Genomic DNA, 72,089 nt, shown 5'->3' with positions numbered 1-72,089 from the left:
TGACTTGTCCCAAGTCATATCTGCCCCACTCCCGAGTGTCCTGAATCAGTTCCTGGGGGTGGGGTGGACATAACTCAGATCTATTCTCTCCTTGCCTAATATCTTGTCATAAACTCTATGGCTTGCTCTCTTCAGGTCTTCCACTTTCATTCCAATTGCCTGTTTTATAGGTTAAGCAGACTAAAGTTTGTGAACTGACTGTGTCTTTGTTTTCTTGCTATAAGAACCTAAATTCTATTTGAAACCATCTGGATTTCTCTAACTAAAGGAAGTTTTAAAAAAATAAGAAAGCTTAGGAAAGGAAAACTCAAGATATTATCAATCTACATAAAGGCCAGGAAAGAAAGAAGTGGAAGGTCAGCAATGAAGAGAAAAACTAAAAAACACAAGCACATGGAGGCTAAACAATGTTACTAAACAACCAATGGATGACTGAAGAAATCAAAGATATCAAAAAAATATCTAGAAACAAATGATAATGAAAATGAAATGAAAATACAATGATCCAAAACATCTGAGACACAGCAAAAGCAGGTCCAGGAGACATTTATAGCAATACAATCCAAACTGAGGAAACAAGAAAAACCTCAAATAAACAACCTAACCTTCCATCTAAAGCAATCAGAACAAGAAAAACAAACAAAACTAAAAGTCAGTAGAAGGAAATAAATCAGAACAAGAAAAACAAACAAAACTAAAAGTCAGTAGAAGGAAATAAATCATAAAAATGGTGATGAAGGAAACAATAGAAAAGACCAATGAAAGTAAAAGCTGGTTCTTTGAAAAATCAACAAAATTCAAAAACCTTTAGCCAGACTCATCAAGGAAAAAAAGGGAGAGGTCTCAGATAAATAAAATTAGAAATGAAAAAAGAAGTTACAACTGACACCATAGAAATACAAAGAATCAGAAGACACTACTACAAGAAACTATATGCCAATAAAATGGACAAGCTGGAAGAAAGGGACAAATTCTTAGAAAAACACAATCTTCCCACATGGAACCAGGAAGAAACAGAAAGTGAACAGACCAATCACAAGCATTGAAATGGAATCTGTGATTTAAAAACATCCAACAAACAAAAGGCCAAGACCAAATGGCTTCACAGGCAAATTCTATCAAGCATTTAGAGAAGAGTTAACACCTATCCTTCTGAAATTTGTCCAGAAAGTTGCAGAGGAAGGAACACTCCCAAACTAATTCTATGAGATGACCATCAATCTGATACCCTAATAAGAATGATATCACAAAAAAAAAAAGAAAATTGCAGGCCAATATCACTGATGAGCACAGATAAAAATATCCTCAACAAAATACTAGCATACTGAATCCAACAATATATCCAAATGATCATACACCATGATCAAGTGAGACTTATCCCAGGATGCAGGGATTTTTCAATATCCACAAATCAATCAGTGTGATACACCACATTAACAAACTGAAGAATAAAAGCCATATGATCATCTCAATAAATGCAGAAAAAGCTTCTGACAAAATTCAATACCCATTTATGATTAAAGCTCTTCAGATAGTTGGCATAGAGGGAAACTATCTCAACATAATAATGACCATATATGACAAATCCACAGCTAACATCATTCTCAACAGTGAAAAGTTGAAAGCATTTCCTCTAAGATCATGAACAAGACAAGGACATCTATTCTCACCACTCTTATTCAATGTAGTTTTGGAATTCCTAACCATGGCAATCAGAGAAGAAAAATAAATGAAAAGAATCCAAATTGTAAAAGAAGTAAGACTTTCACTGTTTGCAGATGACATGATGCTATACATAGAAAATCTTAAAGATGCTACCAGAAAATTCCTAGAGCTCAACAATGAATTTGGTAAAACTGCAGGATACAAAATTGATACACAGAAATTTCTCATATGTCTATACACTGACAATGAAAGATTAGAAAGTGAAATTAAGGAAGTAATCCTATTTACTACTGCATCACAAAGAATAAAATACCTTTGAATAAACCTACTTAAAGAGGCAAAAGACCTGTACTCCAAAAACTATAAGACACTGATGAAAGAACTCAAAAATGACACAAACAGCTGGAAAGATATATCATGTTCTTGGATTTCAAGAATCAGTATTTTCAAAATGACTATACTACTCAAGGCAATACACAGAATCACTGCAATTTCTATCAAATTACAAATGGCATTGTCATAGAACTAGAACAAAAAAAAATAAAATTTTGATGGAAACACATAAGACCCTGAACAGCCAAAGAAGAATTAAGAAAGAAAATGGAGAAAGAGGAATCAGGCTCCTTGACATCAGGCTATACTACAAAGCTACAGTTATCAAAACAGTATATACTGGCACAAAAATAGACATATAAATCAATGGAACATAATAGAAAGGTTAGAAATAAACCCACACAATTATGGTCAATTAATCTATGACAAAGGAGGTAAGAATATACAGTGGAGGAAAGACAGTCTCTTCAATAAGTGGTGCTGGGAAAACTAGACAGCTACATGTAAAAAAATAAGATAAGAACACTCTCAAAAAAAAAAAGTTAAAAAAGGAGTTCCCATCATGGCTCAGTGTTAACAAACCTGACTAGAGTCCATGAGATCGTGGGTTTGATCACTGGTCCTGCTCAGTGGGTTAAGAATTTGGTGTTGATGTGAGTTGTGATGTAGGTTACAGATGCGGCTCTGATCCCACGCTGCTGTGGTTATGGTGTAGGCCAGCTTCTGCAGCTCCAATTCCACCCTTAGCCTGGGAATTTCCATGTGCCAAGAGTACAGCCTTAACAACAAAAAAAAAAGAACATTCTTTCACACCATACACAAAAATAAACTCAAAATTGTTTAAAGACATGTGTAAGACCAAATACTCTCAAAATCTTACAGGAAAACATAGGCAGAACACTCTTTGACATAAATTGCAGCAATATCTTTTTGGATCCACCTCCTAGAGTAAAGAAAATAACAAAAATAAACCAATGGGATCTAATCAAACTTAAAAGCTTTTGCATAGCAAAGGAAACTATAAAAAAAAATGAAAAGATAACCCACAGAATGAGAAAAAAATATTTGCAAATGAAGGGATCAACAAGGGATTAATCTCCAAAATATACAAATAGTTCATGAAGCTCAGTAACAGCAACAACAACAAAATCATAAAATGAGAAGACCTACATAGGCATTTTCCAAAGATAACCTACAGATGGCCAAAAAGCACATGAAAAAATGCTCAACTTTTTCATTGATAATTATTAGAGAAATGCAAATCAAACTAACAAGAAGATACTAGCTTACAACATCACAATGGCCACCATCAAACAGTCTACAAACAATAAGTACTGGAGAGGGTATGGAGAAAAGAGAACCCTTCTACACTGTAGGTGGGAATGTAAACTGGTACTACCACTATGGGGAACAGTATAGAGTATCCTTAAAAAATGTAAATGTAGAATTATCATATGATCCAGTAATCCCACTCTTAGGCATATATCTGGACGAAGCTATAATTCAAAAATATACATGCACCCCTATGTTCATATCAGCACTATTTACGATAGCCAAGATATGGAAGCAATCTAAATGTCCATCCACAGAGGAATGGATTGAATATGTGGGGTGTGTGTGTGTGAATATTATTTAGCCATAAAAATAATGCCATTTTCAGCAACATGAGGATCTAGAGATGAACATACTAAGTGGAGAAAGTCAGACAGAAAGACAAATACCATACGATATCACTTTTTTGGAATCTTAAAAAAAAATGAAAAAATGACCTTATTTACGAAACAGAAACACAGACTCCAAAACAAACATGGTTACCAAAGAGGAAAAGGGAAAAGGGGGGAGGGATAAATTAGGAGTTTGGGATTAACGTATACACACTACTATATATAAAAATAGATAACCAACAAAGACCTCCTGCATAAGCACAGGGAACTCTGATCAATATTCTGTAATAACCTATATGGGAAATAAATCTGAAAAAGAATGGAGATATATATATATATATAACTGAGTCACTTTGCTGTACATCTGAAACAAACACAACATTGTAGATGAATAATACTTTAATAAAAATAAAAATTAAAAAAGAAAAAAGATGTAGAAGGCCAGAGGGCAAAGTATCCATAGTAGTTTTTCTGTTATTGTTTTTCTTCTATTTTTCAAATTTATCACAAAGAATGAATCAGAAAGAAAATGATATGTGTTATAATGAAATAATTATGATTCTGTTTATAACTATAAGGTAGAGTGTAGAGAGGCAAACCACAGGGACCTCTTTTGTCATTGCAATGGGCCAGGATCAGGTTAGGTAAGTAAACAAAAGGCATTAATCATATCCCTTTTTGAACTAAGGATAAAATCAACTAAAGTTGATTTGGTAAATAAGATGCCCTGAGGTCAACCCTACTTAGGGTTACTTTATATTACTACACATAGGCATGGCTAAATGGGTCCTCCATCATCCTTCAGAATAATTACATTTGATTAAAGGGCCTCCTTAAAAGCTCTTCTTTCACAGCAAATTAAAAATGACTGCCAATTTTCATTGAAAGATGCTGTGGGGTCACCCATCAATTGATTAGGTAGTGCTACATTATGCCTTTGGGGTACTAGTTCTATGGGGCCCCTGGAACCCTGACTCCATAAATCAATGTGTGGAATGGTAATTACAATATTTAATCACTATTTCTGTGCTGTAGTCCCTGTGTGTAATGCAGTCACCATTTTATCTCATTCCAAATTGGTGTATTCTCTGTGTACCCAGTTTTCTTTACATATCCTGCTGGTAGCTGTTTGCTCAACTTGAGACCGTTATCTCCCCTGTGTTTTGTGCCCAAGGGTTTTATCTTAGAGTTGTGTGCCTAAAGAATGGGATGGCAGGAGAGGGTAAGGATGGCTGAAAAGCAAATGGGTTCAACTATTCTAAATGTCAAAAAGAGAAAGCAATAAATTTCAAGTGCAGTCTATGGCTGACAACTCAGAATTTGTTTTTGAACAATACTGAAAACATAATATGTATTCTAAAGTGAATGGTGTTTATTTCTGGGAATAGTAATATATGTTTCTCTATTTCATCCTATCTATCTATCATATATCTATTTATCTATCACATACAAATACATTTAAAAAATACACAGCAAAAGCTTCAGTATAGCAGGCTTTGAAATAAAGATGGTCAGTTTTTTGTATGTAGATATTTTTTTTCTTATTATGGCTATACCTGCAGCATATGGAAGTTCGTGGGGTCGAATTGGAGCTGCAGCTGCTAGCCTATAGCACAACAATGCTGGATCCATGCCACATTTGCCACCTACTCTGCACCTTGTCACAAGGCTGGATCCTTGACCCACTGAGTGAGGCCTGGGATCAAACACACATCCTCACAGAGACAATGTTGGTTCCTTAAACTGATGAGCCACAGAGGGAACTCCTGGTACATTAATCTTAATCTAGATTTAGCCTTATCTCTCCTTTAGGTGTCTCACTGGCTATGATTTACCTGTAGCCAAAGAAGAGAGAATGGGAGAATGGAAGAAGGGGAAAGAAACAAAGGGTCCCATCAGTAAAGCTCATAGAAACAGAGTTTCACTTAATGAATCCCAAAGGAAATAGGTTATAGGAAAGCCTATCCACCCAATAAATGTACTCTTCTAGGATGAGGAGAAATTTTACTTCAGTTTAAGACCATAATTCTCTAAGAAGGTTTAGTTTTTAAACAACCAGTCTCTGCCACCTCAAGCCTGTGTTTTTGATCCTGGTTCCTCTACAAATAAGCTATATTAGAAAATGACTTAACCACTCTTCTTTTAATCAGTAAACTGGGTTGGTTATAGTAGTACCTACCTAGTAATGTTATTATGAGTCAACAATATCAAAATGTAAAATGTATGACTTAGAGCAGTGCCTGGCTCATAGTAAATATGCAATAAATGCTAACTCTTATTATTTTTGTTAAGACTTTTAAACCAACATTTTGTTAAGACTTTTTAAAGATAGGTTACATGTTAGTATTAGAAATGTTTTAAGATTGATATTTTTCATGTGTTCTGGTTTACAGTTGTTATCCAGATGCTGCACTGCATTTTGAAGTTTCTTTTAAGAATTCAAAATATTCTCTCATCTTTCACAAACATCAAGCCATTGCTTATTGGAATAATAGTATAAGTAAATATTTACTGAGCAGAGTTTATGTACTAGGCAGAGTTCTAAGTCCCTTTCATGGGTTAACAAATTTGTTCTTCATAACAATTCCCATTTGACAGATCAAAATTTTGAGGAACATGAAGGTTGAAGTATCTTGCTAGAGATTGACAATTGCAGAAATATTAGAGCCAACAGTCATGTCCAGCAAGCTGGCTCCAAAGACACAGCTTTACACTCTGGCTGTAACCACAAGTAGCTGCCATAGTTGACTGCCTTTGGTTTTCCTTTGGCCCATAAAGAAGGTCTAGTCTTATCAGTAGATTGAAAACTAACCAGAATTTTTAAGTCATTGGTTTCTTTCTTTTCTTTTTTTTTTTTTTTTAGTATCCCCATGTTCAATAAGCTGCTGCATATTCTAAATTTGTCTCTTTATTTTGTGTACAAGATACTTTACTAACCTGTAGAACCTACGTAGAAAAAATGGCTGGAATCGTGCAATTGAAACTGTTAGTCAAATATGAAAAGAAGCTCAGGTGTTGGAAATGAAAGCCTTCTTCCTGAAGGACAAGTCTCCCAGGGTTTCCTTATCTGAGGACATTAGCCTGGGCCAATGTACTCACTAGGTGACCTCTGGAGTGAAGCCCAGCTTTAACAGGAAGATGCATAAGAGGGTGACTGCTGGAAATTGGTACAACTCGATTTGCCCCACGGGTTAAACTTGAGTTCTATGGGACTTCTTCATTTTCCATCCTTTTAAAAAGGGTGCTCTTTTAGCTGAATTCTTCAACTTAAAATAGTCTGTCTTAGTGTTCTCTTTTAGTCAATTCTTACCTATTTAAGCTTCTTTAATCCTTTTTTTCTTATCTTTTTACTGTATCTTATCTAGCCTGAATTTTTAGTTTGCTCTTTCATCTTATTCATTTTATACTCTACTATCTCCTTTTATCTAAATTGTATGTATTGGCTTTATATGTGTGGTTTAAATTTTATTTACAAACTTCATCTTATCTTTACTGGCAGGAGGTGGCCAGCTGGAGGATAGCCCCTAAATTAACCAAGAGCGGTTGGATTTCTTGTCTTCTCAATAGCTCTTTAAGTTGTCCACTGTATGTTCTTCTTTCTCCTGATAATATAATTTTAATATAAAACATATCAAACTAATAATGTAGAGTCACCTGTTAACTTCATTGTCTCATCCCATCAAGACAATGATATTTATTTTTAGTGCCAGTGGCTTTGACTTACAATTGTGCCATCTCTTCAGAGATTGGCCCAAACTTTCTAAATGATTCCTCATTCAAATTTACAGTTTCTTTTTTCTTTTTTGGCTGCCCCCACATCATATGGGGTTCCCTGGGCCAGGGATTAGATCTGAATGGCAGTTGAAACCTACACCACAGCTGCAGCAACACAGCATCTTTTAACCCACTGAGCCAGGCCAGGGATCAAACTTTCATCCTGTTGCTGCAGAGACATCACTGATCCCCTTGTGCCAAAGTTGGGAACTCCTACAGTTTCTATTTTTTAACAAATGCTTTATATTGATTAGGCCTTACAACTCATGAGCTAGTGAAGAAAACACAGGTGGGAAGTCCTTCAGAATAACCTCCTGGTCCATGTTTAACTCCCTCAAGTATTGCAGCTGTTCCCTTCCTTCTTTCCCATGGTGTCAATCCCTTTAATTAAAGCCTTTGTTATTACTCCTAGAGCACTCTGATTGCCAGATGATTGGTTCCTCTAACTTGAGTCTCCTTCCCTGTTTTTTTCCTTGTGATTACTTCCACAGTACTGTTCTTGAAATGCATCCATCTTCTCAAATGCCTCCTCTAGATCCCATGGTCCATGCATGAAGTCCAAACTCCTCTAGCCAATATTGAAGCCCTTCAGGGTGTCCCAGCCTCCTTTTCCAAACATTTCCACTTCCCTCCCTCATATTAGACAAAATAACCCAACTTAATGGCTCGCTAAACTTCATTTATGTCTTAAACATTTCCACACTTGTTTCTGTGCTCACACCGTTGTTTTTTTTTTTAATGTATTTTTTATCCATTTGTGAATGTCACTATTACACTCACTTTAAAGCCTCTTTCCTATTTTTGACTTTTTTATTTTCTAGATGAAAATAATTAACCTTCTTATGATGTTCCCTGGAGAAATACTATTTATGGAATTAGCATGGGTTTTGGCTCTGGATGGCCCTCCGTTCAAACCACAACTGGGCTATGTATTAATTACTTGACCTGAGGTAAGGTATTTAACTTGTTGAGTCTTATTTCCACATCTCTAAAATGAGGCTAATACAACCCATCTCATAGTGTTGTTAAAAAGAATACATAACATGAAGCATGAAGTTCTGAGGTCTTTTTCCTATTAAAAAGCTTGAGACTCTGATTCAGTATTTGAGGATAAGGAGAAGAAGAGGGAACCTCTCATGTTATGAGTTATAGAATCATGGGATATGGAGTATGTGAATGTGAGAGGTCACAACACACACACACACACACACACACACACACACACACACACTCAAGGAGCTTCTACCCTGAAGCTGAAATTCTCATTGGATATAGTCAGGTTTTCTTGCTTTTCTGATTCTAGCTGGATTAAGAAGCTTTTTTATATAGAGAAATACTTCTCTTTCTGTCGGAGAAATGTTAAAGTGATCCTAGATAGACCACCTTGAAAACAAATCAAGGTGCATAAACCTATTCTTATTATTGAGGTCTATTTGTGTCTGTAGTAATTTCAAATCATGCAAATATACTGATGCCCAGTATATTAAAAATCTAAAATGAGTTTAAAGCAGCCTTGTGGTTGCCAAGAGGGAGGGGAAGGGAGTAGGAGGGACTGGAAATTGGAGTAGATAGATGTAAACTGTAGCCTTTGGAATGAATGAGCAATGGGATCTTGCTGTATAGCACTGGGAACTATGTCTGGTCACTTGTGATGGAGCATGATAATATGAGAAAAAAAGAATGTATACATACATGTATGTGTGACTGCGTCATCATGCTGTGCAGCAGAAAATTGACAGAACACTGTAAATCAGCTATAATGGAAAAAAATAAAAATCATTATTAAAAAAATCCAAAAACATAAAATAAAATGAGTTTAAAACACTAAAGTATTCAACTTAAAAAAGGCTTGACAGTGATGCTAGTTGAGCAGGAAATTTCAACATGTGCAGGAAAATTGGGGGACAAGGGATTTCTTACAGAAGATGTAGAGAGCATAAGAGTTAACAACAGGCTTTTGCTATAAACACACCCATCAGTGCAAGGGAAGAAAGGATATCTTTCTCCTGATTATTCCAATTTTGTGATCGGGTTATGTCCTTAAAGGAATTTAGCCAATGGGGCATGAATTGACATAAGCACAGCTGTCCCTGTGGCAGCAAAATCTGCCTAAAGCTATGAGAAGAGTGAAATTTGATTCACCACTAAAAAGAAAGACAATATGTATTTCGAGTGAGGATTAGTTAGGAGTGAAAGATGGTTTTAAGATACCTCTCTGTGATCTTTCTAAGTTAGTATCAGTTTATGTTGAATAAAAACAGACTGGAAGGGATAGTACATATTCTGAAACAAATTATCATATCCCTCTCTCTCTCTTTCTCTCTCTCACGCACGCGTGCACACACACACACACACACACACACAAAGCACACGCACTTTACAGGATGTATCCAAGTGTGACGTGGATACAATTAGAGATTCTCATTCTAAGTGCAGTAAGTCAGAAAGAGAAAGATAAATACCATACGAAATCACTCATATCTGGTATCTAATATACAGCACAAATGAACCTTTCCACAGAAAAGAAAATCACAGACTTGGAGAATAGACTTGTGGTTGCCAAGGGGGAAGGGGAGGAAGTGGGAGGGATTGGGAGCTTGAGGTCAACGAATGCAAACCTTTGGTCATGGAATGGATTTACAATGAGATCCTGCTGTGTAGCACTGAAAACTATGTCTAGATACTTACAATGCAGACGACAATGCGAGAAAAAAATATGTATACATGTATGTGTAACTGGGTCCCTATGCTGTACAGTGGGGAAAAAAAAGTGTGTTGGGGAAATAACAATAAAAAAATAAATTAAAAAAAAGAAAAAAAAGAATGTTACATGTATGAATACCTACATATACAGTATACTATAGTAATCTCAGTTTTATAATAGTAAATATATTTTACTAAGTGTTTAGTGTGTGCTAGTGCATCAATGCTATCTTAAATACTTAAAGCAACTCTACAAGGTAGATATTATTTCAGTTCCAGTGATGTAGAAACTATAGCTCAGGGTGCTTAAGTGACTTTATCAAGCCAGCTCTAAGAGCAGAATCCTAATGCAAAGTCATCATTCTGTGATCTCTGATTAAAACAAACCAACCAGTCAAGCAAAAAACAAAACCACGCACTGTGCATAACACCAAATCAACCATAAAATTTAAATAGTGTAAATGTTATAAATATCCGTGTACCAGGAAATTTTGTTATTACTTATTTTTTTATTACTTTAAATTTTAGGTTTAATTGTCATCATGTTTATCAGAATATTATTGGCTTGCTTGTTGACTGAAAGTATCCTTTTTTTCTCTCTCTTTTTTTTTAAGGTTGCATCTGTGGCACATGGAAGTTCCCGGGTTATGGGATGAATTGGAGACACAGTTATGGTCTACACCACAGAAACAGCAACACCAGATCTGAGCCACATCTGTGATCTACACCGCGATTATGGCAACGCCAGATACTTAACACACTGAGCAAGGCCAGGGACCTATCCTGCATCCTCACAAAGACAACATCCTCAGTTCTTAACCCACTGAGCCACAAGGGGACCTCTTGAAACTATCTTCTCTTTAACTTGTGTTGTCCTTGTGAATCTAGTTCATGCAAATGCTGAAGTCACCAGGCTGCTTGCTCTATTTCTGCTACCAAAGCATCTGGCTCCTGCTAGCAGCTGGTGATGGCAATACCCAAGGGGTCATGTAGTTTTCATTTTACAAACTTTAGGTAGCAATAAGGACAAAAAATGGTCAAAATAATCATAAATGATGCAGTTGTTGGCCCTTGTGGTAAGCAGTGCTGAATCTTAATGACTAAGATTAAAGGTCAGAGAGTCTTGGCCCAGAATGTACATTATGCTAGTTCAGCAGCCTTAAGCTAGCACTAGAAGAAAATATCCATAAATCTTGAGCCAGAATGGTAGAGAAAAGGGCCAAAAAGGAGACAGCTTGCATTGGGGAGAGAAAGCTGAGTGAAGCGATAAAGCTGGATGAAAGCAAAAATTTGGGGGAAAATAAACTGTGTGGCAGGGCCCAAGAGGGTAAAATTGCTCCGTTTGCAAACTGTCATGGACATACCACAGCTTCTTTCTGACCTCAAATTAGCAGGGCAGTGACATGCAACTACTAATGAGATGCATGTTTTCATGGCTTGATTTTCCTCCTCTTAGGTAAATTATTCTGTGAGTAGAGATACACCATATATATATATATATATATATATATATATATACCTATGACATGGATATATGCCATTATTCTAAAATTGAATAATTCATTCCTTTTAGGATTGATATCATTAATTTTAAGTTTGTCTTTGATAGAACAGACATCCTTCATCTTCACTATATTGAAATTCAGTTCTCCCAACCTCTCTCAAAAACATGTATCCATTTATGTTTTCAATTTACTTTGAGCTATTTTTCAAAAAGTCAGGTCAAGACCTAATTTCTAAAGCAATCTTAACAGTGCTTTATTGTTCACCAGTGACTTATATGATTAAAGAATCCATCAGGATTTTTTTTGTTGTTGTTGTTCTTTCTATAGCATCTCCTTTGCCAATATCTCATTCTTTGTAGTTTGCACTTCAGCATCCTGAATAAAAATTCATGCAAGAAAGGGGTGCTATACCTTAGAAAATGGCAGGTCTATTTCAACAGCCACATAATTTCTTAGAATTTGTGCTTTCTTATTGTGAACATCAACCATATAAATATAAAAAGGCATTCAAATACTTAAATACAGCATCTACCTGAGATTAATAAGGCACCATGGTTTTCTTTCAGCCATGATAATGGTTTTGAAACATCATTCCTAAAAAAATAAAATAAAAAATAAATCCAATTCATTAAAAAACAAACAGACTTAAAGATCGATGCTCAAATTATAAGATTAATGAGTAAGCTACTTTGGTGGGAACATTATGGAAGTTACTAAGATGTGAGGCAAGAACACTATGTGACACAGCTATAGATTTCATCTACATCTGGAATCCCAATAAAGAGCAATTCAGTTCTAGAAATACGAAATAAATTATTTTTTTAATCCTCAATTTACTTGTGGCCCACATAACTTGCAAGAGGTTTAGGAAGAAAGTGGGCACTTAAAGGGGTAGTAAATGGCTCTTCCAGTCCCAGGAGCTTTGGGATCAGCCGAGCCAGGTACAGACATGGCGAAGTCCAAGAACCACACCACACATAATCAGTCCCGAAAATGGCACAGAAACGGCATCAAGAAACCTCGATGACAACGATATGAATCTCTTAATGGGGTGGACCCCAAGTTCCTGCGGAACATGCGCTTTGCCAAGGAGCACAACAAGAAGGGCCTAAAGAAGATGCAGGCCAACAATGCCAAGGCCATGAGTGCACGTGCTGAAGCTATCAAGGCTCTTGTAAAACCCAAGGAGGTCAAGCCTAACATCCCAAAGGTTGGCAGCCGCAAGCTCAGTCGACCTGCGTACATTGCTCACCCCAAACTTGGGAAACGTGCTCGTGCCCGCATCGCCAAGGGCCTCAGGCTCTGCCGGCCGAAGTCCCAGGCCAACGCTCAGTCCAAGGCCAAGGCCACAGCTGGATGTGCAGTTGCAGCTCCAGTTCCTCCAGCCTCAGCTCCCAAAGGTGCCCAGGCCACCACAAAAGCTCCACAATAGAGTTGTTTATCTGCCAATGTGAGGACAGAAGGACTGGTGTGATCCCTTGGCTGTGGTTTATATGGGGCTGGTGTCCTGTGCTGTTTGTACAAATATACCTGCCTCAGGATCTGTCAAAAAAAAAAGGGGGGCGGGGAATAGTAAATGGATAGAAGAGAAGTGGGCTTCTTATCAAGTTAAATGGCATTTATTTAGCATGCGTGCTAATTGCACTAGGATGTGAGGGATCAGGAACTACAGCTCCATCTCTTGTTAGATCTTAGATGCTAAAGTAACACTGATGTGGAAAACATAATATTCCCACCCTGGAACAGAAAGCCCCCCGATACACAAATTGAAATGAACTGACTATAAGACTTAATGACATATTAATATTTTTCTCACTTTTAGACATTTTCTTAAATCATATCCTGTAATAAGCCAAAGCTGAGTAATAGCTTAAAAAATTAAAATATATTAAATTTGTTATAAATGAGGGAAAGGCTACAGTGTCATGAATTGTCAGTGCCTAGAATTGACTTTGATGAAGATAATCTATTAGTTTAAATAATTCTATTATGATTCTATGGGAAAGAAACAGAGACTGTTGACATAGCAAAAGGGTGAGTGTTAAATATATATATACTATCAAATATAATTTTTATCACGACTTTTAGAATACATTGTTCTAAATGAGATAGATCAGATAAGATAGTCTCAAGTGACTAAGATTCTTTACTAATAATAAATGAAGTGAGCAGATATACATTGTTAGTATTAACAACAGTATAAATCAAGTCATTTATATTAGAATAATCATTGGGAAAATATCTATTAAATGTTTGCTTTTCATTCATTCATTTGCTCATTTATTCATGTAATAATCCTTTTTCATTTAAAAATAGATATTACTGATAGTTTATATCACAGTTATAGTTCATTGGCACAAAGAGACCAGGAAAATACTTTCTAAAATTAATTTTTTTAAAGCAACAGTGCTTCTAAGTGGCCAGGGCAAAAGAAATGGAGACATGTTTGATTACATAATTTTTTAAAAAATTTTACTGGAGTATAGTTGACTTACAATTCTGTATTAGTTTCAGGTGTACAGCAAAATTAATCAGTTATAAATATAAATATATCCATTCTTTTCTCCCATATAGGTTATTACAAGCTATTGAGTAGATTTTCCTGTGCTATGCAATAGGTTAATTTTTGTTCTTAAGGAAATAATATGTTTCTTTCTTTCTTTCTTACCTTTTTTTGGCTGCCCCTGTGACATCTGGAAGTTCTTGGGCAGGGACTGAACCCGTGTCCAAGCAGTGACAACATTGGACCCTTAACCCACAAAGCCACCAGTGCAGTTCTTATAGACAGAGTATAGTTGGTCTTGCTTTTTGAGCTAGTTTGACAATATCTGCCTTTTGATTGGAATACTTAGCCTAACAATAGGAATTTTAAAATAACATTCACAAGTGTATCAAAAATATATAACATTTGGAATACATTTAATAGAATACATATAAAATCTGTGCAATAAGAACTGTAAAACTATGTAGAGACAAAAACAAAAATATTGAAATAAATCAAAAGATGCACCATATACATGTTCAACTGAAATTGTGTGTTTTGTGTGTGTGCACATGTGGGTATAAAGCAAACATTTCCAAAAAAGATAAATTCTTATCTTATATAAGCAATTTTTCCACTGTCTCACAAGAATTAAGATTTGAAACCTGAATCCAGGTTTGTCAAACTCTCAAACCCATATTATTTGTAATACATGAAATGACCCTTCTTTGTCTACTTATCATGCTGAAATATTGCTTAATTTTCAAGAACTTCTGTCCTGTTCAGCTGAAAGAGAATGATCTGGATCATCTGGTGTTGGCCCAATGCATTGATCTTTGCCTGGTTTCTTCCTAATACCACGTGCTCCTAGTTAGGTAGGAGATGAATAAGGATCATCTCAAATCTGCCTTGGATTACACTTTAAACTGCTTATACCAGATTTCAGAAGAATCCCAGGAAGTCTTCTTTGAATCATTTAATAAGAAAAATAAAAATTATAACTTGACACATGAAACCTTTGGAAATGTCAAGGATATCTGTAACTTCACCACAGTAGTTACATTCATTACTCCCAGTCTATTTTACAAGAGTTAGTGTGAAGCATTTCCCGTAAGATATTCCAGCAGGCTCCTTTAAGGGATCAAGATGGCAGAGAAACTCAGAAAATAGTCTCCTATTGTGGAGCTAGTCTTGGAGGGAAATAACCCAAATAATAGAACAAACAATAACTTAAAAAAAAAAAACAGAAGAAAATTAGCTTCAGAATAATGAATAAAGGGGTCCAAGAGGAGACTGAGGGGACAATTTAGGTTTGGGGAAGAATTCTTATCTAGGGTCATGTATGATTACTTAGCAGCCTGAAGAAACTTCAGGCTAACAAAATTGTAATAGGACTGATATTTCTCAGGCTAAGCTCTAATTCTAAAAAATACAAGTAAAAAATGGTCAAATGGAGAATGTTATATTTTTATGGAAATAAGGATTATTTACTTTTTAATTATTTATTCTACAAATACTATTTGACAGCCTACTAAAAACTGTCTTGGCAAAATACTAAGGGTAAATAAATGATTCAGATATGGATTCTGCCCTCAAGGAATGTACTGTTTATGAAAATAAGTACATAATAAGGCATTTATAAAGTAAGTGCTGTCAGGTTTTGCCAAGTTACATAGTGCTAAAACAACAACCCTCAAATCTATGTGGCTATGCACAATGCATTTTTATTTCCTTCTCATGCAGTACCTTCTATAGGGCTGAATGCCTTCACAAGGCAGGTGTTCTTCACATGTTGGTCCACTGTTCAGGCTGCTTCAATCTTATGACAATTCCACATCAACAGATGATTTTAGGATCCATCATGACAGAGGAAGAGGGACCTAGAGAATAGAGCATCAGAATTAAATATCACACCAGGAAGTGACATTTGTCACTTCCACTCATATTTCATTATTCAGTTAAGTTGTATAGCCATGCCTCATTTCATGCCAGGGAAAATGCCCCAATGTGCTTGTAAAAAGAGGACAACCAGGTATTAGTGATGAGTGCTTATTCCTACAGTGTGTTATATGATAGAGGTTTAGTCAAAGGATTATGGGTAACTGGTCAGTTAGTAACAGAGGGTAAAGTGGCCACTGTTTGCATTTTCTTATAGTTGTGGGATGGAAATATAAGTTGGTAAATCCTGACATATATAGTAAAAGGAAAAGATAGGAAATCATTAAATTAGAGTCTCCCTGTATACCCTAACCTCTAACCTAACAATAACAAATATGAATTTTATACCCTCTTGTATAAAGTCCTGTGTGAAACACAAAATAAATAGGAAATATGATTTTGGTTCTTAAAGAGCTTACAAAATAATGGGGAGGTGAGATAAACCTAAAGAAATGCAGTAAAAGATTATCAATCTGATAACCTATGAACTGGAAATCTTTATTACCTCCCTACGTATATAGGACAATGAAATGATAACCCTGAGACACTGAAAAACGCTAAAGTGCTTTCAGATTCATTAAAGGAATGTTAAAATATTTTAAAATAGTTTAGGTTTGAGGCTATTATTGAATTTTAATACTAGATAATGGGCCATTCATTCAAGCATATATTACATATCTCTTTTAACTTGAACCTGTGATGAACTACAGTAACCCATTCTCTGTTCATTTATAAACAAAATTAGAGAAACAGATAAACATTTGCTCCTAGCAACATCTGCACAGAATTGCTTATGCATATTGAACAATCATAGTGATTTATAATGGGAGTAAGATGGAAGTGGGTTAAGTAAGAGTTTATATTAACAGGCTATCTGAAGAAGATGAGCATGTTTTACAGGAGAGGTAGGAGGAATTTTGGAGCACAGGGACATAAAGATGAGTGGAGGCATTTTAGAAAACGAAACGAGGTTTTGAAACAGATGTATGAACTTGGTCACATTAATTGTGATTGTGTAGCTAGAGAAGATTATATAATGGACAACAGCAGGATGAAGAAAGATCTAATAATGGGTAGAATCTACATGCTTAGGACCAGGAGTTTTTGTGAGCTTCAAACTACAAATTAAAACCCATTCAGGTGCTCAGTAGGCAGGGCTATAGATTCAGTTCTATATTTGTTTTAAGATAGGTTGGATAAGGAGAAGCTTCCAAGATGATTGGTGCTGGAATATAGACATGATCCCAGGAACTGCCAGAATAGAATGTGAATCCAAAAGGCTACCAACACTAGATTGGGTATTCTTTAGGTTTCTCTCTGAGGTACTCTTTTTTTACTATTTAAGTGACAATATCCTTTGCAATGATATCAGTTACCATTAATAGGCTTACAACACTTATTCAGAAACAGAAAAAGCAGCATATAGTGGTAAATTGTGTACTCAAAAAAAGGTTAGCTCTTATTATATGTCTATCAAGATCTATGTACCTGAACAAGCATTTGCATATCCATCCATCTACATATTGCTATTTCCACTTAGATACCCAAAAGAAAACTCAAGCTCAACAGGTGTAGAAGTATCCTCCATCTACCCTGACCTATTCTTGTGCTGTAGTCCCATTTTATTCAGCCTGCTGAATGTATCTCCAACATCTATCTCACTGTCTCTCCATGTTGTCTGCCACATAGTACATGCCCAAATATATTAGTATGTGAACAAAGATGTAGTAGGTATATACAATGGAATATTACTTGGCCATAATAAAAACAAAATAACACAATTTGCAGCAACATGGGTAGACCTAGAGATTATCATACCAAGTGAAGTAAGTTAGACAAAGACAAATATCATATGATATCACTTATATGTAGAATCTAATAAAAATGAGACAGAAGAACATATTTACAAAACAGAAACAAACTCACAGATTTCAAAATAAAACTTATGGTTACCAAAGGGGGAACATAAGGGAAGGGATAAATTAGGAGTTTGGGATTAAAGTACACATGCTACTATACTTAAAATAGACAACTAACAAGGATCTACTACGTATTACAGGGAAATCTACCCAATACACTGTCTGATAAAAGAATCTCCAAAAGAATGGCTATATGTATATGTATAATTGATTCACTTTACTGTACACCTGAAACTAACACATTGTAAGTCAACTATACTCCACTAAAATTTTTAAAAATTTAAAAAATATAATTAACAACAACAACAATAAAGACTAGATAAGAGCAATGAAGAAGCTTACTTTTGAGTGTGACTCCAAGGTTATAAACTTAGGTAGAAATGTGACTGGAAATTGTAGGGAAAAGAATGTGGACTTGAGAATCAGGTTTCAATTGTTGTCACTATTTGAAATCTGCTTTACTTATCCAACGCCTCATAATAACAGAGCACAAATCATCAATAAGGCCTTAGAAAGGGCAGTTTTTTCAACAAGCAGTCCTTCATTACTTTCAAACATTTCCACATCTTACCAATTATATCCACACCCCCCCAAAAAAACAGTGCAAAATTATGGTAAAGAAAGAAGATAAAACTCTCTACTATCACAGAAATTTAGTTTCTTCTTGGCTTATACCACTCTTAAAAATAAGAAGTACATCCTCTAGAGAGATGCTTGAAGGACACAAGTTGGCATCAACTTATACAAGAAAAAGGGCATGCTTTGATGGATGGATAAAAAAGGAAGCATGGGGAAAGAAGATATTTCAGATGAAAGAAATGACACACAAAGAGGATTAGTGAAGGGTCAAAACAATATATGAACATATCAACATTTCCTGCAAAAACATTCAATAAAAATGTCAACAAGGAAAAGCCTGGTTGGCAATAATACAGCCAAAATGTGTAATTTAAGTGAGGAAAGTAGTCTAACTGAGCTCAACATGCCTATTAACACTTATTTACTAGCCTCAGTGGAACAAAATAATGAAAGATGAGATTTTGAAATGAATAAAATGTATCCAATTTATAAGCAAATGAAAAGATAGTGAGCTCAGAGCCAAAAAATATTCCTCAATTAAACTTCTTTTCAATGGCTTTAGTTTAACCAGCTGGATTTTTATTTAAAGTTCTAAAAAACTATTATCTTATTCAACCTTTTGAAAAGCAGGAGTTTCCCTTTAATGAGTGATCTATTTCTTTTTATAAAATGTAAGTAAACATTAACTGCTGTTCTGCACACATGGAACACAATAAAACTGACAGATAAATGGAAGGCACAGTCCCTATTCTCAGAGACATGACATTCTATGAAGAACAAACACAACAAATGGCAAATGGGATATAAGGACATATATAGCTCACAGGCATGCAGATCCCTGGCCTTGCCTCAGATTTCAATTCAGAGATGCTGGTCAACTTTGGTGGCAGGTGATAATTCAGGGTCTATGCTTAACATAACATTATGATTTTGAGGATGACTCCTCAATAAACTGTAGCTTAAGGTCAAAATGTTCCAATTAAGTATTCCTCTTGCAATATACTAATATATGCAGTGTAATTTAGTAAAATTGGCATTCCTAAATATATAAAAATTATTTAAATATTTTATTTAAAGAAGTAAACTTTTACCACCTGGAAAATTCTCTTTCATTATGATGCTGAATAAATTGGATGTTACTATACAAGGAAACATATTTCATCTTTCATCTCAATTTTAAATGTTAAGATAAAATCACAATATAAATAGATAAATATAAATATCTGATGTTCTTATGTCAGAACATTCAACATGAAGGAATAGTTTAATAGGTTAAAGTTCTGATTATTAAATGCCAAATAGTAATGTTTTATCTCTACACATGAAAATGAGGTTTAAAAACTGTGAAATCAATAGATAAGTCAATCTAATTAACAGATATTTTGGAACTCCAATCAAGATGGTAGAGTAGAAGGATATGGAGCTCACCTCCCCCGACAAATACATCAAAAATACATCTACATGAGGAATAATTCTCACAGAATACCTACTGAACACTGGCAGAAGATATTATAATACAACCAAAGTTGTAAGAAAGATGAACACATAACTAAGTAGGATAAAAATAAAGGAATCTGAATGGGACTTGCTTCATGAGAGGGAGCTGTGAAAGAGGAAGGATTCCTTCACCCTGGGAACTTCCTTCACTGGCTGGGAGATCAACCAGGACAGAAAGGGAGCTCAAGAGGCTCAGACAAGAGTATGGCAACTATCCTGTGCATTCAGAATGGAGAGAGACAAGTACAAACAGTTCTGGCCACCTCACTACATCCTGCGATACATGTCTGCTAGTGTGTGGGGTGGGCTGGGTCCTGAAACTCTGGCTTCATAGGACAGACAGTGCGGAGAGCACTGTGGTTGGTGTGCAGAGACAGACTGATTGTGGTCTGGGCTGCAACCAGGAGTGGACGCCTAACAGAGCCTGAAAGGGAAAAACCTGCAACCTAGGATACTCTACCCAGCAACATTATCATTTAGAATAGAAGGAGAAATAAAGAATTTCTCAGACAAGCAAAAACTAAAAGAATATAGCAATACTAAACCTATCCTAAAAGAAACATTGAAAGATTTTCTCAAAATAGAAAAGAAGCAAGAATCTATAGGAAAGAGAAAATCACAATTGAAACTCACTTAAATATCCCAGTATATGGATTAAAAGTATGGAAATTATAATAACTAAATGAATAGCAAAAAGATAAACATGAAGATGTAGAAGAGGGCATCAAAATTATAAAATGTGGGGAGGGGAGTAACAAAATGTAAATTTTTAAAAATGTGTTTGAGCTGTTAAGACTACCAGTCTAAAACAAGTTGATATAGTAATGGGTTAATATACAAGAGATTCCCAAAAAAAACAAAAAGAAAAGAACAAAAGCAAAAATGATCAAACCACAAAAGGAAAAACAAATAAAAAAGAAAAAATACAAAATAAACTGGAAAATAAAGTTTAAAATTATTGATAGATAAATACATACCTATCAATAATTACCTTAAATGTCAATGGCATAAATGCTCCAATCAAAAGACATAGAGTGGAATACTGTATAATAAAAGATCCTACCATATTCTTCTTATAAGAGACTCACTTAAGGGCAAAGGACACACATAGATTGAAAGTGAGGGGATGGAAAAAGATATTTCTGCAAACAGAAATGAGAAGAAAGTGGAGTAGCAATACTCAAATCAAAGAAAGTAGACTTTAAACATGGTGATGAAGAAAAATGAAGGACACCATGTAATTATAAAAGGATCAGCACAAGAAGATATACTACACTGGTTAAAAAATATATAACCTTATATAGGAGCACCCACTACATAAAACAAAATACTAAAAGATAAAATGGGAGAAGTAGAAATGAATATCCTACTACTACTACTAACAATAGTACTTTAACACTGCACTACATCAGTAGGAAAAAAAAACTCTAGTTAGAAAATCAATAAAGCAATAGCAATTCTTTTTTTTCTTTTTTTTTTTTGGCTCATTGCCAATAATATTTATTTTCATTTAAGAAAGACATCCAAATCAAAACTTTTTTTTTTCTTTTTAGGGGTGCACCTGCAGCATATGGAAATTCCCAGGCTAGCAGTTGAATTGGAGCTGGAGCTGCCAACCAATGCCACAGCCACAGCAACTCAGAATCCGAGCTGTGTCTGTGACCTACACCACAGCTCATGGCAATGCCAGATCCTTAACTCACTGAGTGAGGACAGGGGTAAAATCCTCATCCTCATGGATACTAGTCTGGTTTGTTACAATTGATCCACAACAGGAACTCCCAAAACTTTTTTAAAACAAATTATATAGAACACAAAACATTTGGAAACATTAACTCAATTCAAAATAATGACATTCTTTGACTACACTCTGGTGCTGGCCAGTATGAAGATTACCTAAATCTAGGATTTTATGTGTGCTTGACCAGTATTTCTTCCTAAAATTCAATGGTAATAATGATTCAACTTTATAATGTTAGGCAAATCTTCTATGTTTTTTTTTAAACCCCACATTTTTTAAAACAAAATTTCTTTAAGCTAAAGAATACTTGATTTACAATGTTGTGTCAATTGCTACTGTACAACAAAATGACCCAGTCATATATATGCATACATCCTTTTTATCATATTATCTTACATCATGTTCTATCACAAGAGATTGTATATAGTTTCTAGTGTTATACAGTAGCAACAACAGAGATTCTAAACGACACAAGAGAACAGTTAGACTTAATTGATGTTTTCAAGACATCATATCCCAGAAAATGAAATGTATATTCTTTTCAAGTGCACATGAAACATTCTCTAAGATAGTTGACATACCAGGACATAAAAAGAGACTCAAAAATTTAAGAGGATATAAATTATTTCAAGGATCTCTTTTGACCACACTGGTCTAAAACCAGCAATCAACCACAGAAAGAGAAATGAAAAGAAAAAAGATTACATGGAGGCTAAGCAACATGTTACTAAAAAACTAATGGGTAAAGGTTGAAATGAAAGAGGTAATTGAAAATACTGTCCTCACCCTAATACCAAAACCAGACAATGACAATACCAAAAGAGAAAATTGCAGGCCAATATCTTGGATGAATGTGGATTTGAAAATTCTCAACAAAATATAAGTAAACTAAATCCAACAACACATTTAAAAGATCATACACCTGGATCTAGTGAGGTTCATCCCAGGGTCATAAGGATGGTTCAACATACACAAATCAATCAACATGATAATATCACATTGACAAAAAAAGTTAAAAAACACATGATCATTTCAAATAGATGCAGAAAAAGCATTTGAATCTACAATGATTCATGATAAAAATTCTTACTAGAGTGGGTATAGAGGGAACATATCATAACCCGATAAAAGCTATTTATGTCAAACCTACAGTACCCAATGGTGGGAAGTTGAAAGCCTTCCCACTAAAATCTGGAACAGGTTAAAGATACCTACTCTCACCACTTCTATTCAACATAGTATTGGTAGTGCTAACCTTAATAACTAGACAAGAGAATGAAATAAAAGTATCCAAATTAGAAAGGAAGAGGTAAAACTGTCATTAGATGCTGAAGATATGATATTTGATACTCTATATAGAAAACCTTAAAGATGCCACACAAAAAACTACTAGAACTGATAAATGAATTCAGCAAGGTAGTAGGATACATTAGCACACAGAGATCTGCTACATTTCTTTATGCTAATAATGACATATCAGAAAGAGAAAGTAAAAATAACAATCCCTTTTAAAATTTATCAAGAACAATAAAATATTTATGATGAACCCCATGAAAGAGGTAAAAGGCATATACTAAGAACCACCAAACTCTGATAAAGGAAATTAAAGGTAATTTGAAAAAATGGAAAGATAGCCAATGATCTCTTATTAGAAAAATTAATATTGTTAAAATAGCCAAACTACACAAAGCTATCTACAGATTTAATGTTATCCCTATCAAATTACCCATGACATTTTTCACAGAACTAGAACAAATAATCCTAAAATTTATGTGGAACCATAAAAGATCCATAATTACCAAAGCAATCCTGAAGAAAAAGAACAAAAATGGAGGCATTACCCTTCCAGACTTTAAAGAACACTACAAAGCTACCGTAATAAAAATAGCATGCTATTGGCACAAAAATAGACTTAAGGATCAATGGAACAAAATAGAAAGCCTTGAAATAAATCTACACACCTAAAATCACTTGATTTTTGACAAAGGAGGCAAGAATATACAATGGAGAAAAGACTGTCTTCAGCAAGTGGTTTTGGGAAAGCTGGACAGCCTCATGTAAATCAATAAAGATGGAACATTTCCTCACGCTCTACACAAAATTAAACTTAAAATGGCTTAAAGACTTAAGTATAAGACATGACACCATAATATCCTAGGAGAGAACATAGCAAAATATTCTCTGACATAAATAGTATCAATGTTTTCTTAGTTCAGTAGTCGCAAGGCAACAGGAATAAAAGCAAAAATAAACAAATGAGACCTATTAAAGCTCATAAGTTTTGCATGACAAAGAAACTATCAACAAAATGAAAACAATCTGAATGCCAGACTAGGGCTTTTGCACATCTTTCATGTAAAACATGCTTGTTTTGCCATGCAATCTGCCCTCAACCAGAGGCTATCCAAAGTCACTGTTGAGCACAAATGGCTAGCTCTCAGAGCCTTCAGCAAAGTCCTTAGAGATCTGTGTGGAAAAGTTTCTCTGAGTTCTTAACCTTCTTTAAATGAATGTGATCCAATTATTCCTTTCCTTTATGATTTTTGTTGCCCCAGTGACACTCTCCTTACAATTATTTACAAATGCTGACATTTTCATAAGAGACTTATTGAAATATAATTCACATAGCATAAAATTTACCACATTTCAATTCTATGATTCAGTGATTCTTAATGCAGGTAAAGAGTCATGCTATCATCACCATTATCTAATTTTAGAACATTTTTATCCCTCCAGTAACAAACCCCCTACCTATTAGCTACCATTTCCCCATTGTTCCTAACCAGGTCTTAGAAATCATGAATTTATGTTCTTTCTCTACAACTTTGCCTGTTCTGGACATTTCATATAAATAAAATTACATAACATGTGGCTGTATCAGTTAGGGTTTGCCAGAGAAACAGAACAAACAGGATGTATATATATATATATACAAAAAAAAATTCAGTATAAAACTTGACTCACATAGCTATGGAGGCTGTGACACCCCATGGGCTATTGTCTGTAAGCTAGAGAACCAGGAAAGCTTCAAGAGTGTAATTCAGTCTGAGTCTGAAGGCCTGAGAACCAAGGAAATCTATGGTGTTCATCCCAGAATTTGCCCAAGAATGGGGGGCATTTATGTCCAAGGGCAGAAGAAGTCTGATGTCCAAGCTCAAGAAGAGAGGGAATCTACCTTTCTTTCACCTTTTTATTCATTAGAATCTCTGATGGATTGCATGCTACCCGCCTTCATGAATGAGGGTGGATCTCTTCACTCAGTCTACTCAATCATATGCTAATTTCTTCCAGAAACATTTTTACAGACACACCCAGAAATAGTGTTTTACCAGCTATTGGGGTGGCTCTTAGCCCAGTCAAGTTGACACATAAAATTAACCATTACAGTGTCCTTTTGTGTCGTTTTTCTTTCACTTAACATCATGTTTTCAAGTTTTACCCATGTTGTAGCATGTATCAGTACTTCATTCCTTTTTCATTCCCCATTTTTTTTTTTTGGTCAAATAATATTTCATTGACTGGATATACAACATTTGCTTATCCATTCATCAGTTGAGGGACATTTGAGTTGCTTCACTTTTTTGCCTATTATAAATGATATCGTTGAGAATATTCATAAACATATTGTTGTTTGGTTGTGTTTTATTTCTCTTGGTTACATACCTAGGAGTGAAAATGGTATGATATCTTTATCATTTTGAGGAACTTTCCACTATTTTGCAAAGTGGCTGTAATATTACATAATCCTACCATTATATGATATATGAGGGTGTGATTTTCTTCACATCTGTACAAAAACTTGTCATTGTTGGTGGCTTTTTATTTTAGTCATGATGATGTATGTAGAGTGGTAATTTGTTGTAGTTTTTATTTGCATTTTTCTAATAACTGATGATGCTATTTTTTCATGTGCTTATTTTTGCCATTTGTATATTCTTTTGATAAATGTCTTCAAATTACTTGCTTATTTTTATTTATTTTTCTTTTTTTATTTATTTTTTTATTTTTATTTTTTAATTTTCCCACTGTACAGCAAGGGGATCAAGTTATCCTTACATGTATACATTACAATTACATTTTTTCCCCACCCTTTGTTCTGTTGCAACATGAGTATCTAGACAAATTTCTCAATGCTACTCAGCAGGATCTCCTTGTAAATCTATTCTAAGTTGTGTCTGATACTTGCTTATTTTTAAAGTTGAGTTATTTGGTTTTAATTTTTGAATTATATGAGTTCTTTATATGTTCCAGATATGTCCCTTATAAGATATGTAATTTGCAAATATTTCCCCCAATTCTGTATATTGTATTTTTGCTTTCTCTAGTGTCAATTGAAATGCAAAAGTTTTACATTTTGATAAAGCCCAACATATCATTTTTTTTGGTCACTTGTGCATTTGGTATAATATCTAAAAAGCCATTGCCTATCCTAATGTTATAAAGATTTATTTTTATGTTTTCTTCTGAGAGTTTTATAGTTTTAGCTTTTATGTTAAGATCTATGACCTATTTTCACTTTCTTTTTGTGTGTGGTGTGAAATAGTTGTCCAGCTTCATATTATTCCTTGTTGACATCTGGTTTTCTCAGCACCATTGATTGAATAGATTATTCTTTTCCTACTGAATTGTCTTGGCACCACAGACACAACTGTATTTTAATGGTTACCATACATGTTTAAGCACATCCTTATCCTTCAATAAATTCTTTCATAAATTTAAGATTAAATATACTATTTAATTTCTAAGCAAATGTTTATGGGAAACACAGATGGATTAATTTATTGTAAGTTTGGTGGCCTTAGAAATTGACTTAAAAACTTGTCTTTATTTCCAAATTAGGAAGAAGGATGGATGCATATTCAAATCCTGAAGGTTGACTCTGGTTGAATCTACTTCTCAGAGGATCATTTAAGACATTTCCAATAAGGAGACAGGGCCCCTGAGTACAGAGACTTATCCATAATAAAACATAATTAAGAGTCCCTGATCTCTGTGATCGGAGAGACAGAGATCAATTCAAAAAACAGACCAACTCAAAAAAAAAAAAAAAAGGAAGAGGAAGTCTCCAGTTTTGCCTACCCAGTTCTTTCCAAATTCACTAGTGAGGATAGAGTGAATGAGGGAATGTAGGAAGATCAGGTGTGTAATGCTAATGGATTACGATGTCAGAGTCATGCATATGAAAAGAAACATAAGGCATGGAAAGCAAGCATTTTCCCCTAAAACTTCTACCATACTTCTGGCAGGATGCCAGCCTCTGGTGCAGGTTCCTGTTCACTTCCACACCCTACTTTCCCAAGGTATTTGGTGAGGAGAATCTGATGCTTATCTTGTTCAAGTATAGCTTTAAGATGAGGGTTATCACATACACATTATAATTGTTCCTTTATTTTGATGCCTTTCATATGAACAGTCAGTCACCATAAATGATGAATTTTTTTTATTCCCTTTCACCCAAAGACCAACTGACTCATGAAACAGCTCAAAGCAAAAAGCAAAGGATAAATTTGTTGAGATATATTTTTTCTTTTTTTTAAAACTGTGTAGGCAAAAAGGCCATTATTGGAGGATTCTTGGTCTAAATATACTCTAAATTTTGGATGGAAATTGATGGTAATCTACACTGGGCCCAGGATTCATTTCTGGGCTCTACAAATGACATTTTGGCTTTACTTTACATGGAGCCAAAGGAAATTGTTCATTAACATTTGCAAGCTGTTTCATTGTATTCACAGTCTGATGAAAATGAGTTGAGAGCCAGAAAATGTGAACTGAATTTCTATTTCTATCATTGACTCCATGTGTGGCTTTGGACAGAACTCTTAATTTCCCTGAACCTATTTTCTCCATCTGTAAAATGGGGATAACAACAATAGTAAAGTTAGTTCCCGTATATAATTTTTAAAAGGCTCTCTCACAAATGAGACAGATACAATTAAATGACTCATGTGAATAAAAGTTGGAAAATAAAAGTTTCCTATAAATCAAGTCCCAAAGTTTAAGGAACATGCACATATTGGAAAATCTGGCATAAAGTATAACATATTTTCCATTTTTAAAATTATGATGGCGATACATTAAGAAATCTTGACTTTAGCAGGCAATAGCAATCATTAAATTAATTTTTAGTACCTTTTTTTTCATCAAGCAGATGTGTCTTTTTTTCCCCAGAATTTCAGTACAACTACTTTTCTAACAGTTTCTGGGTTACAGCAGATGTTTTTTACATGTGGTTCTGTGTTTCAGAGCTTAGCATAATACCCAAACCTACAGAGTAACAAGTTAGTTATTTGAGTTCTATGGTATAAAACCAACACATTCAGAGGTGGTTTAAAAAACTCTAAATACTTCGTAATATTCCCAATAATCCATTTTACATTTTCTTTAAATAGGGAGCTCATTATTTCAACAACTTGAAAAATTTCAAGTTCACACTGTAAGGAACACATCTGCCACAGAAACAGGCACTCTCTGCTTCCACATCACTAAAATGAATACAGCACTTCAGATGGCTGCTGGGTCCTTGGGAGCAAGAGGGTCTCTTTAGATGTAGCATATGGCTTCACTTGTTCCATGTACACTTTCATTATAAAAACATCCAGTGTATAAAAGAAAAGCTTTTGGCTATTTCCCAGATCATACGGTTGGCATTTACCTACTGAATCCAAAGGGGTTTATTTTAGCTTCCCTTTCATTTTGAGCTATTCAGGGATTGAGAAAATGATCAAGTTCTATTGTTCGTCATATTTCTTCGGCTGCATTACTAGGTAAATGTTTAGGTTAACCTTGGTTTACTGAAATAATGGCTATTTCAAGGGACTTCATTCCTCTCACAAAGTGGTTCATAGCATAGATGAGTGTCAAGCAGAGGCTAAATTATCCATTCAGTGGTTGTTATCAATATAAAGACACATTGTGGGTGTTCCCTTTTTCTCTCTCTCTCTACATACACACACACACACACACACACACACACACACACACACACACACACACAGCTACACCATGGCATGTGGAAGTTCCTGGGGGGCCAGGGATAGAACCCATGCCACAGCAGTGACCCTAGCCACCACTGCAGTAAGAATGCTGGATCCTAAACCTGCTGTGCCACAAGGGAACTCCCTGGATATTTTTATCTTTCTGGTTGGTGAGGTGCCCTGGGAATTTAGATAGAAAAGGAAAATAAACAAACAAAACTTTCAAGGTGAGTCCAACACCCAGCCATGCATGAGAATTACGTCTTAGGTTTCTTGAACCCCTTCGTGAATTCAGGGTAAATATTACTTATGTGATTGCCACTCTGCAGACCAGCACCAACATTTTAAATTCCCAATACAGACTTTATGTGGACTTCTTTCCTACTTATAGTATTTGGATGAAGCTTGTGCTTGGCCTCTTGACTTTCACATGTACTATAAACACAATGTTTATCTATTTCCCCTATGAAATCCTAACCTGGAATAATTTGAGAATTAGGCTTGCATCCAGGTGCTTATGCCATTTATTAATTTATTCTTTCAAAATGTATATGCACATTTTGAGTGTATAATATGTGCCCAGCAAGTATATTTTATTGTAGACATTTGAGCACAAAGGAGGAGGACCCCTAGCCATAGCAAGTCTCTTTGAGGAAGAAGGCATTAAATGGAGACATTAAAGCAAGTAAGGTGGAAAGGGCAAAAATAAAACAAAATAAAAGATGCAGGATACAAGAAAGGTGAAATTTCACAGATTATCCCCTTAATCTATCACATATTTCACACCATTTTAGGCTTGAAAATTTAGTAGCTAGTATTGTTTCCTTCCTTCTTTTTTAATGAAAGATTATTACCTTGATTATTAGAGATTACTTCAAATTTCTAATTCAAAGCTCTTAGGAAATACTAATATCAAGCAGAAATTTGAAAGGCAACCTTTGAAAATCCTACCAGATTGAATAGCTCTGATGCTGTTATATTCTGCTGCATCCTGTGTATAATAATAATATAGGATATTAACTGAAGATTATTTTCAATCTGGACTATCCTTTTATGTCTTCAAAATGGCATTCCCACACAATAATCTTATTCTATAATGTTGTTTCTGTGAGAATAGGCCACTCTTTCTATTAACTGTGTCACAGATTGTAATAGCAATGGCAGTGATTGAGATCCAAGTGAAATGTGCATCAGCTAACCTCTGAATTGGAACTGGACTCTTGTTCAGTGAAATTAGCTAATACATCGACAAAGCTCGCCACAATCCAGACTTCTTGGTAGCTGTATTAACATCAGCCTCAGGGCTGGAGGTAGTCTGGTCAGCAGGTGGATCTGAGGGAGTTCTTTGATTTTTGCCTTCCCATACCTGTGCCCTTGCTGAAGTGAATGGCACCCCTGTTATTCCAGGGATAATGAGGTAAGATGTGCTCGTAATAGCAATTTATTAAAAATAAAAAAGTCACACATTAGCAAACTAAAATTATAATTAAAAGGAAAAAAAAAAAAAGAAGAAAGCATCTGCATAAATAGTTCCAAATTTTCAAGGGACTGCTCCTTAGAGGACAGAGACATCAGGATTCAAATTTGATGAGTAATTTTCCTAGGCCACATGAACCAAATATATCATCTGACACAGATTTTCCTTTGATTTCCACTTAGGTTTAATGGTTGAATAATCATGGCTCATAAGTTTATCTTTAATAACAGTCACAGCAGACAGTTTATTAGCAGATTCTGCAGGCTGCAGGGTTGTCATTTGCCGTTATAGTGATTGTCTGTTTTAAATATCACAGCTGTTGGTGTTTTTGTTTATTTATTCATGATTTGATTCCTGCCTCTCCCACATCGCTGATGCTCAAAGGCAGGCTATTTTCCTTTTCTCTTTGAATTGTGAAAGGCGGCTGTGACAGCCCCTAGCCTGAGCCATGGAGTGTCACACAGGGCCCTATGGTGCTGAACAAAAAGCCACGTCTTCCTGAATCTGGCAGGGCTCTTTATGAGAGCCCAGCCTTCTTGCAGCGGACTTTCTCTGTCAGTGAGTGGTGGGAATGAATGGAATCCTATCAGGGGCTCTCGGCCAGTGAAGACCCTTCTTCATGTGTTTCTTGGCCATGAGAGTGGAACCACTGGGAGAAATACAAATGTCCAGGCATCCCATCTCCTATGCAAAATGAGGTACCTCTGTGAATAAACATAGAAAGCACTGTAAGCTGCAGTCTCTAAATCCAGCTGAAGGGAGAGCTTGGTCATAATACATAGCATCTTTCATTGAATTGTAAGGGGACAGACTCATATTGAACAAATGACATTATTTCACTAGTTTTCAGAAAAGCCCTGTGAGGCAGAAAATCTACGGAGTGATACAATTTTGTAAAGAGCAAACTGGGGCCTCACATTCTCAGCAAGGAATGAGAGGGGCTACTGCTGCTATGCTGAGGCTGATTTGGGGAGCCTGGACATCCCCCAAATACCAAAATCCTCCCCCTCTTCCCTGAGGAAATAATGTCATGTGCCCTATGTCCCTTGAGTAAATTAAACAATGTCCCCATCTGATGAATAGGAGGTGGGAAAAGTCTGATATTCTACAACTTAATGTGTACTCCTTGGACAGAGGGCACATGAAATGTACATAACTAATCTCAGTCAATTTTTGTGAACAGGCTCAGATTCCTGGGAAGTCCATGAAAGCAGAGAGAAGACAGACCTAAGAAAGGAAGAATGAAGCAGGAAAGCTGGAGGCACATTTCATTCATTTATTGATTTTTGGAGGGATATGTCTCCCCCCACCAATACTCCAGAAGGTACCCATCAGTTTTCTTGCCAAATTTAGCAGGAAGGAGGCTCAGAATATCTCTGTGCCCCTGTTGCTTCAGGAAAGGGGAAGGTGCAATCTGCAAAGTAAAATTGCCCTTCCCTTTACTGGAGCAGCAGTAGATTTTTTTTTTTTTTTACTGCTACCCTGCCTTTCAGTAAGTACTTTTGTAAAGTAACAGTAAAAGCTAACGTGCAATAATATTTCAGAAGTTAATGGTGGGTGCTGAGGATTATGGACCGCTTTAATTTTTACTGTTGCTTTGCTAATATCTTTATCAAAATAATGAGAACCAGAAAGTAGTATCGATTGGTAAGCAGAGCCAGAGATAGGACTCAGTACTGTGAGCTTTTCAACCTGCCTGGCTCCAGAGGCTCTACCCAAAAATCAGGCTGAAACCAGAAAATGCTGTTCCTTTTAATGAATGAGATGCCCCCAATAATACCCTTGAAAGAGTAATTTCAATATCAGCATCATTATTCTTTGAATTTGTGCAGCTTAGTAGTTCTAAAACTCTGTCCCTACAAATTCTGGGAGTCTGCAAGCTGGGTATCAATGTACCAAGGTTCAAGTCTAACAATTACTCATTCTTGACAAAATTGAAATGTAAAAAACATAATACGGTAGCAGATACGGTCTTGTTTTATTCTAAGTTTCTTTGCCCATAAATGTTTATAAATCCTTTGACATTGGATGGTGCTTATCAAGAAACGTTGGCCAATACTTCTTTATTTAAACTATTTGCTGACTCTATGATAAAATTATGTTGACTCTGATATATCCAGCACTCAAAGGATTTTCATCAGGGACACACCTACTACTTTGGTCTGAGACACCAAAAATTATGGCAATCACCTCCTATCAGATCTTTTTGCTTCTGCCTGTTCTCCACACAACAGCCAGAGTGAGCCTTTGAAAATGCAGGTTGGATGATGGGACTCTTGCTCAAAACTCAGCAACTAGTTCTCCCATGTCAATACCAATGTAGGCACAAGTCTTTATATAAAGTCCTACAAGGCCTCACATGGCTTGGCCATTCAGTCTTTGCCTATGCCCCTCTTTTCCTTCACATTATTCCAGGCACTTTGACATCGGGCTGCTCTTTGAACAGGCCAGGGAAACTTGTCCCGTACAGCCAGTGTCCTAGTTTTATGCTGGAATGCTCTACCCCTAGATATATGTTTGCCTGAACTCATTATTTCCTTCAAGCTTTTGCTCAAATCTCATTTTCTCAGTGAAACTCCCCTGCTTAATACCTAACCTGTTTGTCTTTCCAATTCCCATTTCTTCTTAACTTATTCCACTATTTTTCCAATCACATCTATTACTTTCCATCACTTTAACCCTTTAGAATCAGATATTTAACAAGGACCTACTGGAAATCTACTCAATAGTCTGTAATATTACAGACTAATATATGATATTACAGACACAAGGAAATCTACTAAATAGTTTGTAATAACCTACATAGGAAAAAAAGAATGGATATATGTATATGTATAACGGATTCACTTTGTTGTAAAACCGGCAATAAAACACCTGTAAGTCAAACATACTCCAATAAAATTAGAAAAAAAATTAAAAGTGGAATTCAAATGTCAATACCATGGGAACAGAAATCTTGGACTTAAACGGAATTTCACATCTTCTAGTAATGCTCCAGAAGTATGTTGAATAAATGAATATCTATTATTCATGCAAAAATCCTATTATGTTCTGAAGATACAAGAATTAGCAATACATGTTAGCTTATTGTTCAGTGGGAAAAATACAATTAACCAGCAGATACGGGAAATAGAATCATGCAAAGCAACAAAAGAATAATAATGGAAGAAATCATGAAGGATTACGGAGCTGAGTTTAATAGTCATGTGCATTGCATGTACTTACACTTGTGATCTAATGCTACATTACACTGTATATTTTGTATATTGTATATTGTCATTAACATGGTTCCTCCAATGCAATTCAAAACATCAGTATTCACTGCGCCCTCCAAGGAACACTATGACATTCAAGTGCTCCACACCTATGAAATTTAAGAACTGCTATTTGATTGTGAGGTGATTTTTGAAAGGCTTTTGCATATATTTTTCTTATCTAATTCCCAGGACAACCTTCAAAATGCATGTCTTATATTCTATTTCCCTTATTACGTTCTCCCTGTTGTGACTTTCAAGTTTTAAGCAGTGATATTTAAGGTAACTAAGATGCCTAAGGTTCTCAGAGATTCCTGTTACATGTTGCTATGAGTGCTATGGTTGCTAACCTGTGTTCACTTTTTTTTTTCCAGTTGTAGTCCACCATTATGGGTCTTTCTTTCAAAATAATATTAAATTCTTCAATAATTGCTGGGAGTGGGAAAAGCACAGCTTAATAAAAACTTTTATTTTCTTACCGTGTACTCAGCTGGACCCTGGACTTTGGATCCTCTTCTCTTTCAATTTCATACACATTTATCCTGTAGTGATTGGATAAAAGGCATGGCTTAAGTAGTTATAGGAAATACAAAGATGAATAAACTAGTATCCTTGTTTCAAGATCTTGTAGTCAAGGAGTGGTGTCAGTGGTGTCAGCAGCAGCTAAAAACACTATTCTTGCAAAGTTCTTGTGCGTGTGTATAATTTTTGTCAACTTTTCATTTTAGGGTAGATTTAGATTTACAAAGTTGTGAAGATAGAATAAAGACTTAAATATAGCCCACACCTAGTTTTCCCTATTGTTAATATCTTGCTTTATTATGGTACATATTTTACATAATGAACCAATATTGATACATTAATTACATTATTAACTAAAATCCATACTATATTCAAATTCCATTTTTTTAAGGGCCACACCTTCAGCATATGGAATTTCCTAGGCTAAGGGCTAAATTAGAGCTGCAGCTGCCCATCACAGCCATAGCAATGTGGGATCCAACCACAGCTCACAGCAACACTGGATCCTGAACCCAGTAAGCGAGGCCAGGGATCAAACCTGCATCCTTATGGATACTAGTTGGGTTTGTTACTGCTGAGCCACAATGGGGACTTCCCAAATTCCCTTTCTTTTAAAAAACTTAATGAACTTTCTCTGTGCTCAGACCCCATCCAGGATATCACATTGCATTTAGCCATCATGTCGCTTTAGGCTGCTCTTGATTATGATAGTTTCTTAGACTTTACTTGTTGTCAATGACTTTCACAGTTTTGAAGTGTACTTGTCAGGTATTTTGAAAAAAAAATGTCTTTCAATTGGGATTTGTATGATGTTTTCTTCATGATTGGACTGAAGAAAACATTTTAGGTTTGGGGAGGAAAAGTCCAAGGAGGTAAACTACCACTTTCAGCACGTTATATAAAGAGGACATGCTATCAACATGACTTATCCCTGTTGATGTTTATCTTGATCACCTGACTGAGGCAGTGCTTTTCAGGTTTCTTCACTGTAATCCCCATGATTTTCATGTACCTTTACTTTAAACAAATCAGGATTGTGAAGAAGTTTCCTTGGACTTCCTGTTTTAGGTCCAGCCTCTTCAAACTCTAAACCAGCTCACTTTCCTCTCACTTCCAAGATTTCCCAAGTACCTTTTTGTCTTTTTTTTTTTTTGTGGGAAAGGCATTTATTTGATGTCATCCATGAAGAAATATCAATTTTGTGTGTGGAGGATGCTTTTATTGCTTTTAACTAGTGACTCAGATTAGCTATGAAATTAAATACCTTAGTTTAAGAGCAGTCAGGCTAAGGAATTAAAAAAAAAAGACTAATAATTTCATGGATTCACAAAATTCTAAAATTAAAGTAGCTTAATTTCAAATGAGAGACATAATGCACATAAATTGTTTTAAAAGTTGGAAAACAGAATTTTAGACAAAAACCCCAAACCATCTGTGGCTATCAAGAGATACTTACTGCTATAATTACCTTCAGTCATTTTTCTATATGTGTATGTATTTACCCATGTATCTACATATCTTTATTTTCTTTTGACTGGGGGGGGGTGATCTTATCAGTATATTTCTGCATTTTTTTTGTTTCCCCAATTAAACCTCATTTTGAAGGATCTCAAAATTCTGTGACAGACTTCTGGTCAAACTGTTTCTATTAAAAATACTTATTTTTAAAAATCCCCTTTTCTCTGAAGGTTTTACATTGGGTTATCATTAAGCAGAATTTTACTATTAAGCTTAAATGGCCAGTTGAGAGAAACAGGATAGCCAGGGAGCTCTCAACACATAGGCTTTCTAAACACCATAGAAATCACGGCAACAACCAAATTTCAAGAATTTTAGGCCATTTTTTCAGCTCCTTACCAGAATGGTGGTCAACCTTCTTCCTCAGCTCAGCAAACTTGCAAACAATGTGAGTTGCATGACAATCCAGCACAGGTTTATATCCAGCGCTGATTTGGCCTGGGTGGTTCAGGGTAATCACCTGATCAGTGAAGCCAGCTGCTTCCCTTGGTGGGTCATTTTCACTATCACCAGCCTCGACGCCATGATGGACATCCTTGACAGACACATTCTTGACACGAAATCCACATTTTCCCCAAGAAGAGCCTCATTCAAAACTTCATAGTGTATTTGAACAGGATTTACTCCAGTTGTAGTGTTGACTGGAGCAAAGGCAACCACCAGGCATGTTTGACAGCACCAGTCTCCACTCAACCCCCAGGAACAGTACCAATAATCACCAATTTTGTAGACATCCTAGAACAAACCCAAAGACCTGTCAGTGAGAATTGGTGGCAGGATGTAATCCAAAGATTTGAGCAGCTTGGTTTCCTTGTCATTACCATCTTAACCGGTGATTTTCAATACTGTGAACCAAGGCATATTTGCACTTGGTTCCAGCATATTTCTTTCATTCCAATGAGAAATTTGCACAAATTCTACCCATTTGGGTTGTAGCCCATTTTTTTAAAGTAGGTACTGACTTCATTATTATCTCTATGGTTGAGGAGTATCTCAGTGGAATCTATTTTGTTAATACCAACAATTAGTTGTTTCACAACCAGAAAGTAAGCCAGAAGGGTATGTTCATGAGTCTGTCCATTATTGGAGATACCTGCTTCAAATTCACCAACACTACCATCAGTACAGGAGAGTCAGTATGAGATGTACCTATAATCATGTTTTTTGCTCAAGTCTCTGTATCCTATAGCATCATTATAGTCATATAATACTTACTGGTCTCATATTTTCACATGGAATTGTCAATGGTGATACCAAGCTCACATTCAACTTTCAGTTTTTCCAAGACCCATACATATTTGAAAGAGGCCTTTTCCATCTCAGCAACCTCTTTCTCAAATTTTTCAATGTTTTTTTTTGGTCAATCCCACACTCGTAGATCACATAGCCAGTAGTGGTAGACTTGCCTGAATCTATGTGTCCAACAATGTGGATGTTAATATAAGTCTTTTCTTTTTGGCTAAGATTTAGTGATGGTTTACATGGCACACATGTTTGGAGAGCAAATGTTACAAAAAAAAAAAAAAAACTACACTAAGATTAAATATGGAGAATTTACCCCAATTAATTAAGTTTTAAAAATGGCCAACTCCAGTATAAGCATTTAATCATACTCTTAGAGTTGGAAATTTTAGCTGGGGAATTTATAATTATTTCCTCTGTCATAAGTTCTGTGATGACTATATTGATGCATCTTTTGACTAATCTTTACATTTTTAATTATTTCCTTATTATAGTTAAGCTCACTAGAATTCACATTCTTGGAGGTGGGCTTGATGGAAAATTCAAAGATTCAAGGATTACCGTCTTCCTTTTGTTGACCAAGAAATAAGATGGTGCCATAAGGCAAAAAAGAAAACAAAACTCCATTTATTTGGGTTTTTAGGAATTGCAATTCAGGAGACACAGATTTGAGTAGCAACCCAAATGTACTTCTAGATGAGCTGAAAACTAAAGAGTTTTATAAGGAAAAAGGAGGAACCTCATATAAGTTATTTTGAAAGAATTATGATTGATGTTGGTAGATTGGAACCATTCTAGTCTATATGTGATTGGTTGCTAAGGCCATTACTATGAGAGAGTCTGGTGTGTAAGCATTCTTCAAAGATATTGTGACCCTGTTCGAAGTTCATGTTCCATCTTATGGAGACATGCACAATCCTCTCTTCCCCTCATGGCCTCTGTGAGCATTACAGATTTCATTCTACTTATTCTTTCACACTTTTTGAAAACCAAGGTAACTAGCCTGGTGCCTCTGAAGGAACAGAATCTGACAAAATGCTCTTCTACCTCTAAGATTCCATGATCCTATGATCATTGGCTATTTTTAGAAGTTTTTTATGGATTATAATATTTTACACATATATGCATACATATAAAAATAAGGAATACATGTGATATATATAAACACTTTAATGTGGATAATAAAACTTAGACTGCAATCCTACAGAAATTAAAATATATATTTCCTTGGAAATTTAATAAATTATTGATATTTCAATTTACATGTTCAGTATAACTCACTCAAGAAGAAAAAAAAAACAGAACACTATTTTGGAGAAAGGTAGTAGAACTGGAATATTAGTTGGTGTGATTCCTTCAGTCAGATTCTATAAACATAGTTGAAGAAAGCCTAGATTACAAGGTAATAAGTCAATAACACATGCTCACCAGTTCAAATCAAGCTCTCAAAGCCAGGTATTGGAAATATGAAGTGATTTTCCCAATATAGTTCACTTAGTTTTACTCTTAATTGCTATTGTGTTTGAGATTCATTTTAATCCTATTATTGATTTAAGAAATAAAGAGTTTGAATAGGGTCCAGAGGAAGTGAGAGTTAAAAAAATGATTAGTGGATTGACTATGAAACATTGAGTTCATTGGGGTTATTGAGTTTGGAGCAGGCTAAGGACAGGCTTAATATCAGTTTCAGGCTGTATAGGCAAGACTATGGTATGATTAACTGTGTGTAACTAATTTCAGCTTCCACCAAGGAAAATGCACATTTACATGAGTATGGATTTGCTTTGGTCATTGAGACGATACAATAGCCTAGGAGACAGCTACAATTTATCATCAACCCTAGGACTCATTGTAGCCAGGAGAAAGAAAGTTCATAGTTTACCATGAGAGGCCCCATGAAATGAACAGAATTGTATTGCATATAGACAAGAAGTGATATCTGCCTCCTAGTCACAAAAGTTTTAGCTGCTACCACAAATAATGATAAGGAAACCATCTGTCCATGAAAAGCAAGCCTCCCAATGCTGAGCCCCACTCTGTCCTGTTCAGTCTTTTATAATTGGTTTGGAGGCTATCGAACATAGGCCATTGCCTTCTATGTTATTCTGTGCTTCTCTGTTATTCTGTGTTGTGCATTAGTGGGGACTGACTAGCATTAAGTAGACAGCATCTGTGACTGCAGCATTACACTTTGAGCTCACATAATATACACACGATATGTATGTCGTGAGTTACACTGATTTAGAAAAAAAATTATTCTGCTTTACTCCAGTATAACAATTTACACTTTTGGGAACTTCTTTTGGTCACCGAATCAATAATTCACTATTTGGAAAGTTGATGCCTTAAATTACATTCTGTAATAAGTTCAAGCCGGTAGGTTACACAGATCTGAAACAAGGTAGTGGTATTATACATTCTTCCTGAAGAATCTAGAATAGAGTGCTATATGGATAGAAGTATGGTGAGGAAAATGCTGATTTTGTTAATTGTCAGGGGACCACTCTGTCTGGAATTTAACCCAAGGTAGTTGCAGTCTGTTGCATAATCTATATCTTTTCTCTTTGCTCTGTGGCTCAGCCATAACCTCTCCGCTCAGACCCTGTTCTTGGACTCTGCTTCCTTTTCTTTCCTCCATCAACTTTTCACTGTCTACTAAATTCTTCTTTTCAGACAGCATAGCATAGTGCTAAGATCTGGTGCTTAGGTCTTGTGCTTTTGAGTCACCTAGGTACAGGTTTGAAAGCCGCTCTCTTTCCTAGTTCAGAATTTTTCCCAAATTTCTCAGAAAGTCAGTTTCCTCATCTGTAAAACTAACATAAGACTATCTCTAATGTAGGGATATTGGGTGGATTAAATGCAGGAGTATTTGTAACAGATCAACCTCTATTGCATATACTAAAACTAACAACTTCTAGGAAAAGTAGGTATTTTTTATATGATCACTTACTTCACCTTTAAGATATTACTGATCATGCAATAATTGTGAATTGAGCACTTATCGTGTCACAGCTTTATGCATAACAGTGTACAACAGATTGTGCTGGATGAATAGTTACTAAAAATCAAAATAATGGTAAAATATATATATGTTTCTCTTACATTCATGGAGCTTAGAGTAGATTATGATTCTCTTTTGGTTTAATAACAGATTTTCATGGAAAATAAGAAATGATACACATTAAACTATGTATTATTTTAAGGTACATCATCATTACAGAAATATGCTAAGTATGAAAAATGCACACATTTTAGTAAAAATATTGTATAATTACTGTCCCATTGTGAATTTAAAACTGATTAATTTCTGAATACTAGCCATCATCTTGAATTTTTCTTGGTTATGTTTGTTCCATTCTTCAACCAATCTATTTCTTTTAGAGTCCTCATAGGCTCTATCCAATCCTGTGGTTGTTGCTCTGCTGTGTGTTCAGGCCTTTCTGCTACCTTTGTTAGCCCATTGTTCTGCTAATATTGTGGGTTATGCCTGAAAATTCCAGACCTGGTGAGGTGTCACATTCAACAGAAAGCACAGTCAAGAAACCTTAAGTAATTTAATACAGTTCCAGCAGTCATTTTCTGCTTCTTTTCTGGCAGAACATGAAAGAGACTTTCAATTCCAATGCAGCCCTTCTCCACACCCAGCTCCTCTCCATCTACATCTCTCAAAGAGCTCAGTCTTTCCAAAGCCTCTCCTATCTCTCCCATTCTTAATATGCTCTTTAATATTCTTTAACCTCTGTGATAAAAATCAGAAAAGAAGGAAATGTCAATTAGGCAATTCCAGGATCTTTCCCAATTGAAGGCAAGAAGGAAGCAGGGTTTATGAATATTTCTTCAAACATGAATCATTTTGTTTCTGTCATGCAGTTATAGCCTTTTGCTATTCTCACCTAAGGATGGGGCAATAAGGCAAATCAGGATAAGGAGTGAGGATGGGATCAGCTGAAACTGGGGGATAACTGACAGAGCTGGTCTTTTCAAATGCTGAACTCCTCTTGAGCACATCTCTGTACTCTTGACAAGTGCATTTCCTCAACACTTCAATGCAGACTTTTGGGACAATCCTAGGCTTGGGCGGGAGCAACAAAACATTTGTAGAAGTTGCTCATTGATTCAATATGAACTTAGTTTTACTGTTGGCTCCCCTGGCATGTAAGCCCCATTTCTCTGGTAACACTGTGTTTGATACCCCAGTATCAACCCTGATTGAATTCCAAGTGCCAATTATTTAAGAATATTCAGGACATTTAGGGTTAACATAATTGCAATATAACAATCATTCAGTAATGTACAAGGCTAACAAAATAGAAGCATGAGTATCAATATAAGAAAGAATCATAATTTATTGTAATAATTTTCCCTTGGCATTAATACTTTGCTGTCTTGTAGTTTATCATATGTGCTTATCATTGATGTTTTATTATGAAATTTTTAAAATGGAAGATGTCAGTGTATTGGATTCACCTTATTAAAATAAGTACTGAATTTGGGGGGAATTTGGCTTCCAGGTCTGGGACAATATGCTTGAAAGAAAACTGTCTTAAACATACCTTAGATCTTCCATGCAGGTAGGAAAATTGCACAATCTATAGTAAATTAGGACAGTGGCATTATTGGGTTAAATCATAGCTTAATTATTCAGTTACTTGAGGCTACATAATCATCCAGCCATATCTTTTGATAATGTTCCTTTAGACTCTCTGGGAGTAACCAAATTTAGAATGATGTGCTGTCATGCCACTTCTAAAAAGCATTTTGTGTGCTGTCATTGGTGGTTGGTTAGCAATGCCTCAGAGAATACTGTTTGTGTAAATTTCATTAATTATTTTACTTCAGACTTGATGAAAGTGATTTTTAAAAATTCAGATGAGATCTAAAACAAAACCAGACATAATTTTGGATTCAGAGCCACAGAGGATTTGTTTCAGGAGCAAAACTGTTTCCATGGAGTTACAAAGTATATCTGAAGTTTATAATTTAGTTAAAATTATCAAGTATTTGTAAAGTTACTCTGTGTTTAAAATATGTTAAACATTTTCATAGATACTCTCAGACATTTAGGATCAGAAAAAGTTTGAGACAGCCAAGTTTTGAAAATGGAAGTGCTAGTTATTCCATAGCTGCCACTCCGAGTCTCACTGCATAATTAAGCTAGAGTTGTTGCATGTTCCCCAGAGGATCCAATTCAGCAACATATATCTCACCTCTTGATTTATCTCCCATAGTCCTATGAGCCCTGGGGGTATTGGGTAATCACCTATTGACTTATTGTGCTAGACATCCAGCCATATCATTTGTTGTTTTACTAAGGACAACTGATATTTCCTCAGAGTTTGGGGCTTTCCAAGTAAATAAATATAATTACTTTTCCCTCTTTCCATGAACTGTCTGCAGTATAGATAAATTATCACTAGGTATATAGAAATATATGTATAGTAACATCACAGGCCAAAGAATGGAAACAGTTATAGCCAAGGTTAATTGAGACTGGTGTTAGAACTCACACTTCCTCTCCTTTACACTTTTTATAAATACAACCAAAAGCTGCATGTTAGAACAACGAATTATAAGTGTGAACCAATCAATAATGAAGAGTGTTCTAAGTACAAGGCTAGAGAAAATACAGACATCTAAGCACCATTTTATACTTTCTTATTAATTGTCAACATTCAAAATCACTGCTTAAAATAATCCCATCATGGCTCAGCAGAAACGAATTTGACTAGCATCCATGAGGACACAGGTTCTATCCCTGGTCTTGCTCAGTGAGTTAGGGATCCAGTGTTGCCATGAGCTGTGGTGTAGGCTGCAGATGCAGCTTGGATCCTGCATTGCTGTGGCTGTGGTGTAGGCTGGCAACTGTAGCTCCAATTTGACTCCTAGCCTGAGAACTTCCATATGGTGCAGGTGAGGCCCTAAAAAGATAGCAATAATAATAGTAATTATTATTATTATTCTAGTTTTATCTCTGAAGTTGGATAATTAACCCTCAAAATTTTGAGGGTTTCCAAATACTGACACTTCAGGGCTTCTACATTTTTTAATACTCTTTTAAACATTTAACTGTGCAATATGGTTTATTCAGAGAGCCTGGATATAGTTCCCTGTGCTATACAGTAGGAACTTGTTGCTTATCCATTCTAAATATAATTAGGACCTACTTAGATTCCACCTATTTCTTAAAGATTTCTCTGATAATTCTAGCATAGCATATTCCCTTTTCTGAAGTTTCATAATTTTTATTATTTTCACCATGATTTGGGATCCTAACTACTAGCAGTACTCTGTTTTCTTTATGAATCCTTGAATATGCATATGGAAGTTGAGTATTTGAAAGATAATTTTTATGTTGAAAAGATGATATGTGGTCTTCTTCCCAGAGTACTAAATATATTATAAAAGATAATTTCCAATTATGTATACTGAAACTTTCTCATCTTTTAAAATTTTATTCTTTTTGGGTACAATTGAACATACAACTAATAAGCTGAGGCCCAATAAGTATCTCATTGGGCATTTATGCTTATTGCCATTCTTACTTGCTCAACTGTAATAAAATTAGGAAATGACTGGTAGCAGCATTTTCGCTTCTGTTGAAAAACTAAGTTTATATCATTTTAGCAGATATACAAGATGCCGAGATATAATAATTCATTCTAGACTTATTAAAGTCTAATGTAAACTATTACTTTTATCCCTTTAAGTTCCATTTATTCTTTTCTCTCTTGCCTTTTTGTTGTTGTTGTTGTTTTTTGTTTGTTTGTCTTTTTTAGGGCCACACTGTGGCATAAGGAAGTTCCCAGGCTAGGAGTCCAATTGGAGCTATGGCTGCTGGCCTACACCACAGCCACAGCAACGCAAGATCTGATCCTCTTCTGCCACCTACCCCACAGTTCATGGCAATGCAAGATCCCTAACCCACTGAGAGAGGCTGGGGATTGAACCCGTGTCCTCATAGACCTTTTTTTTTTGCTATTTCTTGGGCCACTCCCACGGCATATGGAGGTTCCCAGGCTAGGGGTCTAATCGGAGCTGTAGCCACTAGCCTACGCCAGAGCCACAGCAATGTGGGATCCGAGCCGTGTCTGCAACCTACACCACAGCTCAAGCAACGCCGGATCGTTAACCCACTGAGCAAGGGCAGGGACCGAACCGCAACCTCATGGTTCCTAGTCGGATTCGTTAACCACTGCGCCACGATGGGAACTCCTGTCCTCATAGATCTTAATGGGGTTCCTTACTGCTGAGCCATGATGAGAACTCCTGTCTCTTGCCTTTTGAGTAATTTTTGTTTAGTATTTTAGTCAACATGTATTATAACTGCAAAAGACATTATAATTATGATTTTATATAGTCAATATTCCTTGAAAATGACCCAATAATATTTTTTTCTTTCTCTTTTCCTTGTCTAGGTTTTAACTAGAGTGAATTTCCATTTGTCTGAAGAACTCACTTTGGATTTTCTTTTAGTATAGATCTTCAAGCAAAAACAAAAACAAACCAAAAAACCAAAAAAAAAAAAAAAAAAAAAACAAAAACAAAAAAGCCACACTGACTTTCGTATGAAAATTACTTTATTTTAACTTCATTTTTTGAAAGACATTTTTATTCATATAGAATTTTTAGGTTATCAGTCATTTTCTTTCAGTGATTAGAAGTGCTACTCTATTGTTTCTGGCTTGTTTCAGTTCTGTTGAGAATTCTCTTGCCAGTCTTATAATTACTATTTTAATGGTAATACATATTTTTTAATTCCTGTCACTTTTTAGCATTCCTTTTTGTCCTTGATATTCTGCAGTGTTACTATGATGTATCTAGATGTGTTTTTCTTTGTGTTTTTCCTCTTTTGAATTGAGTCTTACCTCATTGGAATTCTTTGGGTTGAGGTCTTCTACCAAATATTTTAGTTTTAGAAAGTATTTGGTCACTGTCTCTTCAAATATTGTTCTTGCTTCACTCCCTCACTTCTCTCCTTCTGGAATTCCAACTATAAGTGCCTTTGAGATGTTCCCATTTTCTCATGTGTTCCCATGTTTTTATTTTACTTGTCCAATATTTTCCATTATACTAATCCTGCTGTCTCCAACCTCTGATAAACCCATCTAATATGGTTCTTACTTTCTCTATATATTTTTTAATTTTTAATTTCTAAAATATCCATGTGATTATTTTATAGGTGCCAATTTTATGTTAAAACTCTCAAACTTTCCATTTATTTCATGTGATTTGTCTTTTTTTCTGAATATATGAATCAGAGCCATCTTAGAGTCCTTGTGTGTTAATACCAGTATCCAGATCATGTGTGAAACTGCTTATATTGTTGTTGATATTGTTTCCTCTATTTTTCTATGATATTTTCTTGTATCTTCTCATTTATAATTTTTAAAAATTATATGCTGGACATTATGTACTAGAGAGCTTTAGGGGATCCCCATGATGTTATATTATGCCAGTGAGAGCCTCCCCTTTCCTATGATCAACAGATAGGATAAGAAGCAGACAATTTGAATTAAACAAAAAAATCAGTTGGGTCAGTGCAAGTTTTCAGGTTTAAAAAGACAGTATAACTCTTGTTTACCCTCATCTCTAGGTAGACATATGGGATATGTATTAAGAGGCTTTCACTAATTTTTCTTCTGTCTTGAAGACTGTCAATAATGCAAGTCTGCTTTTCAGAGATCTCCAGCCAAGATTTTTAGCTTCCTGCTTAACAAACCTTCAAATACAGCAAATTTTTTAAGATAGAGTTTAAAGTGGGTTTTTCAGAAAAGCAAAGCACAAAGGAACTGCAGCAGATTTCATTCTCCCTTTTAGAAAATTTGGCCCAGCCAACCAGACTCCCACTTAACACCGGAACTCAGCGAATATCCTTATGGGAAAACTAGATGCCTTTCAAGATTCCAGTTTGTTCTTCAGCTCCCAGAAACACTCAAAATAATGCTTGACCCAATATCTGGGTACCCTGTGGCCTAGTCAAGTTGACACATACAATTAAATATGACACTATTATTAAATTTATATATTATGATTATATGCTTTATAATATATACATGCATATGGGATATAATTTATTAAACATTGTGTCATAGAATATATTATTATGAGAACTACTTAAATTGGCATCCAAGGCCACTCAATATATTATATGTGTTCAATTCATATTTGTTAATTATTAAAAATGTTTCATTCAAATACCATTTTATGTAGAGATATAGTTAAGCACTCACATTTTGGAACTATTCTGCCTGTGTTAAAATCCTAGCCCTATCACTACTAGCTGTGTACGTTTGGGTATCTATTGTCTTATCTATGTAATGATGACAATAATAACTATGTCAGTGTGTTGCGGTGAAGGTTAAATACAAAAAAAACTAACTAGTGACTGGTACCTGATAGACACTCAACAGTATGTGTAACACTATCATCATCATCATCATCATCATTGTTGTTTTAATTGTTTTTTAGTTTTGAGCCCTATTTCCCATTCCAATTGATATGTTCTTCTACTTTCATATTTTCTTGACCCTATACATGCACTTCTCTAATGACTTTAACATAGCTGAAAATTGCAATTCTTTGGATATATTTATTGATGAATATTTAAGTTTTTTATTTTCCTTTTTTTTCATTTTTTTATTACTCAAATGAATTTATCACATCTGTAGTTGTATAATGATCATAACAATCTGATTTCACAGGATTTCCATCCCACAGCCCAAGCACATCCCCCCACCCCTCAAACTGTCTCCTCTGGAGACCATAAGTTTTTCATTGTCTGTGAGTCAGCATCTGTTTTGCAAAGAAGTTCCGTCTGTCCTTTTTTCAGATTCCACATGTCAGTGAAAGCATTTGATGTTGGTGTCTCATTGTATGGCTGACTTCACTTAGCATGATAGTTTCTAGGTCCATCCATGTTGCTAAAAATGCTGGTATTTCGTTCTTTTTGATGGCTGAGTAATATTCCATTGTGTATATGTACCACATCTTCTGGATCCACTCCTCTGTCGATGGACATTTAGCTTGTTTCCATGTTTTGGCTATTGTAAATAGTGCTGCAATGAACATTGGAGTACATGTGTCTTTGCGAGTTGAGGTTTTCTCTGGATAGATGCCCAGGAGTGGGATTGCTGGGTCAAATGGTAGTTCTATGTTTAGTTTTCTGAGGAATCTCCATACTGCTTTCCACAGTGGTTGCACCAATTTACAATCCCACCAACAGTGTAATAGGGTTCCTTTTTCTCCACACCCTCTCTAACACTTATTGTTTGTAGACTTTTTGATGATGGCCATTCTGGCTGGTGTGAGGTGAGTTTTTTATTTTCTTGTCTAGTAATTGTGGCAGTTTTAATCCTCCTCCTCCTCATTATCATCATCATTTTCATCATTCTCATCATTTATCATCATCATCATCTCTAGTCATTAAGACATAACAAACATTATCTGTTGAATGAATGAATGAATGTATAAAAGGATGAGGAGTGAGATAACATTTCCCATATTTGCTGAGAGAGTAAATAATAAAAAATACCACACAGTATATTCAGCATCTAAGTCTATGTTTGTTTGTTTTTTTATTCAGAATGATATTTCTACATAAATTACCCAGAACCAATAAGAAAGAGGAAAAAAAAGTTGACTTAATACTGAATTGATATAGTAATGCAAATGCAAATTGAATGACTTCATGGCATATAGTAGGAAGGTCAATGCTGCTTTAGTTCAAATAAAGAAGAATGATAGACAACTGAATCACCACAAGGCACACAGTAGTTTAGGAATGAAAAACAACATAATCAGAGTCTGGGTTTTGAGTGGAGATTCATTTTCAGCAAAAGAGTATCATCCATCATGTTAAATTTTGTTAATTTTAGTTTTTTCCATTTATTATTTGTATTTATTTTACAAATTATTTTGAATTTTAAATTACATAAGAATTAATAAACATAAGGGTATATATTTAAATTCATAGGTTTCAGATGCATTGATATTAAAGTAATATTATGATAAAATATAATTTCGGATTTGGAGTTCATGAGACATTTTACTTTAAAAGGAGACCATGCCTTACTCAGATATGTGTAAGCACCATATGACTCAAGTATTTTATTCAGTAGAATTCCATCTGAGCACAGCTTGTTAGCCTTTAGATTTGGATATATGTGCCCCCAGATACATCACAGAAATGTACTAAAGCTCAATATATCAGAGTTAATCTGTGATGCAGGCATCAGTCCAGCTGGTACATTCTACTGCTCTGAGTACTTCACTCTATTTTCGGCAGTAATTTATTTGGCATTCAGATGGAGATCTTGTGTGGGAGTAACAAAAAAGACTCAAGTCCTGAGCTGCCCAGTTCTCCTAAGAGCCACCATGTGAAGATGTACGGTCCTGCACCTGAGACAGCTGGTAGTCGCCTGTTCCTATCCCTTCTACATTTGTATGAACAGTCTTGAATAAGTGGTGAATAACTCATTTTTCCCCTACTCCAACAACTAAGTCTCATAATTGGAATTTGCTACTTCTCTTAATACATTCAATTATCTGCTGATTCAAGCATCTTCAGGTCAAATGCATTAGAAAACAGCTAATTATGCCCTTTCCCATGGGTAAGAAAATCTTTAAATTTAATTAAAAGACCTTAACTCAACTCCTTCACATTAGGGTCTACTTCCCAATGGATTTTCTACAGGGTGACTTAAAGAACCAAGCTCAATATTCAAATTAGCAGCAGCTATTACTTGTTATTTCTTTCTCTTTAAAACAAAATTATTTTTGGTTGAAGGATACTTTGATCATTAATCTCATTCTCTCAGTTATGCCTCTGCATTCACTCTCAAAAGCATAGATTAATTGAGAAAGTTTGCTCGCTGGTTTTAAAGTTGTTTACTTTCTACGTCTTGTGCCAATAAAGCACCTTAAACACAGACTTCCATTTCTCAATCTCAATATTCTCTTTGACATACTAATCAACACATAAGCAAAGGTGGTAGAAGAAATTCTTAAAAGAAGAGGGAAAAAAAATGTTAAGCACCACATCTGAGCCATGTGGGGTTCGAATATAACAGGGTGTTCTGACTTTTATGAGAGAAAGCCACAAAAATAGTTTTCTACTTCTCCTGTCTAAACTGGAAAATTGGAACACAGAGAGCTATCTTGGTTTAATATCTTCCAGAAAAGCATAAAAATCAAGGCAAATCATGTGTTTTTTCTTAAGTTTCATGAGCTTTTTTTTTTTTTTTTCTTGACTTAAAACAAACCTGTTTTTCATTAAAAGCTGGCCTTACACAGAAAGAGAAATCCAGATGTTGAAAGGAAGAAAGCAATCTGGAAAAAAGGCAATTATGTCTTATCCATAGATGAGTTTCCCCCTCTCATCCAATCTCTCTCTGTCACTCCTTTCTTCTTCCCATTCCCCTTCCTTTCCTTCCCTTCCCTACTCTTCTTCCTTCTCCCTTCCATTCTCTTTTCTTCTTGTTTGACCAATTACTTTTAGAAGACAGTTAATATGTGAGTGATGTAGTGATACCTCAAGGTGCCTGTGATGGACCAAACCCACTTCTATACCCCCCCGCCCCCGCTTCCTTGCTTGTTTGAATCAGAGTCACTGGAGAGTAATTAATGATAATAATTGTTCTTACTGATTCAACAAGCAGGCATTGGAGAGCAACTGGAGATTTTTAAAAGAGAGATGACATCAAGAAAGTGATTTTTGGGAGTTCTTGCTGTGTGGCAGTAGGTTAGGAATCCAACTGCAGCAGCTCAGGATGCTGTGGAAGGAAGTGCAAGTTCAATCCCTGGCCCAGTGCAGCAGGTTAAGGATTTGATGTTGCCACAGCTGTGACCTATGTCAGAAGTTCCTGGCCTAGGAATTTCCATATGCCACGGGTACAACCATTAAAAATAAAAGTGATCTTTTAGGAAAATTTATCTGTCAATGATGGGCAAGAAGAATTAGAACTGGAGGGTGGCAGATACGTTAGGGTTTATAACTCTCAGACAGAAGGTGTTGGGGTTTTAAACAGCCTAGCACCATGAAAATTAAAAGGACTTCATATTGAGAGGCATTTAGGAAGAATGAACCCATGTTAGATTAGGTATAGAAAATAAAAAATAGAGGTGAGCTAAAGATTATGTTCTGCTTTCAACCCTGAATGACTAAAGAAAATGGAAGTGTTATAAATGAGGGCTGATTAACAGAGCAGATTGGGTAAAGAGGATAAATTCAGTTTTAGGTAATTTGCCATTCAGTGTTATAAAGCTAATTCTAAATGGAAATGACCAAAACACTTGGGGGAAATTTGGAGAAATTGAGAAAAAAACCCATCTCAGTCATTTGTTGACATAACTCCCTGAACCTCTGGATACCTCCTTATTCATTATTTTATCTGCATGTGTACTAAAATCTCACTCATCTGCCTTGTGTGACCAGAAAACAATGTCAACACAGAAAATGGACCATATATAATTTCTTATCTGTTTTCTAAGGCAGGTGTATCCTAATAATGGGAAGATATTTTTCAAACTTAGGTATTTTATTAAAAGATGACCTGAGAATGCATGTTTGGAGGAGGGAAATACATGAGGAAGAAATGGTAAGTGCTATAATGAGGCCAGGAAGGAAGGCACAGAGGGCTGTGGTCAGGGGATCTTTGGAAGCTACCATAGGAGACAGAGGAAGTAGGGGTTGTGAGGGCCAGAGGAGGGAACTTGGAGGTAAACATAGAAATACCTAATGATTAACTGGGGGGTGGAATGTTGCATATGTGCTACAATACAACCATTCCATGTATACCCCCTAACCCCTATGGATTTTAAATATGTATTTCTCATCATTCCATACAGTTTGCTTGTTTGTTTGTTTTGTATATGAATAAAAACAACTTTGTGAATCTTACTCTACAGTTATGATAGAATGAGAAAAATAAGGTCTCTGGGGGGATGATCATATGTGGTTGATATTCGTTTTTGTACAAATGTGTATATGTAAGTGTGTGTGTGAGAGAGAGTTAGGAAATGAGTATGCAGAGGGGTGATTTACTGAGGGTGGGTTGCTTGTCCAAGTTGCTCAAGAAGTTGGGGAGTTTGGGAGGTGAGTTGGCCTCTGGAGCAATGATGGGTGTAGGCCTCATGGTGCAGGATGGGCTTGTCAAAGAACAGAGGAGGCAGTTGAGGACATGGGTATCTGTGGTCACAAGTGAATTCTATGATCAGAAGTAGGTTAAATCACTCTACTGTGTGGCTGAGCCTTAAGAGAAAACAATTTTTTACATAAAATAAAGGATAGCTTTGGGAATAAGAAAAATGCTTTTGTTTTCAACATCTAAGAGACTTGGCCTTAAATTAATGGAAAGTGTATGAAAAGAAGAGGGGAATCTAATGGTTTAAGCTACGCTAGGGGTTCTTTCCTAACGTTAGAGAGACTGAGAAAGAGATATGCCTCCAGGGCAAAGCTTGGTCTCCTGTTACTCCCTTGATCAGAATATTTGAATTAAAAGATTTCCTCACATTTAAAAATTTCTGGCTAGGCTTTGTAATATTAGTCTCTGTAGATAATAAAAACTCAAAATAGAAGATATGGCACTCCATGTCCAAAGAGTACAGTCTTTTGAAGAGAAATACCAATGATCCCATGGTGGTTATGAATGCCTAGATGTTGCTTAGGTCAAGAAAGGACCCAGTAGGGATATGGCTGCCTAGAAAAATCAGAACCTATGACCAGGTCTGTGCAGCAGAGAGTAGAGGTGGAGTTAAAACTAATCAGTGAGATAAGGCTATTTGTACAGCTAGGCAAATCCCAGAAAGCCCATAATATTTCAAGGAGACACTGAGGTTCAAGGAGTCAGGGTTAGATTAGCCACTGCTTCAGTCTTTGAGAAGAGGTACAAGGGTGGGAGCAGATTGTGATATCCACTGTCTGAACACACCATGGGCTTTTATGCTTCCACATGACTAGTCCCTCAGTCTGGAATTCCCATCTCCTAGAAGAATTGCAATGCTAGTGTGATGTCAATGGGACATCCCAAGAAAACCTTTCCTGAAAAAAGGAGAAATAATTGTTGGAGAAAGCCTCAATAATGCTGATATTTAGAATACCTGATATTTGAGGCAGAGTGCTATTCTTCCCAATTTTAAGAGATTAACGCCTTATCCTTATTTCACTAATGAAAAAGAACTGGTCAAAAGTTATCCAGTTATAACTGTCAATGTCAGTATTTCGATCTAAATAAAATTCACAGATTTAAACTCCCTGTTCTTAACCACTATGCTTGTAGGAAAACGTTTGAATTCTCAAATATGTTGGTGAATATATGAAATAAGAAATGCTTAAACAAGTCACAACTGTGTTGACCACTTTAGGTATCCTCTCTCCCCGCCCACCAGAAACATGCTGCATGACCTAGAGGCTAGAGGTGGGGAGCAAAGAGCAAGGGTTTTATTATCTCATCAAACATTTAACTTATTTCTTTCATTTTCACAAAAATTGCAATAAAATAATTTCCTAGTCAAAGGATTCTAAATATCCCACCCTATATGTAGGCTTCAATGCAAGTTAGTTTACCATCCAAGAGTTTTCATACTTTGGTTCCACCTTATTAATCCAAACCTACTCAATTCATTTCAAAGTCCACAGACATTGATGGAGGGCTAGGAGTGTGCCGGTCACTTCCATGGAGGAGAAACAAAGATGGATCCCACAGACTTATCTGCATTTCAAGGTAATCTTCTAAGTGCTGTATCAAAGATGTATTCTAAGTATGATCAACACAGACACAAAAATGATAGTCTGAGTAACAGAGAATGCAAACTTTGAGCTGGGTTTTGCAGTACGAACAGAAGTTTTTCCTGCAGAGAAGAGGTAGAAAGCATATCTCAAGGAGCAGCAGAGCAGAGTAGGAGACTATGGGACAGTATATTGTGTTCAAATAATGGCAAGAGGCTCAGTTAAGGACCAAACAATTATATGCATGAAGCAAATAGCAGAAGAGAAAATTTGAAATGCAGCACAGGGTCAGATTATGGAAACCCTTGCATCTTGTGCTAAGGATTAAACAATACTTGTATGTTTTAATTTTTTAATTAAGATTGATTTTCTTGGGAGTTCCTGTTGTGGCTCAGTGGAAATGAATCTGACTGGTAACTATGAGGATGCAGGTTCAATCCCTGGTCTCACTCAGTGGGTTAAGGATCCAGCTTGCCATTAGCTGTTGTGTACTTCACAGACATGACTCGGATCCCACATTGCTGTGGCTGTGGCACAGTCCTTTAGCTACAGCTCCGATTCAAACCCTAGCCTGGGAATTTCCATATGCCATGGGTGGGGCCCTAAAAAAGACCAAAAAAAAAAAAAAAAAGATAAAACAGATTGATTTTCTTCTTAGCATTCTATCTCAGGTATGTGAATTACAGAAATCTAGAGAATTTTAATTTGTTTACATCCCTTGGCAATCTTACATCCCTTACATCTCTTGTCCACACTACAGGAAGGGCAAGGGAGAAATTCCTCCCTCTTGGTCTCCTAATATAATTAATTTTGCACATATTGAAGCCTGAGATGACTACTTACAATTTTATCTCCCAGGTTATATGGGGAGAAAAAAAATTAAACCATGAATATTAGGAAGGGAAATTTTGTTTTTAAAAAGTTTACTCTTGTAGGAAGTGAAAGATGAATTGAAGAGAAGGAACATGTCTCCTTTTCCCTTATATATCTTTTGAATCTGGCCATAATATTTTCCCCATTGCACTCCAACCCACTCTGCCAATTGCCAACTCCAGCTTGGTCCTCTTCTCACATTGTTCTTCCTGCCTTCTTAAGGATAGAGTGCTTCTCCCTCTTCATTCCAAACAATCTCTCCCCTTCAGGCAGAAGCAAGTCCTGATTCCTCTGTACAGTGTACTAGGTCAGATTTTTCAGATGTAATCCATGTGACAAGGATTCCTAAACAAGTGATAATGCTATTTTCAGCAGTATGGATGCAGCTAGAGATTCTCATATTAAGTGAAGTAAGTCAGAATGAGAAAGATAAATACCATTATGCTATCACTTAAATGTGGAATCTAAAATATGGTACAAATGAACTTATCTACAGAACAGAAGCAGATTCATGGACATAGAGAATAGACTTGAGGTTGCCAAGGGGGAAGGGGGAGGGAGAGGGATGAATGGGTAGCTTGGGTTTGTAGATACAAACTATTACATTTGGAATGGATAGGCAATGAAGTCATACTGTATAGCACAGGGATTTTCTGATTTTCTGCACCAGCTGCTCCAGTGGTCCAAGGCCAAACTTTTGCAGACAGTTGCAAAAGCAAAGCACATAGAAGCTGGGGTTTGGATGCACAGAATGATGGGTAAAAGGGATTCTAGGGGATTTGGATGGAACAATGGCAGGTTCTAGTAGAATAGGGCAGTCCTTTCCTGCTCCAACCAGACTAGTTTGTTCTCTAAAATTCTCTGTGTGTTATTTTGTCTGCCACTCAGAGAGTGAAGCTGAGCTTCTTTTAACTGTTCCTTGGTGTTTAGCCTACTACTTGGCACACAGGATGAAAACATTTTCCTCAAGTAATCTTGGATCTCTCAGAAGACTTTCAAAGCAATTTACCTCCTCGAGATTCCTTTACATCTGAGGAATCTCCCAAAGTCCAGGGAAGACCCTCACAGTATAATATCTGCTTAGGTACACCCTGAGGCCCTCTTTACTCTTAATGTGAACCCTAGGCTATTTCTCAGAGTCTGTGACAACTCCTGGAGGTCAAGAGGATGAGGTGATGCATTTGTCATTCCAAGTGTAAAACCACAGAAATAGAGACTAATTTAGTCAGCTGATGGTAAAGCATCAAGGGATCCTCGGTGACTCCAAAATGCCATTTGCCAGCATGGAACCTGTTCAAATGTAATAGGTCTTCCAAGTTAATGCATTGAAAACTGGCTCAATAAGACCATTTTAAAATGAAAAGTACAATAGAAAATTGACTGTCAGCCATGTGAGGAGACAGTAGGCCTTTTCCTTCTTTCATTTCTCTATTCTTCATAGATGGATAGCAATCTAAGGCATTTACATGTAGAACAAGCCCTGGGAAATTGCTTAACTAAAGCACCTTTCAGCCAAGGCTGGTAGGAACAAAGTGATGCCTATTGATTTTTTAAATCCAAATTCAAGACGAGTACATTGTATTTATACATGTATCTCCGCCCTTACATCACTTTGCCAGTTTTGAGGGAAAATGTTAAAGCTTGGAGAAAAGTGTGTTGCTAATATATATGATTCTCTCTTTTGTCTGTTGTCAAGATTAAAATAGTAACCACTACAACAACTTCCTTTTTGTGAAACAAAGAGCTAATCAAGGGACATTGGGCACTTGCTATTGGCTAGCACAAAAGAGCAGGTCAGCATATATCCTTGTAGCCTGACTCCATTCATAGTCTTTTCTAACTTTGTCTTCTTACCTTGACATTTTCTGGTCTAGAGACTGGAAAAGCTGGCTTTTTAAAGCTTGCCCAAACTCTTCTGGTTAGAATACTGAGGAAGGGTTACTAGAGCTGTCGGTCAGTCATTAAACTTAAAAGACAAGTCAATCTTGCATGTAAATATCAAGTCTCAACCTATAAATAATTTCTTTACTTCATTCTTCTTCTGTTGTGATCATGAATTCCTTTTTTTAAAGTTGTTTTACTTTTCTGAAAATATCAGAATTAAGTATTAAGGATTTTAGATTCTAGCTAAATTTGCAAAGAACACTATATAATTCAGAGTGAGTCACTGTTCTTTAGTTGATGGGGGTTACAGTTGAATACTTAGTAAAAGTTGCCAAGGTTGGTATCAGGGAATGCTGCGGAGCTGAGAGCATAGAGAAGGTAACTATGACAAACATATTAGCACCAGGCAGGACAAACAGACAAAACAAAACAACAAACCAAACAGATACCAAGTTTTCTTTTCTTAATACAAATCTAACATGAAATTGTTAAGCAAGATAAAATGGCAATAATCCCTGTATACTGTAGCAAGGAATTATGTAGAAATATTATAAACAGTGTTCACTTATAATTAAGATCATATTAGTGTCTTAATGCTATTCTAGTTTTAACATATTGGTTATTTTAATTACTTGGATGTCATTGCTTTCAGGACAAATCTGTTTCTCACGATCACACTCTCTCTCTCCACTTATTCACATAAGAAGCACTTATTGAGCACTTTCTGCCTTCTAGGGCCAAGATTATGCACTTTGGATTCAGTGATAAGAGCAGTTCTTCCTCTCAAATTGTTCACAGTCTAGTTGCCTGTGATAGTCAGGGCTCTCAGCTGCAAGCTACAGAATCTATGCTGAGTTAAGCAGGGAAAGAATTTCATTAAAGGACATGAAGTAACTCAAAGAATCACCCAGAAAGAAAGAGAGTCAAATTCAAGTCAACACAAGCCAGCAACAACATCCAGAATGATACCACTATAGGAGCAGCAAGGGCATCTGTGCTGCAGGCACAAGCACCAGACTCTGAAGTTTGCCCCAGAAACACATTTGGGACCAGGCCCTAGAGGCTGTCACTTTTAACCCACCCCTGTGTTTGCCCTAGGTGACCTGATAGTGCTACCATTGCTGTCATCCTCTCCTGAAAGAGGTCCTCCCAGTCTCTGCATTTTTGTTTGCATCATTAGTCTTAGTTTTAAAGGTCCTGTGGGACCTAAAGTTCTGTTAACCAGTAAGCCTAGGTTATGTGCCAGGGCCTAGATAGAAGAGAAGCCAGCAAACTGAATATCAGACATGTTCAGCTTCTCTAGTGGAATTCTCCATTTAAGAATGGTACTGGCATACAGAACAACCACAGTGACAGATACTCACTAGAGTGCCTGATTTTGGTTACCCTAAAATCAACATGTGCTCTGTGTGTGTGTGTGTGTGTGTGTGTGTGTGTATTTTTAGGGCCATGTTCATGGTATATGGAGGTTTCTAGGCTAGGGGTCAAATAAGGGCTGCAGCTGCTGGTCTGCACAACAGCCACAGCAACACAGGATCCAAGACACATCTGCAACCTACACCACAACTCATGGCAACACAAGATCCTTAACCCACTGAGCAAGGCCAGGGATTGAACCCACATCCTCATGGATACTAGTCAGGTTCATTACCACTGAGCCGCAACGGGAATTCCCAATATGTGTTCTTTCCTTACTTACACAGACGGATCTGGGGTATCTAGAAAGAAATGAGCTTATAGGATTTTTGATAAGAGAATGATGTCAACATAACACAGAAGTTGCATTGGTCCATTTATGATTTTTCTCAGAGTACAAACGTTTTGTGTCATCAGCTGACAACTAGTGACTGCTTACACAGCTTAACACAGCAAGCTGTGGAGTAGCACAGGACTATTCATGGTGCCCATTCAAACTCTCTCTCCTATTTATTTGGGCATGTGGTCTGTTCAGCAAGAACTCATTGTGTGATTCCACCCAGTCTTTGTGCATTTGTCCTTGTCTCCATAGATCAGCAGCCTCAATGCTTTTTTATATACAACCCACTTAAAAATAGCCTAAGATATTCTGTAGTATTTATTAGGAATTATAACATCTCAAAAAAAAAAAAAAACTGGCCTAGAATAGTTGTTTTCCTTGCTATTGTTCTGGTTACAAAATTGCATAGGTTTTGAGCATTTGCCCCAATCTATTTTTTTTTTTCTGATAAGTCCTGCAATTATTTGTTAAAAAAAAATTAGGACATGAGATTTCTAGAACATGTAGATCTGTTACAGTAGAAACACTTAAACTTTAAAAAGTGCTTTAATTAACATGATGCAAAAATCTTAGACAGCCATTCACACTCTTCCCCTATTCCCAAGAGGGGTAAAATTCACAATTTTTGGTGCCAGCAACAAACCAAGATCTCTGGGTGATGTTCATTCTCCCCTAGTTCTGTCACAAGTGTAGCTATAACGTATGGAATAGACTGAAAGGTTCACCACTAACCAATATATCTATACAAGAGAGTGAGGAGAGGGATAGGAAAGAAGAAAATAAGTTCAAATTTATAATTATATGGAACATGGAACAAAAAACAAAGTAATATTAGTGAAGCCATAGTTGTCATCTCTGAAGGTGATGTAGAGGCAATAATGCATTGTGATTTCCTCCTTTTATTAATAATTCTGTGTGGCATTTGCCATCAGCAATCACTCTCAGTTAGGGTTCACTGAAAGATCTGAGCACTTTGTGGTAATCCTAAAGAGATTTGCATTAAATTTTACCACTGGGAAAAGAATTACACATAATTCTATAGGTCCTGTCCATTCTCCCCGCTTTCCCATTTTTGCAGCAGCACACCTATACATCTTGGCCATGTACACATAGCAAACCTATGCATACATAGCCAAGATAAGAGGTCCATGGGCTGATGAAAATATTCCTTCATTGGGGATTGAAAATTCTAAACCAAAATTACAGGGCAAGGGAAGCAAAAATTTTTCAAGTGGAACATTATATCACTAGGTCTAATATTAACAGAAGGCTCTCCAACTTTTAAACTCTGGTTCCAAGATCCATACATTCTGTTGATGGAAGAAATAGATTTATATATATTGAGTTATAGTTCAGAGAATTTTCTGTCACTCTAGTGCCTGAATCTTTAATAGGCCATGTCACCATTTTACATGTCCAACTACTTTTAGAGAATGCAGTCCTAAGTCCATTGCTATTGCCTTTTTTCCTATAAAGTGAATATTTATTAGTTAGGAGCATTTTTATTGTGCACTGCAATGTTTAATAAAGTATTTTGTGATTCCTCAGATTGTGATGCTAATATGAGCATGGTAAGCAGGGAAAGCAAAACCATCACCAGTATCCAACTGACATCCTTTCCATGATGGTTAGGATCCAGTATAACTGGATTGCAACTGGATGGCTGGTTCCCCTGAGATATTACTCCACACTGGGATGAGGAAAACTTGGTCACCAACATTGGTTCTTGCTGCTAACATAGTGCTCATTCCTCACTGCAAGTAAACAGGCCAGCCTTGGGTCCACAATATTGAACTCCTTCAACAAGGCCACTTTGTTTCCAGCTTGTTGAGCAGGGGTAGAGTGACTGTGGAAATATGCTGTCCAACCTTCATAAAGCAAGTCATCTTATGCACTTAGTTATTGAAAGCCTTCCCCATCAAGGAAGACTTTTGATTAACATTTGCATTGAAACCAAAATTCTTCCATTTTGAGCCCATTCTAAAAGGTCTATCTATGTTTCATCAAACCTCCTTGATACCTATCTTGCAATTTTGTTATCCCAGAACAAAGAGCCTTCATATAGGTCATATTTCCTTCAAGGAAAAGTTAACAATCAGATATACTGTTGTTTAAAGTTCAGCCTTACCAGGAGGGATATTTTATGCCTTGAAGGAAAGACTAGCTGCCTCATCCATCATCAGACAAGCTCCAGATGCTGGCTCATTGAGGGCTTGCTTCAGTTGCAAAAGTCACCTTCCCCAAGGAAATAACTCTCCCAGGGAAGCACATACCCACTGATTGACTGAGATGGAAATATAAAAGCCTGGCCATCTTTGTCTAATACAGGACAATGCTGTTGACTATGTTGTAGAGTTCCTCATGGGGCCAATCAAGTGTTTTGGTTCTTTATCACCATTTTACTTCTTCCTTTGCTGAATTTGCTTTTTTCCTCCCTTACTTTCTAAGGTGTTGATGCCTGATAAATGTTCTGTATTTCAAACTCCATCTAAGTATTTGTTTCTGAGGACCTAACCTGTGACACTATCTATAAATGAGGCTCAAATGTTTTCCTTCTTAGTCAATGAATCTAGGAACTTACTTGTAGGTAGAGGTTGAAGGAAGTTTGGCTATGCTGCAAGATTAGCTGTACTGGAGTGAAAGTTCCATGTTCATGAAAAAATGTTCTTTCAGGACTTGCTTAATCCAGAACTTTTATGTACAATTTCCACCTGATGATAGAGTGATTAAGTGTATGTCTAACTTTATGAGTTAGTGTATTAGATAAAACCCAGGTTACAACAAATTGCTAAAATCATATGTCACCAGTTAATCCATGGTCAGATTTTTAGTTTCAAGAGTAAAAGTTGGCTCTATAAAATAGTCTTACAACTATCCCAAATATTTGTGGCTTCATTTCCCAAACCTGCAGAATTTCCCTGAGGTTCTCTTTTGAGGGAGACTTGATCCATGCACATCCAAATCTCCCAAAGACACTGTAAGTGCAGCTGTTCTACTGCGTGACAGAGAAATGAGCTCTTATTCCACCAAGTCATAAGATAAAGCACTGCCTGAACACTGAAAGAGAGCTTAGATGCAAATGATCACTTCGAGACCTTCTTAATATTACGTTTCAGAAAAGTATGATAAGCTTTGTAATAGAGCAAAACATATCAGGTTAAGTATGCCCATGGTAATGACCATGGTTCATCTAAGCTAGTGTAAGACAGAGGATGATTCACATAAGGATCCTTGGAGGTAGTGACATCTGGGACAGGATTTGAGGAATAAGTTTGAATAAAGGGACCAAAAAAAAAAAAAAAAAGATGAGATGGCATTCTAAGTCGAGGGAGCAGCATTTGTCAAAGAATTGAGGTGAAAGAATACAGACATGGTCACAATAATGCAAGTTTTGAAGTCAAAACTTGTATCTCTTCTAATTTGTAGGGACTTTATCTGGGGAAAATGCAAACTGTCAAGATAAAGTTTATTTAATATTATTGGGAGAAGCTCCAGCAGTGTCCAAGGGATATATCCTCTCCTAACTGACTGTATATAGAGAGATTGGTGGCAATCTTGCACACATTTAAGGAAAAAAATAAATTGGAAGAACTCTTCCCCACTTGACCCCTTTCAATCCCTGGGAATTTGACTTGGAAGGAGGTTTACACATGCATATACAACCACTTAAAGTGTGTCATAGTGGTTAATAATGTAGGCTCTGGGTTCAGGACTTCATACATTATTGTCTGTGGAGCTCTGAGGTAGTTACTTTACCTTTCTAAATTTTAGTTACCTTGTACATAAAGTGGAGGGACTATATCTTTAAGTTATTGTGAAGATTAAGTAAGATGAGGCCAATAAAGTGCTCAGGGATGTGCAGTCACATAAAAATGTTCCAGAATTAGCTATTATTTCATTATTATTACTTGAAATATTTGTATGATATGCTGCAAATATCAGCTAATTTAGATAAGCATAATAGGACCATAGGCTCATTTTTGTTCTCACTTTAGTGTTCTTTGCTATGATTTGATCACTTTCTCTCCTATGATTTAGGATGGCTACAAACCAAGTTTCAAGTTCATGTGCATGATTATGAAGATAATCGAAAATCCATTCTCTAATGCCATCAAATCATTATGTTTATGTATGCGTTTAACATTGCCAAATCTGGAATGAAGGTTAATGTTCGTGGCCAAGAACAACCATTTGCGAATTTATGAATTTGAATCTCATTTGGCTTTATTGACAAAAATAATCACTAGAAATTCAAGTAATTAATTTATATTAACATCAGGGATACTAGGCATATTTGTGATATCTGGACTAAACAGACAGACATTTATCTTATCTAACCATACCCTCTGTGTCTTACTGTAAATCAGGAAGAATGCTGCATAGAAAAAGAAGATCAGAGTTTATCACACTCTGCACCACACAAAGTATTTTCCAAAATGGGTTTTGAAAACTGCTGATTTTTGGTGATTAAAAACCGTTCTTCTGTCTACAACATTGTAAATTGACTATACTTTAATAAAATTAAATTTAAAAAATGGTTCCTCTGTGAAAATGGATTCCATAGTCAATATGGGAAAATATAAGGTTTGATTCCAGCTTGAGATTTAATGGACATAGAAACATTGTATAAGTTTAAGGTGTACAACATGATGATTTGATACATGTATATATTGTGAAATGATCACCATAAGGTTAGTTAACACATCTAGCACCTGGCATAATGACTTTTATGTGTATGTGTATGTTGAGAACATTTAAGATCTATTCTCTTAGCAACTTTCAAGTATACAAAACACTCTCATTACCATGCTTTAAATTAGGTCACCAGAACTCATTCATCTTATAACTGGAATTTTGTACCCTTTGACCAACACTTTCCCATTTCACCTCCACTCCCAACCCCTGCCCTTGGCAACTACCAATCTACCCTCTGCTTTTATGACTTTGGCTTTTTTTAGATTCCACATATAAGTGAGATCATACAGTATTTGTTTTTCTCTTGACATTTCATTTAGCACTCCATCCATGTTGATGCAAAAGGTAGGACTCTTTTTTTTTTTTTGGTGAAGAATATTTCACACATCACATTTTCTTTATCCATTCACTTGTTAGTGGACACTTAGGTTGTTTCCATGTGTTGGCTAATGTGAATAATGCTGCAATGAACATGAGGGGTACAGATATTTCTTTAAGACTGTGACTTCATTTCCTTAGATATATACCTAGAAGTAGGACTGCTGAATCAAATGATAGTTTTATTTTTAATTTTTTGAGAAACTTTCACGTGTTTTTCCACAATGGCTGTACCAATTTACATTCCTACCAACAATGCACAGAGGGTTCTTTTTTCATACACTTAACAGCTCTTATCTCCTGTCTTTCTGATAACAGCCATTTTAACAGGTATGAGATGATATCTCCTTCTGGTTTTGATTTGAATGTCCCTAGTGATTAGAGATATTAAATATCTTTTTCATGTATCTACTGGCCAGTTTTAAAGTTAAACAGAATTCCTCTTTGCAAAATCTCTCAGAAACTTTGTCATGTACTTATAAGTTGTAGATCTCTAAGAGGGGCTACAGCAGTGCCATCCATGTGAAATACAGCATGAACCACATATGCATTTTTTAATTTTACAGATGGCATATTAAAATTAAAGAGGTAAAATTAATTTTAATCATGTATTTTCTTAATTCAATATATCCAAGATGATATCATTTAAGCACATGACTGATACAAAATTATTATTGATTTTTTTACATTTTCTTTCCTCCCACATTAAGTACTTGAAATACAGTATTTATTTTCAAATTGCAACACATCTCAATTTGGACTAGCTGCATTTTAATAGCTCAACAGCTGTATGTGGTGAGTGGCTACTACATTTGACAGTGCAGGGCTAGACTATGCAGTATTTCTCAGTCTGGCTTTTCTAAGATGTGTTAGAAATGCTTCACATCTTTCATGGGATTTGTTAAGGGATTATATGTCATGAAATACATGCATTTTGATAAACACTCATTTACGGGGAAGACTAGTGAAGATATCACTAGATGCAAGAGAAGTGTGAAGAGATGGAAAATGCCTTCCAGATACAAGATTTGGGCAAAATGGAAGGCTGCATGGCTGTTGTGAATAACATCATCATACAATATCACAACTTGGTGTATTGACCTATATGCTGGAGCAGACTGACATCCAACTGGATTACCCAGATGAGTATGCAAAAGGAAAATGAAAACACAGCATGTCAGCAAATATAATTGAGTGAGTGATGCTCAGAGCTAGAGCCTGGAGGTATACCATATACAGCCTTTCAAGGGAGGTTCTCACAGGCTCTAAGAAGGACAGTGATCCCCTCTAAATTTAGTCATTTTTTTCCTATAAAAAGGAATCCTGGAAAAGAAAGTATTTAGCTCTTAGAATTTCTTCCATATTCTAAGTCACTTCTAGACATTTTAGGTGAAATCCAATAGATAAGAATTGCTGAAAAGAGATGCTGAGCTTTTCATCCCAAACAAGGTGTGGCTTGAATCCATAAGGACGTCTTATTCTCATCTTGAAGGATCATAGCCCCAGTTGTTTCCCCCTACCCTAAAGTAAATACCTCAGTGACTGCCTTGGCATTAAAGTGTATCCTCCAGGCCTGAGTTCATTGTTTACTTTCCCAGGCAGCTAGATTACTCATAGGGCTTTAGGGCAAAAGAGAATCTATGCTCAAAGACTGATATAGGTTTGAACACTGTACACATTTCCATTCCAAAAAGGGATAATAATAATGAGACAGATTCAGGGACCAGTCTAGAGCCTTTCTCTATTGAAAACAAACTCCTTTAACAAGGCAAAAAAAAAAAAAAAAAAAACCACAATCCTTTTCACAACATTTGCTCAGGTGTCTTGAATTTAAACCTAAAGAGAAGAGCAAGGAGGGGCAAGGTGAGGAAAGATGCAATTTGTATAATTGCAGTACTATTGATAGGAACACCAATACTGCCAGATTTAATTATTCCTTTCATCTTGCTTTATTTCACTCTCAAAGATCAATACACTTGTTCCCTTCTTAAGCAGCAACGATTTCTACAATCTAAACATAAATTAAATCATGCACTGCCATCTCAGTGTTTAGAGACTCTGTCAAAGACATAGCCCATTATAATTATTTTCTCAATCATTCGCCACAAGAGAAACACTTCAGGCAACACTAAAACTTAACTTAATCACCAGAAACAATATCAGCTCAACAAATGGATCTTATTAGATGGCTATTTTACAAAAGGAGTAAAGCTCATTTCCCAATACTTTAATTCTCTGCTAAATTTCAAACTGTGTTTACATACAGAAATTGAACTATTGCCATATTTTATATGAACCATAAATGGAATAGTATCATGCATACTGTTATTAAAACTGATTTCCAATGCAGCATATGCAAATTTCTAAGATCACAAATCACTGTGGGTAGTTTATTTACTTCCACCCTTAAAAAGAACTGTATGTTAATGCTAAAATTGAGTAGTAACTATAGAGTATAGAAATGGCTAAAAAGAAATAAACTGAATTATTTGAAGACAAAGCACTTATAAGAAAAGCAGCAGCTCAGATGACCTCCAAAACTTTTTCAGATCCAAGAGATTTCAGGTGAAATATGAATTACACAAACAAATGTAGAATTGTGAAAGACGCCAGTGGTGTTGTAACTGTGAGCAGATGACCCAGTAATGTCAGAGGTATGCATCAAAACATAATTCTACAGCATAAATATGAAGAAACTCATATGTATACACCAAGTAAAAAACAAAAGCATGATAATTATTCAATCTTATTAAAATCAAGTATAGTAATACCATACTACTGGGAAATGAGAAGTATGTATATATGTGTGAATGAACATGTGTATAAATATGTGCATGTGTATGTACATATGTGTGTTTGTATGTGTTTTTGCACATATCTATTTTGTTTACATAAATGTGAGACTGTATGTATATGTGTGTTTTCAAGTGTGCTCCTAATCTCTATAAATAAAATCATTAAATATATTTATTTTGAGGATTTTAAGGACAACAGTAGAATCTGTTATAGCAAACATTTTGTTTTAAAAATATATTCAACCATATATAGAAATTAATAAAAAAATCATGTAAAATTCAATTTTTTTAAAGTAGTGAGGAGAGATTTTGATTAAAATGATTTTAGAAGAAGCTCTAAAGAGTGCATTTTTATCTTGTTAATTTTTTATTATGACTTATTTAAAACTTACAAAATGTCTAGAGAGAAAGGAAACAAATTTCCTGTAGCTATTATTAGATTTAGTTAAATCTATCAACTGGCCGTATTAACTTTAAAAATAATGTTATATTTTTAGTAGAAGTTTCTATATACTCTTCTACAAACTCATTCCTGTCCTTGCTTCCTCACAAGTAATCACTATCATAAAGTACTGTATCCTTTCCGTTCATGATTTTGTGCCTTTAATATTTAATCATATTAAACATATAATGCATTACTTGCATGTTTTTATGGAATAACAATCCTATTGTAAATGTCATTTCATATTTGTCTTTCTTTGCTCAAAATTATGTCTTTGAGATTTATTTACATCAATAAATATTCATATTGTTAGCTTTAGTGAATCCATTAATTGCTATGCAGGAGTCACTGTAAAAGTCTAACACTTTATTTTTGTCCATTCTCAAATTAATAGACATTTATTTCCAAATCTGTTCTTCTTTTTTAAAATTTTTTATTTATGTTTTTCTATGCCCATGTATTTTATTTCATTTTATTTTAATTTAATTTTTTTAGTTGTTATTTCCCCAATACATTTTTTTTTCTCCTGTACAGCATGGTGACCCAGTTACACATACATGTACATATTCTATTTTCTCACATTTTCATGCTCCATCATAAGTGACTAGACATACTTCCCAGTGCTACACAGCAGGATCTCGTTGCTAATCCATTCCAAAGGCAATAGTTTGCATCTATTAACCCCAAATTCCCAATCCATCCCAATCTCTCCCCCTCCCCTGTGGCAACCACAAGTCTATTCTCCAAGTCCATGATTTTCTTTTCTATGGAAAGGTTAATTTTTGCCTTATATTAGATTCCAGATATAAGTGATATCAAATCTGTTGTTCTTCTAATCATTCAAGCAAGGATTATTCCTGAACAAGTACCCCTGAGCACATATCCCCCAAATATGCTGTGGAACCTGAATTGTTCCACAGAATTGTTGAGTTTCTGGGAAGGGCATCTTTGACTTTAAAGGATCACTGCATTGCTTTCCATTGTGTTTGTACAAGTTAAATTTTAGTATATAAAATTTCATATTATCTCACATCAAACCAGAACTTGCTATCAGGTTTTTAAATTTTGTCAGTGTGAAAGATGTGAAATGGTAACTCAACCTTTTGTTTTCATTTGCACTTTGTTGGAAGGAGACAAGATGGTGGAGTAGAAGGACTCAAGCTCACCTCCTCTAAGGCAAACACCAAGCTCACAACTTACTGCTGAAAAATCATCAGCAAAAAAAGACTAGAAACTGCCAAAAAAGATACTCTACACCCAAAGACAAAGAAGCCAAAACAAGACTGTAGGGGATCCCATTCATAACATAAGCAAGTCTCATAACCTGCTGGGTGGGCAACACACAAACTGGAAAATAACTATCACAGAGGTTCTCCCACAGGAGTGAGATTTCTGAAGCCCTGTCAGGCTCCACAGCCTAGAGCTCTGGCATTGGGAGGAAGAACCCCTAGAGCACTGGTTTTGAAGACCAGTGGGACCTAATGCAAGAGCTCCATGGGACTGGGGGAAATGGAGCCTCCATGCCTGGAAGGCACATACAAGGTTTCACATGCACTGGGTCCCAGAGCAATGCAGTGACTTCACAGGAATCTGGGCCAGACATACCTGTGGGTCTTTGAGGGTCTCCTAGGGAGGCAAGGGTTGGCTGTAGCTCATGGAAGGGGTGGGCAGGACCCTGAGGGTTGTGGCTCCAGGGAGTAATCATGGGTGTGAGCTCCCCTGGAGGACACCATTTTGGAAGCTAGACCTGGCCCCATCCAACAGCCTATAGGCTCTAGTGCTGGGAAACCCAGGACAAAAAACAAACAGGATGGCAACAGAGCCCCACCCACCATCAGACAGGCTGCTTAAAGTTGTACTGAGCTCAGAGCTATCTCTAAATGTGGCTTGGACATGGCCCTGCTCACCAGAGGGACAAGACCCTGGACCCTGCTCCTCTCACCAATGGGCAGGCACCAGTCCCTCCCACCAGGAAGCCTGTGCAAGCCCCTGGATCAATTTCACCCACCAGGGGGCAGACAGTAGAAGCCCCTGGAAAGGAGACCACAAACACAGACAGAATGATGCAATAGAAGAATATGTTCCAGATAAAGGACTAAGACAAAGCCCAGAAGAATAAGTGAAGTGGAGATAAGCAATCTACCTGAAAAAGAACTCAGAGTGATGATAGTGAAAATGATCCAAGATCTTCGAGAAAATGTGCACTTTGCTGTTTGTCAATTAGCCCATCATGACATGAGTTCCAAATATTTTTCCAGTTTATCATTAGCCTTTATACTTTGGTGTCTCTCCAAACTTTTTTTTCTATTATTTTTTTCCTTTTATATGTATATTTTCTTGTTATTTCTTTGGTATTTACCCTTTTCTCCTTTTATTCCAGATTCTTAAGGAATCCTTGTCTCCTTTTTTTTTCCTTTATTTAAATACACATTTAAAGTTTTGCTTTGGTTCTCAAAACTTTCCTCTGGAGACAATTGTTCATTCAATGAAGTAATTTAAACAGTGAGAATTTTAAGAATAGTAGGCTGAAGTATGTAAAAAAACTTTAAATGATTCTTTTGGGTTTCTTGCTATCACACAAAGTGGGTGGCTACCTAGGCTGCCTGCATGGTTGGGGCTGGGCTTGCATACATAGTACAAATTTAATTGTGTTTAAGCTGGCATGCCCAGTAATCATGAACAAGTGCTTTTTCCAATTAAGAAGCTTCAGCTTTGCTCCCTTTAGGTCATCTTATAAATAAAGACATTAGAATTCTGTTTAATAAGGAGATCAGTGAGCCCTAGTCAGCAGAACAACTTCTAGAAACTTGGCTGAATGATTAGGGAGTTATCCTAAGATATTACCAGCTTAATCCAGTGTCTTCTAACTACGCCTCTCAGTACATATTATTGTCCTCAGAGAGCAATCAAATACTTTAACTGGAAACTTTCTTCTTTGTGTGTGCCAAAGGCCAAGACAGTTTAAAATTTTAAGATTCAAAATCTTTAACCAATAGACTATTAGAAATCTTCTTCCAAAATCCCTTGCAGATATGATAGCAATGTATTACAGCATCTTATAGATGGCTGTCTTTACAGATTCACACATAATTCCATTTGGATTGATTTCCATTATTAAGGTTTCTTGGGGTTCATGATCATTTTAATCATTGGTGTCTTTATCTATCATTGTTTTCCATAAAATATGAAAAAAAACCTTTATTTTGGGTAGAGAAACATTTCCTTTTTTTTTTTTTTTTTTTTTTTTTTTTTTTTTTTTAGGTCTACAAATGTGGAGAGCACAGATAATAAATCCATTTACAGAATCTCCATTTTATGGACTCCATACACAATTTCTAAAGAAGAGATTATAAATTAGAACCAAATTTCTAGAGACTTTTCTTTCTGAGAGAAGAAAATATTTTCCTCTTGCTTTCTCCTTTTTGATTTATTTTCTTTTTTAAAGAACTGAGATGGGCACATTTGATAAATGATAGTTGGAAATAGTTTTTTTGGATCCACCATGAGAATGACTGGCCAATTTTCATCACTAGATGTTTTAAGAGTCATGTTTTACTGCAAATGTCATAAGGTTTTTTTTCCCCCTAAAAGGCTATAAATAGCAAACTTTATATACATTTATGCCAATAATGAGGGTTTAGTCTAGTGATGTACTCATAATTGTCTAAAAATTGACTTTATGGAAGAAAAAAAGCCCCAATTTTAGCATTTGCTGATTCTGTACTGTAAATACTCCCACTAGAGGCTGATTTCCAACTACTAATGTGATGTCATTAAACATGGAATTGGGAAGAGAATCATAGTAGTAGAGTCATACATGTAAATACACCATTACATGTATTTCCACCATATAGGTATAAGTAACCTCAAGAGTATAGGTAATGTTTAATTAAGTGGAAAATAATGAGTATTGAATTAGTATATTGGCTTTATTTTAATTTATTTACTTTAATATATGTAATTAATTTTTAATTAACAGCTGGTTTAATGATCGGTAAACAAAGTTCCTAAAAATTTAGCGAGTGGCTCTTGTGAAACAGTATCAGTATCTGCAGCACATCACTGGTTGGGTCTTTCTGTGACTCTTTGGTTTTGTGACTTGTCCTTGTGAAAAGTAAAGTATAATAATTGGGGTTTTCAGGGAAATTATTTCTTTACTTGGTAAGTTAATTTCCTTTTTCTTTTGGAAAAAAGATATAAAAATACTTTTTCTATCATTCCACTTATTTCCCACATTTTTTGGTCAATTTATGTTACATTTTTATTAGAAAGTAATTAATTATAATTTTATTAGTACTTTTAAAGAGAAACATTTTTGTATGACAGAATTTATATTTATACCAAATCTTTGAAGCAAGTAGATTTCCTCATAGTTAAATAAAGCTAAAATTGAGGTCCTCTGTTGTTAAGACATTACCTCAGTTTTATAATATTAGTGAATAATTTCATTAGTCCATTTTGGATTTTGAAAGGAAAATGCTATAGAGTGAAAAATAAGAGCCTGGAAATCAAATGATCTTAGATTCAAATCCTGGCTTTGTTATTCACTAGCTGTGTGCACTTGTGCAGGTTAGTTAATTCTCAGACTCAGCTCCTTTTCCTTAAATGTAAATAATAACACCCCACTTTTGAGACAGTGTAAATATGATTAATAAATATGTGTATTTGAAACATTTGATCTCCAAATGAATTTTGAGAGAGCTTATCAGTTTCTCACTATCTCTGTCTGAATTCTGCACTTAACTTTGCATTTATTTTCAATTGGAAAAAATGTATTATAAGCACATGAAAAGATTATAAAACAAAAATAAGTCTACCTCATACCACAGACCCTCAGTCCCCCTCACCAAAGGTGTATCTTCCCACGATACTCTTTCAATTTCTTATTCTCTTTACAAAAATGATCAATGCACATTTATTTTCTTTAAAAAATAGTCAATACATATATAACTATGTATATATGACTGTTCAGCACCTTGTTTTTTTTAAACCTAACAGTACATCCTAGCAATTATCCTATTAAAGTACACATACATCTGCCTCATTCTTTTGCCTGGCTGCATAGGACTCTACTCTAGCAATGTGCCAGTATCAGACCAGTCCCTTGATGAAAATGTAGGTTGTCAGTGTTTTTTTAAAATTATTACAGTGAATATATTTGTATATACATCATAGTACACATGTACAGTAATATTAATATAGCAATTTTATGGAAAGGAAATGATCGAGTCCATAATTTCTTCATTATACTATTCAGTGTTACTGTGGGAATTTAATGGAATAATTCAGATAAAGTGCTTAATGCAAAGTCCAGCAGAAAGTAAATGATAAGTAAATGTGATGTATTATTATGTATTATGTAGGGTACCTGTGGCTCTCAGTGCCTGCAGGCAAAGCATTATCCAGCAGCCGCAAACAAAGAGAGGCAGGTGCTAGATATTGGGAGCACAAGCACTCTGGCGGGAGGTGTATGTCAGAAGAGCTAAGGGATCAGAGGGCAACAGGGTAGAGTCCTAAAGCTGCCCACTCCAAAAACATTACATTATTTCATTTTTCTTAAAGAGTGATATGGATGTCACTGGAAATGGTCTTGCTAGACCCAATAATTATTTTTTAGGCTTAAATGATAGATCGTTCAGTCCAATGATCACTTTTGTTCTGGGTGATATAAAGCAAGTATGACAATTTTTTATGTTTTCATTGAAGACTTTGGTAAGTTTTAGACATTTTCCATAGGCATTGAAGGCAAAAGAAGTTTAAGCTTTATTACTTAAGTTTATTCTATAATATTTATTACTGAAATCAGAACATTTTAATCACCCTCTATGAGGAGAAAGCCAATAAACTGGAAACTGGTTTATAATCTCCAGTATCAGGCAGCCAGGCCTTTGGCATTAGAGCTTATGTATTGACTCTGCTTTGTGGTTCATGCCAAAGCAGAGGCCCCACAAATCCCATTTTTTAATTGGATTTTTTCCCTTTTTGTAACAAACAACTCTCTATCTCTATATTAGGAAATATTCTTCTTCCCCGCTGAGTGCTTAAAGGTTAAGCATTCAAGACAGGAGGCAGATTTATTCTGGCTTTTTATTTTCACATATTGGATTGCTTTCTTAGTATTCACTCAGCATTCAAAATGTGAAAGCGTCTCAAAGCTAAGACGCCTTGCTTCTTGTTCCTGAAGGTATTCATGAGAAGAAAACATAGCATTTGAACTAATTAGATATATATTTATATTTAAAGGAAAGACAACTGTATGCTTTTTTTTTTCCCCAGGAAAAAAAACTAGGTATTTAACCTAGTTACCATTACATACCATACTATCCATAGGGAAGCTCTGCAGGTGCCCTGCAAGGCAAGCTTGGAACCATGCATCTTGATAGTGGCTCTGCCACAACGTGCATAAAGCATGTCTATTGCCCTATTTACTTTCAGGGAGATTATCAGAATCTCAGAGCCCAGATCCTTACAGTCCTAGATGCCAAGCTAATTCAGCTACTAGGCTGTTTAAAACATTTTGTGAACAGTTACTGTTTCTAGTGACTTGGGTGCTTGTCAGTAAATGACGGTGAAAGTCAATATCAGAAGGCAGGAGGATCCTGAGGAGGCTGCTGGGTGCTGGCTGGTGAAATTAGCCCTTGGAATGACTGCAGGACTTATCTACAGTGGCTTTCATGTGCTAGAGGAAAGGCTTATCGCCCAGGTGGCTGTGAGGCCAATGGGAGGTGTCTGGGGCAGGGCATGGGAGCAGG

At 35.8% G+C, this 72,089-nt stretch overlaps 2 pseudogenes; one reads left to right on the top strand and one right to left on the bottom strand.

The window, feature by feature from the left end:
• LOC100157010 lies at positions 12,449-71,712 on the bottom strand (annotated as a pseudogene).
• LOC100152976 lies at positions 12,466-13,166 on the top strand (annotated as a pseudogene).

Source organism: Sus scrofa, chromosome 1 (genome assembly GCF_000003025.6).
Source record: "Sus scrofa isolate TJ Tabasco breed Duroc chromosome 1, Sscrofa11.1, whole genome shotgun sequence".
In the NCBI taxonomy this organism is placed as follows: domain Eukaryota; kingdom Metazoa; phylum Chordata; class Mammalia; order Artiodactyla; family Suidae; genus Sus; species Sus scrofa.
The sequence above is the reverse complement of the archived record's forward strand: the minus strand, read 5'-3'. Positions and strand labels throughout refer to the sequence as shown.